Raw genomic sequence first — 61,761 nt, 5'->3', positions numbered from 1 at the left:
TTTTATAAGAATTACAAACATTTGAATTTTGTAACTTATATAAAACTATTTTAAAATTTTACATTTGAATTTATAAATTTGTTTTATATATTATTAAAACAATTTTTTTAAAATAAAGTTCAATGCAAATATTTATAAAACAACTTTATAAATTTTATAAATATTTATATGAAAGTTAAATTTAGTCTCAATTTTATAAATATCTATTATAATAAAAAAAATTATAATATTCATATAAAGATAAATTTAGTCTCAATTTGGAAAAGATGAAATTAATCTAGTTTAAAAAGAAATTATGACTAAATTGAAATAAAATAACAAATATAAGGATAAAATCAAGATTTTTTTCATAAATAATTGACACGTGGCAAAATTATAATTTAACACCTGGCAATTTCTTTTAAATTAAAAAAAAACTATAAGCTGACACGTGTCAACTATTTTTTTAAGATAAAAAAGTAAAAAAAAATTAAAATAAAAATTTAAAATAAAAAAAATTATGAACTAACACGTGACACATAATTCTATTAAATTAACTAAAATCTTCAAATTAAAATCACAACACTATATTATATAATAATAAAGTCTTTATTCTAATTTAATTCTGTTAAATTTTCCAGTTACTCATTCTATTAATATAAATAACTATAAATTATTTAATTAAAAAAAATATACCGTATTATTAGAATAAAGTATGTTTACTAAAATTATTTAATTAATAATTTTTAACTATTTTAAATAAGTAGAACAAACACAAAAAAATTAAGGTTAAATTAAATAACCTATAAGGTGAGTATTGAAATTTCATATAAATGATTGAGGTGTAAAATGAAATGTGAGAGTCCTTCTTAAGAATCACATAATTTGAATGGAGCTTATTTTTTTTTTTTTTTGTATAATTTGGTGTTGAACATTTATTAGGCTTTGTAATTGTATTTGTTCTGTTTGTTTGTATTGAACATTCTACATGTTTCATTTTTGTTTCAAATAAAGACCTTTTGTAGTTTTTTTAAGAGGCTTACAAAATAGGCTTTAGTATTTTTTTTTATCCATGAGTACAAGATTCATGGTATATAAGGTTTAGTGTAGATTATTTTTAAATAATTTTCTTGAAGTAAGAATTCTATTTGTTCTTCATTAGAATTTTTGTTCCTTATTTTTAAATATCTCATTCAAAGTGACAAATCATCCTCTTCTCGTTAATTTCTCTTGCTTATTTTAATTGTATTTTCCTTTTTAATTTAGTCAATCGTTCAGTTAAAAATATCATAAATAATCCTACACATGCTTAGTTTTCCATCATTTGCTAATTATAGCTAAATCTTACATTTTTTTTTAAGTTAGTTTTAGGCCTTTTGTAATGTTTCCAAACTTTGGTGCGGTGGTATTCCACCACTTGCATGATGCTTTTTTTGGGGTGTTGTATATAATTTTGTTGTTGACTTGCTTCATTCATGTTACACAAGTACAACTCTTGTATACATTTTTGTATACATTTTATAATGACTAATTATTAAATAAATAATACTAATAATAATAAAAATATGAATAATATAATAATAATTATTGGAGCAATAAAACACTAAGACATATATATAAATCAACGAATATTAATCAAACCCAACAATTCTTAAAACAATAATAGATAAAAAAATAAATAAGGAAAGAAGGAGAAATATACTGGGTTGAAACATGCAGAACATTGTCCTTAGAGAGAAAATGCCCCTACTGCACATAACAAAACAAAATTATATGCGTTTCTCTACCAAAATTGTTTTGTGACTGGGTTGAATGTGTTTTTTTTTTTATTTACTTGATTATGATTCTTGTCCACATGTGTGGGAGATTAAGTTTTTTTGTTTAACCTTTTACAAGTAACATGTTTGATTCCTTTAACTTTGTTAGTAAAAAACCAACACGGCAAGTACACCAGTCGCACATAGCAAGTAATAAGTATTTTATCATTCTCTCCTAAGGGACTTGTGCAACGCATGACAACTCTTGCAATTCACGACTCAATTAGACACAAAGTTCACACAAACACAATGGAAACTCTTTCTGTATTTTATAAAACAGTTGGTGTGCAACAAGAAATTAACATAGTGTATATACAATTTGTCAAGATTAGACTTCAACCATTTCATTCTCATGCATTCTAAATTATCCCAATTCCATATTCATGTTAAAATCAATTCACAAGAATACTCAAATCCTATTCCTAGAGCCTTTGAGCCTATGATTACTCATCAAATTTCAATTCCTTGAATCCTCAACAAGTGAAATCATGCATTAATTTCAAGAATCTAAGATTACTAATGAACCAAGTTCTATTTCTAGATACAAGTATCCATTAGGTATTTAATTTCAAATCTAGATTCTAAAGATGTTTCCCAACACCTCAAGAATCACAAATCAAGCATGGGAACAATCCACATCAAGCATTAAGCATGGAAATCAAATACTAATATGAATTGGAAAAGCATATAAATTAACAACACAATTTTTCACAAGAATTTAATGTTTTACATCTAATCTCAACAAATAGAAATTGCTCTCCATGGTGGAGAACCTAGGGTTTTACAAAATTGAAGAATAGGGAAGAAATTGGAACCATAAAGTAGAAACAATCTCTCTTCCAAGGTTCTTGAATATTGCTCAATGGTTCAATTGCGCCTCCGATTCGCATCTCTGCCTTCAATTTCGTAGCCCATCATCCTCTCCAACCCAAAAGGGGTAAAAACTCCATGAATGAAGAAGGAAACCCAAGAAGGAGAAGGGAGAGTTTTCCAACACCCCTAATAGCCTCCAAGAGCCTCTCCCAAGTACCCAAGGTGTTTCTCTTCGTACAAAATGAGGAATTCCCTAATACTCTCGTAGAAACATGATTAAATAATCATATTCGCTGGGGTTGATAATCTTGTCCAACGGCTTCATTCTCGCCCAGCGAGGCCTAAAATTGACGTTCTCAGACATGTAACTTGCTGGACGAGCCATATTTTCGCTCAGCTACTCGAATATTGCAGTTCTGGTCTGTCATTTTCGCCCAGCGAGCAACCAGATCGCCCAGCGAGTGACCCTGGCGCCCAATTGTCTTTTTTGGCCTTCCAAGGGTGGTCCAAGGCAGTATATACATATAGGTGAGTCCTTTCTCCATGTTTGCAATGCTGATCTCGGTGCCCCTCGACATGAGTATTTGTTTAAAACTCAATCTTTCATGTCCAATCATTTTCGTCAATTAAAAAAAATTAAAAAAATTAAAAAAAAATTAAAAAAAATTAAAAAAAAATTAAAAAACTAGGAGCTGACACATGGCATGTACTGTTCAAAAACGTTAACTATTTAAACACCGTTAGTGAAAATGACCACAATTTGACGAAAATGAGGATCTAATTGACCACAAAACGAAAATAGGGACCAAATTGAATAAAAACAACAAAAATAGGGACCAAATGTATATTTAACCCTAAAATGAAACATGAATTTCTTATTGACAATATAATTATTTACATTGTAAAAGAAATGTTTAATCACATGGAAGTTCCTCTTTTCATTACAAAATCTCAATTAGGTCCTCAACTTCTAACTTTTCTCAATTAGGTCCTATTTTTTTAAAAATTTGTTTCAATTTGGTTATTTTCGTTATCAGCTCGTGATTTTTTTTTTAAATCTTTTTTTAATTTTTTTACTTTTTTTTCTTAAAAAATAGCTGACATGTGTCAAAATAGGGTTTTGCCACGTGTCAGCTTGTAGATTTTTTTTAATTCTTTTTTAAAAAAAAAACTAAGCTGTCACGTGTCAAATTAAAATTTTGCCACGTGTCAATTGTTTATGTGAAAAATCTCAATTTGGTCCCTGTATTTCTTATTTTGTCTCAATTTAGTCTTAATTTCTTTTTAAACTAGAGTAATTTCATCCCTTCTAAATTGAGACAAAGTTTAATTTTTATATAAATATTATAATTATTTTTTTTGTTATAATAGATATTTTTAATTAAGTTAAGTTTATTTAAATTTAAATTTTGCATTGAACTTTATTTAAAATTTTGTTTTAATAATTTCTAGACTAATTTATAAATTTAAATGTAAAATTTTCCAACAATTTTATAACAATTACAAACATTTGAATTTTGTAACTTATATAAAACTATTTTAAAATTTTACATTTGAATTTATAAAGTTGTTTTATATATTATTAAAACAATATTTTTAAATAAATTTCAATGCAAATATTTATAAAACAACTTTATAAATTTTATAAATATTTATATGAAAGTTAAATTTAGTCTCAATTTTATAAATATCTATTATAATAAAAAAATAATTATAATATTTATATGAAAGTTAAATTTAGTCTCAATTTTGAAAAGATGAAATTAATCTAGTTTAAAAAGAAATTATGACTAAATTGAGATAAAATAACAAATACAGGGACAAAATCAAGATTTTTCACATAAACAATTGACACATGGCAAAATTATAATTTGACGCGTGGTAGTTTTTTTTAAATTAAAAAAGAAATAAAGCAAACACGTGTCAACTATTTTTTTAAGAGAAAAAGGTAAAAAAAAATTAAAAAAGATTTTAAAAATTAAAAAAAAATAAAAAAAACTACGAGCTGACACGTGACACATAATTAACGTCGTCAATGATGCCCTAACAGAAAGGACCTAATTGGAACAAATTTTCAAAAAATAGGACCCAATTAAGATAATTTAGAAGTTGAGGACCCAACTGAAATTTTGTAACGAAAACGGGGACCTTCCATGTGATTAAATGTATGTATATATATATATATATATATATATATATATATATATATATATATATATATATATATATATATATATATATATACACACACACACACTTTATATATGTGTGATTTCTCTTATAGCTACAATTACACTCGCTTTTATTGTATTAGTGACAGTAATTAAATATAAAAATTTTGAATGTATTATTTTGACTCCTCCAAAAATATTGGTCAAGTTTGCCATTGGTTTTGCAATTCAATCCAAGCAAAAACATCAATGCCTCACCAAAATATATACAGAAAAACTCTCGAAACTCATAAATTGGAAAGAAAAGTATCGAAAAACTAAACCGAAGAAAGAAACACAGTTCTAATCCTAATACAAGTTCAACAAATAGAACAAAAGCAACATCAACATAAATAGAAAGAAAAAATAATAATCATAAATGAGGATAAAATTATTAATACACATACGCAATATGAGATTCAAAGAATAAAATTTGTCAAAACTCTAATAAAGAAGAACTTTAGAATAAAAGGAAGCGAGAAGAGGCAATGAGTGAAATCAATATATGAGAAGTCATAGAAGATAAAACAAGATAATACAAATCAAAATTGATCATAAGAGAATAAAGATAATTAACTATTTTCTTTTTCCTAAACAAAATTATAATTTATTGAAAAATGTTTTAAATCATTAAATATTATTTTTTTACTAATAAAAATTATTACACACATACTCTTATAACAAATTTTATAGAAGAATACTAATACTAAAGTAATTCTTTTTTTTGGTCTTTTATTTTTGGAGGCCTGAAACAAATATTTTACATTCTTCGATTTTGAATCAGTCGTCATCAAAATCTTTAGAAATATTCCAAGTAAAACTTCATTGTATATCTAACAAGTACTATATCTATTTTCTAGTAAAATACCAAATATTAAACTAGCAATATTTTCCAAATTATTGTTCATATATCAAGTATTCCCCAAACAACTTCTATATAAACTAATATAAGATACATATTTGATTCTAATTTCTCTAGCATGAAAATTAATAGTTTTGAAGTGATATAGAATAAGAACAGAGATTTTGTCCATTTAAAAAAAAACTCAAATAAAAAATTTTAAGTTAAAAAAAATAACTTAAAAGATAAAATTAATAAAATAATTATTTTAATTTAAAAAAATATTAAAAGATAAAATTAGAAACCAAATATAAAAAAATGAACCCTCCTTTTATACAAGTATAAATATCTATTTATTGATTTTTTTTAAAATAAAAATAATGTTTTTAAAATTTAAAATACTGTAAAAAATTATATAATTAACATATAAATAAATATTCTAATTTTTTTAATAATTTAAAAAGTATGTGAAGCATCCACTTCCACACACAGTTTGGGAATGCCAAATTAATATACTTAAAATTTATAAAGTTGTTTTTAATATGAACACCATTTTAAATACACTCTCCCATTCTCTTGTATAATGTTCCAAAAAATTAATATCAAACTTATCCACCATGTGTAATTTTTTGAACCTTAAGAAAATGACTCCTCTAATTGAATTATTAGCATAATGTTTTAGTTTATGTATGGAATTTAAATTTGTTTTTATTTTCACCTTCCTAGGTAGTTTTCCTTTTATTACTTTTAAAAAATAATTATATACTCTTTTATTCTTCATCAATCAACCGACCTATTCTTTTTGTAAATTTGAAATTCAAAAATATTTTATCATAATTTAATGAAAAATTCAAAGATATACCTAATAAAAGAAAACTATGCTAATCCAATCACAATTGAAAATTGGTTATAAAAAAACGCATAGTATATTATGTTTTCTTCTATATTAATAAAAGGTGAACATACAGAGATAAAAATAATAATATTAACTATATTAAACTAATATTTCACTAGCAAGTGAAATAAAAAAGTGTTTTTTTTTCTTCAAAAATTGAAGAAAACATATGAAATAACAACAAAATATTGAGTTTGTCTTTAACCTTTTTTTCCTTAAAAAAAAAAGAAAATAGGTGAAATTGAGAGATGGGTATAATATGTAAAAAAACTCAAGAGACAATGTATAAAAAAAAGTATCTTAATAGATAGTTTTATTTTTTATTATATTTGATTTTATATTTTAATATTTATTAACATTAAATGTTATGTTTCACTAAAAAAGGATTATTTATGTTTTTGATTATATTTTAAGTTTCTGCTACATTTGAAAATTTTTAATTGATTAGTGATAATTTTTGTGATTTATTGAGTGACGTAATTATTATATTGTCATCACATATCATTTTATTATTTTAAAATTTTGTAATTCTATAATATAATTTATAAATTTACAACTATATGATTTTATATTTTATAATTTAATAATTTTTATATTCTAATTTAAAATTATATAATTATAAACTTATATAATTATGATATAGTAAGATAATAATAACGTTAACTCTTCAACAGTCACGTCTAGAGATGGCAAATAAACTCGTGCCCGTGGGTATCACCCGAACCCGTTCCCGTTTTGACGGGGAATCCCCGCTTTGACTGGGTATGGGTATGGGTATGGGTAATACCGAAATTTTCAACTGGGGATGGGAATGGGGATGGGGATATATATATACCCGCCCAAATACCCGTCCCCGCTTAAATTACTAAACTATTTATAATTTATTAAATAATCTAAAAAATATATATAAATAAATAATATATTTACACATAAAATATAATATAATATAATATAATATAATATAATATAGTATATATACATATAAATAAAATATACTTTTATATATATATATATATATATATATATATATTTACACATATACATGTAATGTAATATAATATAATATAATATAATATAATATAATATATATACATAATAATATAATATAATATATATAATATATACGTATAAAACAAATTAATCATTTAACTAGTGAGATCTTTTATAAACAAATTTATAACATTACAAATTTATAAAAATTTAAAAGAAATATATATATATATATATATAAAAGCATAAAATATCTACGCATATACATATAATATATATACATAATAATATAATATATATTATTATATTTATATTATTATATAATATAATATAATATATACTTAAAATAAATATATATCTATAAAAATATATATATATATATATATATATATAAACATAAGATATCCACACATATAATATATATACATAGTAATAATAATATAATATATAATATAATATAATATATATAAATAATTATATATATATATAAACATAAGATATCCACACATATAATATATATATATACATAGTAATATAATATATAATATAATATAATATAATATATATATATATATAACATATTTCTCATTCTCTTTGTTTTTTGTTATACACTTTGTTTACTCTCTCAATTGTCTGGTTTGTTTTTCAAGATTTAATTTTGAAGGTAATTTTTCTTCTTCTTCTTATTACATAATTTTTACTCTCTGTACATGGTTATGTTCAAATAGGTGTTCCTCAATTTCATTCTATGAAATAATTTTTAGGTTACACATTTGATTATCTTTATTTATTTATTTATTTTCATGAAAATGTTTGACTCTTATTTTGTAGCTCTTCTTTTTGTTACTTTGGTTATACACTTTTTTACTCTCTTTTAATTGTTTGGCTTGTTCTTTAAGGTTTAAGCAGATCTTCAAGGTACTTTTCCTTTTATCATAATCTTAATTATACATTTTTTTCCGTTATGTTATGTTCAAATGGATATTCTCAAATTTGGGTCACACATTTAATTATCTTTACTCCTTTATGATAATTTTATTTATTATTTATTTTTTGTTTTATGATAATGTTTAATTCTCAATTTTAAGTGCTCAATTGCATAAATCCTTAATTTAATTCAAGATCAAAAGATGAAGAATCTATGTTTAAATTTGAATTATTATTAATTTAATTTTGTTATTTGTGCTATTTCGTTTAAGTGGTATAATATAAATTTTTAATAGTATAAAAATTTTAGTAATGTGTAATTTTTTAGCTTTTATATAATTATTTGAATTTTATTTAGTTGTTATTTGATACTTTAATTTGAGATTTATACTATTATAATATTTTTCTTAATATTTGACATCATGAAAATCAAAAAGAGTATGTTATTTTAATATTGAATATTTTGATAGTATCATGATTCCGTTGGTGTGATTTTTAAATTTTTTTTATAAAAAATATTTAATTGATATATGGAACAATAAAAAAATAGGTATGGGTATGGGTATAAGAAAATACTCGTTACCCGGTGGGGATGGGGATGGGTCAAAAGTTGTATACCCGTTGGGTTTGGGGATGGGGATGGGGATGAATTTTTATTATGGGGATGGGGATGGGATCATGATACCCGTACCCGCCCCGTTGCCATCCCTAGTCACGTCATCTCATTAATCACGAAAGTTAATTGTAGAGTCTCAAATGAAAAAATAAAATTGATTGAATATTCAATAAATCATCCAATTAACTAAAAAAGTTAATATCAGACACTCAATTAAAAGAATTAAATTTAGTGATTACATAATGAAACACAAAAATTTTATCAGAAACTTAATTGAAAATTTTTAAATTTATCAATGACTTAAAACATAACTAAATTTAAAAAAATAAAAAATAATTTAATTTTTAATATGTATACATGTAATTTAAATTTTTTTAATAAATATTAAAAATTCAATACATAAATTTAAAAAAAAAAAAAAGGGGGCCATGCCCCTGCCTGTAAAGCTCCACCACTGTCCACACACATTCCACGCTTAACCCGTGTCTTCCACCATCCTCAATTTTTTTCATTTAAATTATGATACTATTTTATATTTGTACTCTTTCATACAATATAAAATAAATATTATAATATAATTCATATAATCATATTTTTTGTATTTTAATTTTGACACTTTACTCCTACAACATATTTTTAGGTTGAGTCCCTCTTTTAAAAACCCCAATAATACCCTTAAGATGAGGGGAATATAAACAGAAGGAATAAAATGTTAAATTAATGGAATAAAAAAGAAAAATAAAACACTTTGTTCCATGGTTGTAAGCATAACTCATACATATTAAGAATTTATTAAAGTAATTATTTTACTTTAATAAATTAGATTAGTTTCCCTTTTATTGTTTATTGCTTTGGCACTGAGCAAAGTTATGATCCAAAGCTTAGAATGTTTTATCTCAATGATAATCATAAAGCACGAACTCATCTGAAATGAGGAGTGTGTATTTTTCTTGGAATCATAAAATGATGAAAGAGTTATATATAAGTTGAAAAAAGACTAAGAGAATGAACAATTCAACAAAAAATATTCATCATTCTATAAATTTACAGTACAAATAAAAATGAAATGTTGAGTGATACAAAAGAGAAAGAACAGAAACACAACCTAGTTCTACAATTCTTAAACATGTGACAGAAATGAATTAACTACAAAATAGGTAACAGCAGTTGAATTTTGAGTGTATTTTGGTGAACTTGTACCTATTTCCATGTCAACATTCTCTGCATCATCAAAGTTACGAGAAGAAGATGAAGTTGCAAGGAACATAAAGCAGTTGAGAAATGCTGTGAGAATAAACATTGGTTCCAACTTGGAATTGAGAACCATCCAATATTAAATACATATACTCAATATAATAATATATTATAACAGAACATGGATTCCTAGGATCATATCCTATGTAATGATGATAAACATCAAATTGCCATGTCAGACACTTAAGATAAGAGTTAGAATGACACTTGCTCTCTTTATTTTTAGAGTAACACATTTCACACGTCTCTGAGATGTTTCTTGCGTGTTAAAAAGGAATCTCCTATATCTTTTTTTTTTTCATTTTATTTATAAGCAATTAAAAAAATACTTATACATAAATAAATGTTAACTTTATAGAATAATATTTTAAAAATGTTTTAATTATGATTAATATTTTATTACTTTTTATTTTATGACCAAAACATTTTGAAAGAGTATTAAAGAGTCAAAAGGATTTAATATAGTTTATTTATTTATTTTGCTCGTTGAATGAGTGAAAATAATGTGATGTAGGTGGGAAGAGAATTGAAAGGTGGGAAAGGGATTGGCGTAGAAACGAGATTTAAGTCCCATTAAAAGAATAGTAATAAATAGATATAATGGTTAAAATTATTAATTGTAAAGATTAAAAACCATAAAATAAAATTTTTAATCGTTAAAATAATTGTCAAAATTATGTCGAAAATAATTTATGATAGAAAATTTTACTCTATTTTTATAATCTTTTATCATATTCTAACCATTAAAAACTGTTACAAAAGTATATTATATTTTATTATCATTTAACATTTAACATTTATTACAAGTTTAAAATTGTCAAAAATAATTTACAACATTTTAAAAAAAAATTAATTATTAATTAATTTTCATGAATTTTATAAATAATTAAATTATATATTTCATTTAAAATTATTGTTTCAGATTATAAAAATAGTATTAATAATTAAATTTTCATTTAACTTAAACATGATAATTTTTTATATACCACACACAACAATATACAATAGAAATTTTTAAGATGATTATAGAAATGGAGAGGACAAGTAATGATATTAATGGAACACTTAATAAACAATTAAGAAATATTTGAAGCAATGATATAATTAGTCATATGAGAGAAAGGAGGAAATTTAAATTAATAGTCATGTCATTCTTCTTCTGCTCATCACTATTTTTCAACAAACAATATTCTGAGTAGCCTACATATCAGATAGAGCAGCTGCAAGACTTTGAAGCTGAGGCAACATGTAAAGTGAGAAATGGTACTAAAAATAAATCTGTGAAATGGAAACCTCAAATTTGAATATTTCTTCAGCACTGAGATTGGTTCGGCCTCCAACTATTTTCATTCCAAAATTCTAAAGCTGATATATTTGTGAATCTTTTCTTTATCTTTATACATGATTCTTCTGGTTCTTTATTACTACATAATGGAAGAACTTGAAGCACACTTAGCTCTGAAATTATTATGATCACAGTTATTAAGAAACACATGCCACACATAAATCAAACCATCCTCAAGCAATATTTATGATGTTTTAAATAGTAATCATATAATATCCCCTATCCACATTCAATTCCTGACACCTATTTTACTTTGTGTAACTAGTAACTACTACTACCATGTATGACTATAGAAAAGGGAATAACACCAGGAAAGTCAAGCTGCACCTTCACCGAGAAAGAATCTAGAAATACGATTAGTTTTCCCAAATCAAATAAACTTAAGCACCACAAGAATCAATCCTTCCTTGTTTGCAAACTAAACTGCAACAAAATATTCTAAACACAGGAATTCAATCATCAACCTTGCTACAACATTTTTCAGCATCCAAAGTACACCAGGACATTTGAAATATCACAATACAGGTCTATGCATAAACTCACCATCATTCGGCACACAGTTTGCATCGGAGACAGAACAAAGTAGCAGACACAAAAGATGCAATCAAAGGAAGATAATCGTGAAAACAATAAAGTAGAATGATAGAACTAGGCTTTACCTCAGTTAACCATGGGCAAAAATCGGCTTGAACATATTAGAAGTGCGTTAACCTTTTCAAACCATTCAGTTACATATATATATATATATATATATATATATATATATATAGATAGATAGATAGAGAGAGAGAGAGAGCTTCCCTGTCCACTAATCAGCTACACCATAATCAAGGTTGAGCTCGCCCATGGGAGGGATATTCTCCATTGCAAATAGCGTAAGGTGTGGGAACATCAATTGTTGTGTATTCATCTAATGCACCAGCTGTAAAAGATAATCAGTTCTTACTAATCTTTGCTCATGTTTCATGTAGTTCAAGCTGCTTGTTCTTAAGGTGGACTATGTGGAATTATCAGTCAGATGAATAGGCATCTTCTTTTTCATCAGCTCCTATTTATTGTGTATTTGTTTCTTTGTAATAACATAAAAAAAATATCCTTCTTTTATTGTGTATGCTATGTTTCGTTCTAGTAACTGCTAAGCATTCTTTTTCTAACAAATTCTTAGTGGATTTCTAGTATTTTTTAAAGGATAAATTTTGGACTAATACTAGAATTTCATGGTGATTAGCATGTTCTTTGCCACCTTTTCCGTTAGATAAAATGGTAATATAATTTATTTGATACACAAGTCAAAGGTTTTCTTTGGGTTAAAAAACCATTAAACTATTTTCATAGAAGTTACAAAATATTTTTATAAACAATCTTAATTTTCTTCCGTTTAGGCAGTAAGGATTAACATTTTTTATTAGGGGAGTGGGCACAATAATGTTTGGTATCTAGGATATCTTATAGTTAGAGAAATTAATTGTCCTTCATTAAAACATATTTTGCTTATTGATACCCTGGTCTTAGGTGTAGGTAACTAGGTAGCAAGCCACAAACAGGTAAAAATAAATTAATTTTAGCAATGTGTCTCAATTATTGGCTTGATTTCTCACACATGCAATATTTAAAGAAACAAACTATCAATGACCGAAGATACAGAGACAAGAAATTAGGAGGAAAATGTCGATATGTATTAAGTTCTTAATATTCTAGAACAAGGTTTATTTCCTCATGTATGTGTTCTCACTTCAAACATTGAAATAATAATGAGCTTACCCTTCAAGATAGTACAACAGAAAAAGAGCAAATTTTGTGTAACAATGCCCTATAAGCTTGAAACTGTCGATTATCAATTCATCTTTAAACTGAAGGACTAGTATTAAGATTAAAATGAAATCCTACCAGTAATCCCCACAGGAACATTTTCCTTCTCTAAAGTGATGAAAACAATTGGAATCTCTCAGAATGATATGACGAGCGAAAATTCCTGATATATATTTCATAGCGGAATGACAATCTCCACAAACTCTGAGATTCTTAAATATCCGAATTGCTGCACCTGGTGGAGAAGCGAGTAATCCAAAAGCAACAGCCAATTTTTCACTGTGGTAAGCAAGACCAACCTCCATTCCCTCCCTATCCATATCATGCAAAGAAAAATTCATATCTGGAACATAACCAGCTTCCTTAATTCTTACTATAATTTCATCAATCTTGGAATAAATCTCAGCTTCCCTTGGATGTCCTCTATCTTCAGAACTGAATGTATGCACTCTGCTGTTCATCTCTATCCAACTGCATCCAGGCTCTTTCACTATTCCTTTTGATTTCATCAACCTTCTTATTTTCGCAGCAGCATCCCATTTACGAGCTGCAGAATACATGTTTGACAACATAACATAAGGCATAGCATTCATGGGTTCCAACTGAAAAAGATTTGTAGCTGCCCTCTCTCCCAATTCTAAGTTACCATGCACTCTACATGCGGCAAGGAGTGCCTTCCATACAGTGGCATCAGGTTTCACTTCCATTTGATTTAGTATTTCTTTAGCCTCATCGAGCTTTCCTGAGCGTCCAAAAAGATCAATCATGCAGGCATAGTGTTCAGGGCCAGGATCTATTCCATAAATCCTTTTCATTTGCTCAAAATATGCACGTCCTTCATCCACAAGACCTGCATGACTACAAGCAAATAATAATCCTATAAACGTGATAAAATCTGGTTTCGTGCCACAAGAAACCATAGCATCATAGAATTTTAAGGAATGTCTTCCTTTACCATTCTGTGCATAACCAACAATAAGAGCTGTCCAAGTAATTACATCCCGGACATGCATTGAAACAAAAATTGCATCAGCATCATCCAGGCAGCCACATTTTGCATACATGGTTACAAGAGAATTATCCACTGATAGTGATGATCTTAGACCTGACTTAATAAAGTCGGAATGCACTTGTTTACCAAATTCTAGAAGAGTCAGTTCTGCACAAGCACTCAAAATACTTGCGACAACAAATTGATCAGGATTTATCCCAGCAATTCTCATGTCACGAAAAATCTTCAGGGATTCCTCATGGGAGCCATTTTGTGCATAACCTGTGACCAGGGAGGTCCATGAGATGACATCTTTCTCGAGCATCTTTTCAAATACAGCATATGCACAATTCAACTCCCCAGTTTTGGCATACATATCAACAATAGCATTGCTAACAAGCTTATAGTTCCCAAATCCAGTTTTGATAACCAAACAGTGAACAGATTTTGCATCAATTCTACCTATTATGCAACAATTCAGAATAGATGGAAATGTATAGTCATCAATCTTCATATTTCTTGCATGCATTTTTTTAAACAAGAGAAGAGCTTCCTCTTCAAACCCATGTCTTACACACCCAACTATCATAGAGTTCCATGAAACAACATCATCATCATCCATATTTTCTAATACCCTTTTTGCACTACTTAAATCTCCACATTTTGCATACATATCGACCAACGCACTTTGAACATATACATTGCACCCAAAGCCATTCCGCACAATACAACCATGCACCTGTTCCCCAAAACAATGAGCTGAAACTGCAGAACATGCTGTCAATATGCTAGGAAATGTAAACTGATTAGATGCAACCCCTTCTGCATGCATATAACAAAAAAACTCAATTGCCTTAAGGCCATCGCCGTTTTGAGCATAACCAGTAACCATGGCAGTCCACAGGACATGATTTCCCTTGTCAAAGGCCAAACCCTTAAAGAGAATCTCAGCTTCCGAAACATGTCTGCACTTTGCATACATGTCAACAAGGCCAGTGACAACATACACATTGGACTCAAATCCATTCTTTACCACATACCCATGAATCATTTTTCCATTTTGGATCAAACACAATGCAGAACACACCCTCAGGATACTTCCTAAAGTGTACTGACTTGGTTTTTGTCCCTCCAACCTCATCGACCTAAACAAACCAAAAGCCTCAGCTTCACACCCAAATCTACAATATCCCGATATGAGGGAGGACCAAGTGATAGAACTTCTGCTTGAAAACCCATTCAAGAGTTCTCTTGCTTCAACCAATCTTCCCACATTAACATAACCAGATATCATGGTGTTCCATGTATACTCATCCCTTTTAGTCATTTTATCAAACACTTTTCGGGCATCGTCAATTCGACCAGATTTTGACAACCCATTTAGAAGCTGATTGGAATGAAGTATAGATTGATAGGAATCGGTAATGCTGGTGTGGATTGAGCGAAGAAACGACATACTCCTAAATCGGTGACATGGGTTGTAAGAAAAGGCCACAAATTTTGAGTCCAACTTGAGCATAACCATTTTTTGCACTCTTCTTTCATCAGTTTCCTTCAACAGCTAGAGATCACCAGAAACAGAAGAAGATATATTTTAAGTCTGCCTTTTCAATATCATTTAGATTTTACAAAAACAGGACTCGTCTTTTATTTATTTTCGTGCATGCATACACACATGAATGCATGCGATTTATTTTAGTCAAAGATAGGTCAAACATGGAACATTAGGAATCTAGCGAAATCTTATTTCTGAAATTACAAGACTGAGTCTTTTAAAAATTTTAAAGATAAATGGAGGTTTTCTTATATATATGTTTACAAGAATTGTCTTACAAATATATAAACTTTTAAAAGAACATAAATCTAGTATTTCATGAATATCAACAAAAGGAAAAATATAAAATTGTTGTCTATTGGTAACTTTATTCCAATAAAAAATATTATGTACTTATATGATAAGTATGATGATAACAAATCACAACATCAAATTAGGACAAGCTAATTTCAATATACTCAAGTCAAAAAAACAATACTACTAAAAGTTACCTGGGTTTGCCAAAATTAATACAAAATCAATATCAAGGTTAAGTGCTGCAACAGCTAGCGCAAGGCATTCTCCTAAAGATTCTCCAAGAAGATATATGGGCCCATTTCGTGACATTGATATTCCAACCTAAGTGTTATCTCAATTATTTTCACAAAGTCTGCAAGAGGGAAATATAACAAATAATAAATTATGCTTTTATATATCATTGAAAGATTGCATAAATTTTCAAAAAATGTAAGGAAATAATATGTGAACCTATTTTTCACTACAATAAACATGCTCCTAAACATTTTAAGAAAGTAGAGGCAAAACGATAAAATAAATTAATGGTTGGTGAGAAAGAGTATAATATTAACATGAAATAGTATAACTAGGTATAGGGGAAAGAAGTACCTGGAAAGGGTGTTTGGTCTGCTACTGGGATATGCAAGCACCACATACAAAACATCCTTCATTCAAGAAAAAAGAACAAAAATAGTTTTTCCAAGAAGATACCTTTTAGCTTCAAATTCATTTCATTACCTAAAAAGTGCATTTTTAAAATAACAATCAGGTGAGTGTAATTTAGCCTTCACATTAAATTGAGGCATACCTCCCTAGTTTCTGATGATGGAAAATAAGTCCAAGTTCCCACGCCATCAATCCCTGTAAAATTTAGAATGAAAATTTTTTAGTAACCTTGAATATGTGTGTGTTGCTGTTGAGAATGAGATTTATAAAATGTTTAGGCAGAACTAAACTAAGAGGTCGAATGAGTTAAGATAAATAGCCTAAACTTTCATCCCAACACAGCTCTTACCCCGATGGCAGCCATGCTCAAACAGAGCGAGGCCAAAACCCTAGCAAGGCAGCCGAAGCAATTTTGCACTCTGAAATCGATGTTGAACAGTTGAAGCTTCTCGACAAAAGTGGCAGAGGGTTACCTTATCGACCTTAATACCGGGAACAATGTGTTGTTGAAGAAGGACGTCTACGATCTTCTCCCCGTCAACAGTGGATTGGTATAGAGTTTCTTCGAAGAGAATGGTGCCTGATGAGCTAGTATAAACACTTAACCCATTTATATTGTGTTGGGATTTTGGGGTTTCCCATGATGAGTACGCTAAATTAATATAGTCAATCAGTTCATGCTATTATCATTTGAGAATCCCAGTTCATTGTTGTAGGAAAGCATAAATTACTAGTGTACATATCATGCTTAGGAATTAAACTGATGAAAGAATTTTGATTACTTTTACGTCAAAATTCTAAAACCTAAATGTCCTACACAACTTTTTTAAATTTGATACATGAGGGATCGAATCAATGACTTTTGTTCAAACTCATAGGCAGTTTGTTTTAATATACAGAACCCCAAAGCATGCCAGAGGAACCTTAGGACGTTCCCCTATCCCTCTCCTAAGATCAGTCAAATAAAGTAAGATAAAGTCCTCCACATTCATCCATAGATTATTAACACCAGAATCATCCAAGGAAAAATAAAAAATCGACTAAGGAAAACAGATGTAGAATGAAATGATAACATAAACTAAATTCATATCACAAAAAACTAACCTTTCCTTTGATTATAATCCAACCATCTTCTTGTGGTTGTGCTTAGCCACCTCCTCAAAGGTAAAAGTTTTGGTATTTTAACTCATCACGGCCTCTTCACTGCCAACAGAAAAACGAAGTACAACTCATTGCATTATGAAGCTTAAATGCAGAAAGAAATGTACTGATACAATAAAATTAATACTACAACTTAAAGCCCAAATTAACCAAAACAAAAAATTTTACCTCGTCAATCCTCAAGTTTCTCCTCCATCTGATAACAAATCAAACAATTTCACCAAAATATTAGTCACACCCAAAAATCCCAATATTCCGAGAATGAAATGATAAACGTAATCAAAGTTCAAGATCTCTAAATACATACATACAGTGTATTAGCACGTACTCCCATAAAAAATCCCCAAACCGTATCACTAAAAAAAATGATAATCCAGTAATTCAGCACCGAATAATTATGAGTACAAGCATCTCAATCATAAATAAATCAGTGACTTCATCAATTTAGCCAAGCACGCATTCGTTAAATTTCAAACACATCCGAGCCACAAAAGGCCTAAACCATTTCTCTTCAATAAATTCAAATTCAGCACTCAAAATACCCTGGATTTTAAAATTTGTAAAAGAACAGAGGAAAAATGGAGAATCTGGGACCGAACCTCCTCAAAACACAAGGGCGATCACCGTCGTAGAACCGAAACAGTAGACTCGTCTTCAGAGTTCACAGCGAAGCTCCACCGCTGTGAATGCAAGCCAGGATAACCTCCGATTTCTGCTCCGTTGGTGCGCGAGAGAGAAATGGAAAAGGCAAGAGTATTCTCCTCTTTCTTTTTTTGTTGAGGGCCTGTTTTTTATAGTGTTGTGTTGACGAGGGATAACTGATTCATTCAAAGAAATTTGGGAGGTGCATGAATGTAAGTGAACCGTTGGGTTTCTGTTGATGAAGTGTGCGTGGAAGCGAGACACGAGTGTGTGAGTAGGGTGGGTTAGGGTTGCGTGCGAGAGTGAAGTGAGGGAAGTGGTGTGCGGTGCGTTTGTTCGTGCGGTGTGTGGGGGCGTGAGGTGAGGGTGTCGTGAGATGAGGGCTCGTGTGGGTTAGTGGTGAGAGGGTGTGAGTGTGAGAATTAGTGGATTTGGGTGCAGTGAGGTGGGATTTGGGTGTGTTTTAGTGAGGTGTGTGCGAGAGTGAGGTGTGATCTGTGCGTGGAGTGTGTTACAGCGCACGTGAGTGGATGTTGGTGATTGGGCCGTGAGGGTTAGATGAGGATCAGTGAAGGTGTGAGGTGAGAGAGGGGTGTGTTAAGTGTGAGGTGTGGGCCGTGGGTGCAGTGGATGAAAGGGCGCTTTCTCCCTGCGCCTCAAAGCCTTCTGCAGTATCTCACAAATTTATCATGGTACCCTTAATTAATTTATAGGTAAAATTGGTGGAAGAGCAGTAAATAAAATTTATTGCGTCAACTTATCTTTGCACTTCCAAATTATTTCATACCTTCATTTTGTCTGTTTCTTCCTGTTTGTTATTTGTTTCTTCTCCATTCTCACTGTGATCCACTGTCTTCATTTTAATTTTCTCTGCTTCATTCTCTCGTGGTGGTCCCTGGTCCGAGATTTAATTTTCTCTGCTTCATTCTCTCATGATGGTCCTTGGTCCGAGGTTTGTGTGTTCACTTTCATTAATTTTATTTTTGAAAGCTCTCTTCTTTATTCTCTCATTGTCATTGTCCTCTATTCTTTTCTGTGCTTGAAGGTGTTCCCTGTGAGTTCCCTGTGCTTGAAGGTCCTCCATTCTCTCCTTTTATCTTCTCTGCAGGTTAGCCTCTTCCAATTTGATTTGAATGGTTGGAATGTTAATATTAGTTTTGCATTTTTTTCTTTTTATTCTGTGAAACGGATTTTGTGATACGTTTCAAGAAAAAGCGAAATGGATTTCAAAATCCATTTGAAAAGAAAAAACATAAAATTTTATGAAACGAATTTTGGATTCCGTTTCATAAAATTTCATATTTTTTTTTCAAACGGATTTTAGCATCCGTTTCATGCTTTTATTTTGAATCCTAATATTTTTATTAAAAGTGAGATACATTAATTAAGACAGAATATTTGAATAGAAGATAACTTTTAGATTTTTTAAAGACTAGAAGACGTTCAACTTACTTCACTTTAACACATTCAAAACAAATTGTATGACCAATGTAAATAACAAATCTTGTAATTGCTTTGCACACTTAAAATTAATCATATTTCCTCATGAGTCATATCAATAACGTCTTCAAACAATTAATTTATTTTTTCATAAAAAAAATTGTAAATATATAAGTCGATTAATCGTTTGGATATAAATTTTAAATCAACAATACCTAGTTGAATATGATCTCTAATTAGTTAATTTTAATATGCTTAACTCTATAATACAATATTAGATTTATAGAAAGACTAATTACAATATTATTATAACATAGAGCAAGAATATTACTCTAGTAGAAGTTATACTCTACTATTTGATTCTTAATCCATAACATTTGTGAAGAACAATCTACAGCTGATTAAGAGTGCATTTAAAAAATTAAATATTAATTATTTTTCGGTTAAAAATTCTCCAAACTATTTGAAACCAATCTATTAATATAAACAGTATCTAACCACATCAAAATTGAGTGAAGAAATAAATTCAAACTTATTTAACGTAATCCGTTGCATATAAACGCAAAATATGTTTCAGAAATAACAATAGAAATTTACAAAACAGAGTTCAAATTCTGTTTCTGAAAGTGTAGAAATGGATTAGGTAATCTGTTTCATATAAAAAAAAAGCAATAAATACGGAACTACTTTCAGAATCCGTTCACAGAAAACATGAAATCTGTTTCACATAAACAATGCAAGAAACAGTTTTTGTAATCCATTTCTAGAAAACATGAAACGACTTCTGTATTTCGTTTCATAACACACAAAAATTTCAAGAGCCACTTTTGGCACACATGGAATGATTATATATATATATATATATATATATATATATATATATATATATATATATATATATATATATATATATATATATAGGTTCATAAATCACCGTAAACACGAAAAAACATTACAAATTTGAGAAAACTTAACTGGAAGAAGACGTGTGTGAATTAACTGCAGGGAAGGGTGGCTCTCAGTGTCGTCACGGACTCCTCTTGGGTTGGTGGTTCCTGTTGCTCGATGATCTTCTCCACAAATGAACAAATGAAGGCAAAGAAGGAGGCAAAGAAGAAGGGAGGAGGAAGCGGAAAAAAGAGAACCTTTTAAATGTGTTTTTTAGGTCAAAGAATCAAATAATCTTTGGGGGTGCAAAGGCGTGCCTAGATTCGCTGGCTTTGTAGGGGTGCAGTGCATGTCATAATTTTTTTATTGCTTTTTCTCTTTCTTGATTTAACTTTTAACTTGGGAAAAATTGGAAATAAAAAAAGTTTTGAGGGTACAAGAGAAATGCTTTGGGGTGCAGGGAGAAGCCCCCGATGAAAGGTAAGAGAGTGGTGTGTGTTAAGTGAGTGTGGAGTGTGTTAAGTCTATGGAGTGATGGTATGAGGGTTTGTGAGGGTGTGTGTGTTAGTGGGCCGTGAGGGTTTGTGAGGATGTGTGTGTTAGTAGGCCGTAAGGGTGTGTAGGTGTGCATGTTTAAGGGGGGGCTTCTCCCTACACCTCCAAAGACTTCTACTGCACCTCCAAAAATTTAATTATGCAGTCCATTTTGCCCCTCTAACTTAAGCAGGTAAAAGTAATTAAAATAATTACTGCGTTAGGTGGACTGAGAATTGTATTTTGTTCTTGTGTTGCACCCCATTGAAAAGTCATTGTTTGTTGTTTTCAGAACGACTTTCGCTCTCAAGTGTGTTTTGAATGCATGGTTGTGAATTTGGGTTTCAAGAGATGTTGATATGATGCATGGAAAAGCAAAAAAGAAAGACTCAAAAAACATACATCAGCTTTCAACATCCAGTTGTGTCCAAAAACAGATTTGAAAATCCGCTTCACGAATCAAACGGATTTCGACACCCAGATTTTCAGAAAATTGATTAGGATATCCATTTCATCTTCAAACGGGTTTCAACATTTCTAATGTCATAATAAATATTCTTAAGTATTAAATTTTTAAGTTATTTATATTTTTTGTGATTCATTATATATTTATTTAATTTATATATATTTTTGCTTTCAAACTTTTAAAAATTAAATATTTTGTTAAGTCTTTAATTCTTAATTTTGATTTTTATTTTTATTACAAACCGGATTCTGATGATGGTAACCACATATTTCATTTCATACAAACCGAAATTTAAAATTCGGTTTGTATTTTGCTTTAACTATTTTTTTTTTTCAGAATTTTTTATTTATTTTGAAATGCTTTGTAATTATTTTGAATATTTTGTTAGTTGTGTTTTAGTTTTAGGAATAAGATTTTATTTATTTAACACATTTGTTTTATATTTGTATTTTTAATTTTATTAATTGGTTGAAAATGTAATTATTTTTTTAATTTAATGTTAAATAGTTTTTTAATAATTATTTATTTATTTATTTAATGTTTATTGTTTTATTAATATTTTTTGTTTTATTTATTTTTTAATTTTTTTTATTGTGTATCATATAGTTCTTTATATTTAATGCAATTTTTTATTTTTCAATTTTTTAAAAAAATTTAAAAAATTTATTCATTTATAATTATTTTGTATTTTTACTGTGTATCATATAATTCTTTATATTGTAATGTAATATAAATAAATAAATATAAGTTCAAATTAAACAATAAATTGAACAATAAATATTAATAAAATATATTATAAAAACAATTAAACAATTAAAAAATAACTTAATAATATTAATTAAATTGAAATTAAATCTTATATGCAAAACAAATAAAAAACTAATAGCAGAATTCGAATGAATCTTATATGCAAAACAAATAAAAAAACTAATAACAGAATTCGAATGCCGGTATTTAAAAATAAACATTAAATAAAAAAATGATTTATTAACCGGACTTCTATCCCGATATATTATTTTATTTTATGTAATTATTTATAATTTAAAAATCTAAAATTTAATAATTAATATGTAAATATAAAAAAATTAAATTAAATCTTTTCATTAAATCTTACAAATAAAATCAAACAAATAATAAATAAATAAAAATAACTTGAAAATAATTAAATAAAATTAATCTATAAAGACAAATATTTTAAACAAAAAATTATCATTATTAATTAAAAATTAACAAAGTAAAAATAACTACAAAAGTTAAAATAATAAAATTTTATTTAATCTACTTATATAAAATATAAATAATCTAAAGTTAAATAATTAATACATAAATTATAAAATAATTAAAATTAAATTTTATAAACAAATCTAATAAAAAAAATAAGAAAATTAAAATTACCAGTCGGATTACGAATGCCGATTTTAAAAAAACGGATTTGAATTTCCGTTAAAGGACTTAACCGAGTTTCGAATACCGGTACACAATTCCATAATCGAGCTTCGAATGTCGATATATAAAGAAAACAAATTATGAATTTCGTTAAATCACTTAACCAGACTTCAAATGTCAGTACACAATTCCAAATTCATTTGACGCTGCTCACCGAATTTCGAAAGCCGGTTAACGATTTTACCGTATTTTGAAATATGGTATGTGACCCAAATTTGTTTTTAACTTTTACCGTTGAATGATCAAATGATTCAAAGGGGTATTATAGGAAATTTAAATTTTTTGGGGGTACAGTAAAACTCTTTGGAAGTGTAGAGAGAAGCCCCCAGTTTAAGGTTTAGTGTGTGTGGGGTTTGGTGGGTGAGGGAGTGGTACATGGGGTTGGTGATTGGACCGTGAGATGTGAAGATTGTGTTGGGCCATGGGGTGTGAGTGAGGATTAGTGAATGTATGGTGTGAGGTGGTGGGCCATGGGTTGTGTTAGTGAATTAATGAGGGGCTTCTCCCTGCACCTCCAAATTTTTCTCTAGTACCTAAAAATTATTTAAATTTCTCCTTTGTCCTAAGTAAAAAGTAAAAGAAGAAAGAGAAGAAAAGTAATTTTTCTCATTCCACCTCCTGCACTCCCAAATGAATCATTTTGACCACATCCCTTTGCCATTGCCATTTTTATGCTTCAAATTCAGTTAAGTTATTGTATAATATATAATTTTTTAGATAATTACATGAATGCTTACTTTGTCTGTGCAATAGAATAGATTCATGTGTTTCAAACTGTTTTAATCAACCGTGAAAGTCGAGTTCCATAACAACCCTTTATTTTTTCTGGCCAGGATGTCGACATCCATTTTAGTCGCTTGAAACGTGGATGTCGACATCCGTTTCATAAATTTTTTTTGGATTTTTAGCATTACAGATGTCGACACGAGACTAGATCTACAATTAATTAGAAAAAAACAAAAGGAAATTTCTAAATAATAGTACTTCATCAAATGGATCAAGAATCAAAGAATCAAAGCCAAAAAACATTATTTATGAAAATTAACAAAAAAATAGATTGCGGATGTGGACATCCGTAACACAAACTAACATTCATTTGAATGCTATTCCAGATGTCCACATCTCCGCAATACTATTTTTCATTAACATCATTTTTAATTTTTTTTAATGAAATCAGATTCATATAATTGAAAAAAAAATTAACAAACAACTATATTAATGTTTATACATATTATAGTATGGTTACTCAATCAAATGGATCAACAATCAAACTCAAAAAAAAATATATAACAAAAATTAAAAAAAAAATTATATATATATATATATATATATGTTGCGAATGATGACATCCGCAATACAAACTGACATCCGTTGAATATTATTGCAGATGTCAACATCCGCAATACAATTTTTCATTAACATCATTTTCAAAAAAAAAAATTAATTAAATCAGATTCATATAACTCAAAAACAATTATCAAACAACTATATTAATGTTAATACATATTATATTATGGTTACTGAATCAAATGGATCAACAATCAAACCCAAAAAAATTATATATGAAAATTGAATATATATATATATATATATATATATATATATATATATATATATATATATATGTTACGGATGATGACATCCATAACACAAACTGACATCCATTGAATACTATTGCAGATGTTAACATCCACAATTCAATTTTTCATTAACATCATTTTTGAAAAAAAAAATTAATTAAATCAGATTCATATAATTCAAAAAAAATTAACAAATCACTGTATTAATGTTTATACATATTATAGTATGGTTACTAGATCAAATGGATCAACAATCAAAGCCAAAAAAAATTATATATGAAAATTTTAAAAAAATGTTGTGAATGTCGACATTCGCAACACAAACTAACATTTGTTAAATACTATAGCGGATGTCGACATCCGCAATACAATTTTTCATTAACATCATTTTTAAATTTTTTTAATTAAATCAGATTCATATAATTTATAAAAAATTAGCAAACCACTATATTAATGTTTATACATATTATAATATGGTTACTGGATCAAATGGATCAAAAATCAAAGCCAAAAAAATTATATATGAAAATTAAAAAAAAAATGTTGTGGATGTTGACATCTGTAACACTGACATCCGTTGAATACTATTGCGGATGTCGACATTTACAATACATCTTTTCATTCACATCATTTCTATTTTTTTTAATTAAATCATATTCATATAATTCATAAAAAAAATTAACAAATCACTATATTAATATTTATACATATTATAGTATGGTTACTGGATCAAATAGATCAACAATCAAACCCAAAAAAATATATATATGAAAATTAAAAAAAAAATGTTTGTTATAACAGAAGGACACGTGGAAGAAAACCCATATCATACCTGATTGAGAAGAACAAACAAAATCATGAGAAGAAACATTTATTTACGAGACTTTGAAGAAGGAGGAGGGTAATCGTGGTATGAATATTCTCTCTGATATTTCCGCTGCTGAATTCTCTTACTCTAAACTCTCTTGTCATTCTAATTCATTAATTCTGGACTATTCAGGTGTGAAATTCTTGAAGGGTGCATAAAGGAAGACAATCAAAGTGTTGTCGACACTACCTTTATTGCCTTGTTGATACACTTTATTTGAATTTGGTTTTGTTTTTGTTGGAATTGAACCTGTTGTTGCTACTTTTGAAGTCTATTTCATAATAACAAATATACATATTGTTCCACTTTTACATCAAAATTCTAAAATCTAAAATCTAAATGCCATACACAACTTTTTTAAACTTCATACACATAGGGATATAATCAATGACTTTTTTTCAAACCTATAGGCAATTTGTTTTAATAAAAAGAATCCAAAACCATGTCAAATAATGTAAGATGCAGTCCTCAACATTCATCCATTGATTATTAATGCCAAATTCATCCAAGGAAAAATTAAAAAAAAATCAGCTAAGGAAAACAGATATATAACCAAATGGTATGTTTTTTATTCTAATATATTCTATTGAAGTAAATGTTAATAAAAATAAATGTTTTACACAAATTTTGGTCGCAGAAGAAAGTTTTCCTGCTCTCTCCAAGCAACAAAAAAGTTGAAGTCTTATGTGCCAATTTTAACAAAAGTTTCCATATTGCTATTCAAAAACTCAAAAAAAGTAAGGACCAGTGTTGTACCTATGAAAAAAATTGTCAGCGAGAAATATTTCCTTTGTCTCCTTGGATTTCTTTTTAACATCCAAATTTAAGTCCTTGAGCTTTGAGTAAGGCTCAAACTCATTTGCAATATCCTTCACTGTATTGATGATAATAACATAAGCAGTACATTATAAAGATACAAAATTGATATTTTAAGTCATACATTACAAAGACAGAATTAATAATATAAATCATATGCAATATCCCTCATCTTCCTGAACAATGCTTGTGCAAATATAATGACTATTTCACCATTCACTAGACACAATACCTTTTCTCATATGGTACAACTATCCCATTTGTTGCATGAGATGACCTTGTCCTATAATGAGTACTTGAAATTTGTTGATCTTCACCATTTGTTCTAGTTGAAATATTATGCCAAGCAAATTGAGAGAGAAGTAAATTTGTTAGACATGAAAAACTAAAAGAAATATGATAGTCTATTAGAAAACATATTCGTTGATGGCAATTATTTTCTTCTCAAACGATCACAGGTAATTGTTGTTCTCACCTCTAGGGTTTTAATATTCAGTGTGTCAACACCAAGACAAATTATGTCGATACATCCTACAGCACCAGTGGAATGCTTTGGTTAGTGATGACATCAAAACATTCAAAATGTTATAAAGATCAAATTTGGATATGAAAAATTCAAAAGAACAAAAACCCTCTAAAACTTTAAATATTCAAATATACCACAACTTCCATCACATTATATAAGGAAAAGTAGTACGTCCAGAAATAACAAACCTAACAAATAAGAAGATCAATAGAAAAATGATATTCAAACACAAAAATATTAGGATTGTTGATAACTACCTCTAGTAAAGCATGTTCAATCTCCTTCCACGTTCAAGAAAATAAACATGTAGGCTCCTCATAAGGTGAGAAATTAGACATGATGTTGGTTTTATAAGTATATTGAATGAGTATAGTGTATATATGCTATAAATTCTTTAGAAAATGATATGGTAATATATGCACACAGATTATTAGTACATGATATGGATGTTGTATCTCATGAATATATAGGGGTGAACAATTAAGCATGAATTCACCTACATATTCTTTTTCTTTCATTCCAATAGGATCTCTCTCCAATTCGAGCATCTTGACAAAAGTTATTAGTAATTTCCTTCACTTCATATGCTCATATATCAGGTCAAATGGGTTGAATTTTAACTGGTTGAGCTATTTACAGCAACAACCTATCATTTTAGATTTCATTATATCAACTCAAAATGTTGCGCTAATATAATACGGTACTTGATTCTAGTGTTTAGGAAGTAAAATAAACCTTTAAAAACTTGCTATCTTGGGAAGCAACCCATTCCCAGACTTTATACATGGTTATCGACATAGTTATGAGAGAATTTTATAAGCAAGTGAAAATATGGCTAATTATGAATCTTGATTAATAAGTTTTTGAGGTTTCCTAAATTATAAATAGTAACAACATGCTAAAGAATTTGGTAATATTTTACACCAATGACAAAATGATGGACATAATTAGACCATTACAGCTTTGACCATCAAAATATAATTAGACCATTTATTTATATAAGTGTTACTACCAATTGAAGTTATCTGCAATGAAAACATGCCAAGTTGACAATTACTTATATCAAGTTTAGAAAGAAGAAATTCTACGAATGTATTTCATATAAAGAAACTATTGTTCAGGTTATAATATATATCATCAAACCTTCTGAGATGATATATCCTACTTGAAGTTAAGTGTTTATTCTATTTTAGTAATGAGATTTATCTTTCTCGTAATTAACTAGAATTTATGATGGGGTTCTTAGAGTTCATTGGTATGGTAGCAGAAAGGTATAGGTATAATTACTCCTATATACTCAGTTTGGGGCTAGTGTGTCAAATAGGTACCCGGTTTAAAAAAGTATCAATTGCGTTCCTAAATCAGTTTATGTGCATCAATGCAGTCAATTTATGTTGACGTGGTTAGAAAGGTTAACATTGACTGATACTGGTTAGTCTCTAAATTAAATTTTGAACACGTGGAGATTATATATTAATGACGTGGATATGTTGGCTGGTAATGAAAAATAAAATACACAAGCACCAGCAGAAAAAATTAAATTTGGGGAAAGTTGTCGAAGTGTAGATGAAGTGGGAGAAGAATTGTCACGACTTGTGGTTTTGCTGGGATTGGAAACTGAAATCGAAGTTCGAAGGCGACATTGAGAGCGACTTGTGGGCCATCGTTGACGAAAGGTTCGTATTTGCTTTGTTTGTGATTTACTGATTAGGGTTCTGATATTAGGGTTTTATGGTAGAGGTGAAATTGTGAACTTGTGTTGATTTATGTGTTTAGGCGCATTGTATTTGATGTTTTTGTAATTTCAATGTTTTGTTTTTTGTAATGTTTGAGTCAGTATTACTTTATTGGTTTGTCCCCCATTATATGTGACAATGATGGTGTTGAGGATGTGGTGTGGTCCCTCTTTCTTAATTGTTGTCGGTGTCTTGGTGGTATGGAATGTAAATTGTGTGTTATTGTTTAGGTTTTTTTTTATATTTGGCAAGGATATAAAGTTAGGCATATAATAGTTGACATGAACGACGAAAATTTTGAAGTGGTGTTTCACCATGGGGGAAGGTTTGTCAATGATGGGTCACTGAAATACGTGGAAGATAGTAGTACTTTATTTTGTGACCTTGATAGATGGAGTTTTTTAAGATAATGTCAATTTTGAGGGAGATGGGTTATGTGAATGTGAAAGAATTATAGTATTCAGTAGGTGAGGGTTCTGTGTTGGAAGGAAGGTTAGAGTTGCTCAGTAATGATAGACGTGCATGTCATATGGTGAACATAGCCACCCTGAATGGTCAAGTGCACCTTTATATGGTACACTTTGTCTGTGAACCTCAAGTAGTTCATATGATAGAGGACCAACCTGCTGTGGAGGGGGATGGTCAGCAAGAAGTAGTGTTAGGGGGTGAGAATGAGGGAAATGATAATGAAGATGGTGGTATTGAGTCATATCATAATGTGAATGGGGATGTTAAGGAAGAAGTTGATGTTGAGAGTGAATCTCAATCACCTAATAATGGGGATGGGGATACTGGGGAAGAGGTTGTTGTTGAGGTTGGTATAGAGGCACATGATAATGTGAATGGTATGGCTAATGAAAAAGCTTTTGTTCATGGTGAGGAGGACTTAGCTGATAATGTGAATGATGAGGCTTACGAAGACCATGTTGTTGAGTGTGAGATTGAGGCTAAACATGTTTTTGGGGATGGTGAAGGGGAAGTTGGTGGAGAAGACCCTGTTGTTGAGTGCGAGGTTGAGGTTGAACACATTGTTAGGGATGGTGAGGAGGAACTTGGTGGAAAGATAGACAATGAGGAGGATGATGAGTATGAAGTCAGTAGTTGGACTAAGTCTGAAGGTGATGTCATGAGTGGGGATGAACTATATGATGTCAGGATTGAAAGAGATGATATGGAGGATGAACTATATGATGTTAGAATTGAAGGCCATCAAGTGTCTGGGCCAAGTGGAAGTACTCGAACAAAGTCACAGGATACAAATGTGTATGACGAAGGGATTTCTGATATTGAGTGGGAGTTTGAAACATTAGAAAGTAGTGACTATAGTGATACAACAAATGATGATAGAGACAACTATGGTCACTTTGGGATTTTTGCAATGCCTAAAAGTATGGAAGACTACAAGTGGGAAGTTGGGACCTACTTTGCTGAAAGGAAGAATTTACGGAGGCAATAAGAACTTATTGTGCGCGTAGTGGTAGGAAACTTAAAATATTTAGAAATGACAAAAGAAGAATTTGTATGAAGTGTTTGGGTGCGAAAGGTAAGTGTAAATGGTATGCGTATTGTGCTTATAAGGTTGCACAAAGTACATGGCAATTGAGGAAGATTATCAATACCCACACATGCATAAAAAATTTCATGTACATTTAATGACTTCTAAGTGGTTAAGTGGGAAGCTAGAAAAGACATTAAAAGAGAACCCAAATATTAGGCTCATTGATCTGAAGAACAAAATAGGGAGGAAATGGAATATTGATGTTTCAAGGTCTATGGCCTTTATGGCTAGGACTATGGCATATTCCAACATTAGTGGATCATTCAAAGAACGATATAAGCGAGTTTATGATTACGCTACTGAACTTCTAAGGTCAAATCCAGGTTTGATAGTTAAACTCCATGTGGATGAGAATGAAGGCAATCCCATATTCAAAGGGTTGTATATTTGTCTTAAGGCTTCCAAAGATAGCTTCATTTCTTGTAGACCTATAATCGGTGTGGATGGTTGCCTTTTAAAGGGAAATATTGAGGGGAATTACTAACAGCAGTGAGCAAAGATGGCAATGATCAAATGCTACCATTGCCATATGTGGTAGTTGAAGTTGAAAATAAAGAGACTTGGACTTGGTTTCTTGAGTTGCTGATAGAAGACCTTGGTGGGGCTCACTTGTGTTAGACATTCACCTTTATGTCTGACCAGTAGAAAGGAGTGGATGCAAGGAGTAAGCCATCATAACCATGATGGAAGAAATACGTCTTTAACTCACGAAAAGATGGGCATCCAATAGAAAGAAGATAGTTGTAGTTGAAGATTCCATTTGCCTAAAAATTAAAGACAAACTAGAGAAGGAGACTGAAAAAACTAAATATTGGATACTGAGGTAAGATCTACATTGTTTATTCCTTATTTTTGGTCTATGCATTAATGTGATTTTGTTTTATCTTCATTGGCAGTTGGTCTGGGGAAAAACTGTTTGAGGTCAGACATACTTGCATGACTGGGGAAAATTTTGTAGTAGACATAGATAACCATGAATGTAGCTGCAGGAAATGGAGCATAACAACAATCCCCTTCTATCATGCATTGACTGACATCAGATTCTTAAATTTGAATGGAGAAGATTACTTGCCTCATTATTTTCTAAGTCAACCTATGAAGAGACTTATTTGTCAATGATATACCCCGTCAACGGTCCTCATCTATGGGAAATGACATCTTATTGTGATGTATTGCCTCCTACCAAAAGAGTGTTGCGTGGAAGACCAAAAAAGAAATGCAGGTTGAAGTCTTGGGAGCTGAAGAAGGACTATATGCAAGTAAGGCAAAGTGGAACACGTAAAAGGTGTGGCATATGCAGACAACTTGGACACAAACGAAATAATTGTCCCCAAGCACCTCCACCACAGCAGCAACCAAACCCAACTACATCTACTACACATCAAGGAGGCACACAACCAACTCAAACTCAGGTAACTCAATCTCAGCCAAGTCAACCAGTTCAACCCACTGAAACTCAGCCAAGTCAACCAGTTCAACCAACTCAAACCCAGGCAAGTCAACCACTTCAACCAACTCAAACTCAGCCAAGTCAGATTACTGGAAGGGCACCTATTCTGCTATCACAACCACAACAGGGAAATATGATAACACAAGGAACTCAAATACCTTTGCCAAGTCAACCAACTCAGATTTCTTCATTCAATGTCGTTGACCCACCAACAAGGCCCAACTACAGAGAAAAATTATCATATAGGAAGGGCCCAATTTCGAAGCAACAAGGGCCCAATTTCAACCATTTTGCAGCTGTTTTTTGTTTCTTCAAGTTGAATGTGTAATTTCTTTTTTGTTGGAAGTAATTTATTTTGAAAAGACATGGTTTTGTATTGAAATACTTGACAGTTTATTTTGTTTATGGAGTTTTGTGTTTTGAAGAATAGGGTTATGTATTAAATTCCAATTTGGAATAATATCATGTTGCTTTTGACCATAATATTATTTATATGGTTCATTCATTTGTGTTGTGAACAATATATTACCTTATATTGGTTATTTGTCATGCTTTTGTGGGCATATTATAGTCATGGTTTTCTGTAAATCAATAAAATAAGACCAGCCACTTAACACTATTACTGAAACTTCTCATCCATTCAATAACAATTCATTACAAAAACAAACAACCAAATACATAACTTCCTACTCACTACATAACTGACTTTTACAACAATTCATGGGATTTGTATAAACTTCCAAACCAATATTACATTAATCAAACCCAAACAAATTAAAATCCCACTTAAAAACCTTACCCACTTTTCAGAAATCAGAAGTGACTTTTTTAGATGGTATATCTTTCTCCTTTGTCTAGCAATGGTAGCATCTCTTTCATCCCCATTATCTTCATTCAACCATTTGAAGTAATTGCACCCTTTAAATAGCTCATTGGCACCATCCGCTGCTTAGAAAAGCCAACAAACTACAAAGCCTCCGTTAAACAAAAAAAAAATCATTGGGATTAAAATCCACCATTGCAGCTTGAATCAAAATGAAATTAAAATTAGAAAACAAACCTTGAAGTTGGGGCAACCCCAAAATTCTTTTCCAGCATTCCTAATCATTTTAGCCACTCCCAACACAACAATCTCCCCACAATAACACATTAGTCTTTCACCCAAACCCCTATTCGAACCACCAAGGGAGGAGACGCTCTGTTGCTGTGAACCCTAGGAAGAACATGAACATCCTTGTTTGCAAGACATTGCGGAATTCAACAACCACCACCAAGTATTCGGGGATTGATGAAGAATAAACTGAAAACGAAAGGAAGAAGACAATGAACCCTCAATTCACTAATTAGGACAGAACTTCAATGTGAATACTCTTCCTTAATAGAGGAAAACCACATAAACGCACTGTATAATTATATTTTCAAACACCAATTTGTTATCATTTGACACATATGCCTTCTCCACTACCACATCACCACATTCTAAATGCCGTTTGTGAGAATTTAACGGTATGGACTACATTTATGCACATAAACTAATTTGGGGACACAATTGACACTTTTTTTTAAATCGAGTACTTATTTGACACACTAGCCTCAAACTGGATATTATACGAGTAATTATACCAAAGATATATATGGAATGGAAATTCAATAAAAGGAAAAAGAAAAGGGGCGTGAGATGATGTATCGTTAAAAATAAAAATGAATAAAAGCTTAAATGTTTTTCGCATGAATTTTAGCGATTAAAAACAAAACTCATTCGTGAACATGTTTATATATATATATATATATATATATATATATATATATATATATATATATATATATATATATATATATATATATATTATATTGTAGGAATAAATTTATTAGGTGTGAATAATTTAAAATTTTATATATTCTTTGGAATAGATACCTTTATATTATTGGTTTAGAAAGAGGTTAGGTGAGATTTTAGAAAACCCAACAAAGAAAAGAAATTATCTTGGCATATGATAAAATACGTAGAGCGGTGATTTATTCACCATGAGCTAAGTATGAGTATATGGTGGTGGGAAAAAAAAAGAGATAGAAATAATTAGAAAAAAGTCAAGCTTTTAGTTATTGGTGGTGTAGTATATTAATGTTGATGCAGAAAATGTGGTATAGTGTAAAGCCTTTAATATAAGTTGAATCGGTGCAATTCTGAAGAGCGAAATGAGTAAGAATGTTACTATTTTATTTTAGGCTTAATTACTATCTTAGTCTCCTAATTTGTTGGGTTGGTTCATTTTTTTCTCCTTATTATTTTTTGGTTCAATTTGGTCCTGTAATTCTTTAAAAAGTTCAATTTGGTCTCTGCCATTAAGTCTAGGTTAACAACATCTTCGTACATGACACGTGTCATTTTGTAGAATTTTCAAAAATTTTTTAATTTTTTTTTTAATTTTTTTAAAAAAATTTTAATTTTTTTTTTTATTTTTTTTTCTAAATTAAACTGCCACATATCACCTTATGTTGTGACACGTGTCAATTTGAGATTTTTTTATTTTAAAAAAATATACTGCCACGTGACAGGTCACGATTGTGCCACATGTCAAGCTAACATTGGTTATTTTCAATTTAGTTCCTCTATTTACAATTTTGATTCAATTTAGTCCCCCAAATTTTTAAAATGATTCCATTTTTTTCTCTCCAATTTGAGACCAAATTAATAATTAAGCTTAATTACAATTTATATATTCATGTCAAAATAATTTTTTACCATTTATACATCAAATCACTCCCTAAATACTCATGTTATTTCATTTCTTACATTTTTTCACTTGTAATTTTTTACACTTAAAATTTTTTATACATGTAAAAAAAATAATTTGAATAGTTAGATGGAGTAATTTAATCTATAAATATAATAAAAATTATTTTAATATGTATATATAAGTTGTAATTAAGCTTCATTACTAATTTGGTATCAAATTAGAGAGGACAAAATTGAATCATTTTGAAAAATTGGAGGACTAAATTGAATCAAAATTGTAAATAGAGGACTAAATTGAAAACAACCAATGTTAACTTGACATGTGGCACAATCGTGACCTGCCACGTGGCAGTACATTTTTTAAATAAAAAAATCTCAAATTGACACGTGTCACAACTATAAGGTGACATGTGGCAGTTTAATTTTTTTTAAAAAAATTTTAAAAATTACAAAAAAGTGGTACTGTTTTAATAGAATTAAATAACATGTGGTACTGTTTTAATAGAATTAAATAAATTGATACATTTTGAATTAGCAGGCACATGTATTTGGAGATAGAAGTTAATAATTGTTGGTTAAGGATTGAACTAAATTATGAATAGGTGCAGGTTTTGTTTTCTAAGGGTACAAAATAAATTATGAAGTGGTGCTGAATTAGTTTCCACACGATGCAGATATTAAAAAGATTCATCGTGTGTTTTCATTTTAGCATATGAGACGACATAGTAGTTCGTGGGATTAAAATGAAGGAATATATGGCGGAGGGTATCGTAAATGACGTTGAGTTAATAAAAAACAAGATTGATAAAAATTAGATTAGTTTTTTTTATCATGAAACACAATATTTAATTTATTAAATAATAAAATATAAAATTAAATATTATAAAGAATAAAAATATTTATTAAGGTTTTTTCTTTTCATGTTGTAGTCTAAAAAAATTAAAGATAAATTTATTATGGAAGGAGTTATTGGAAGGAGTTGACAATTTTTGATGAGATATTGGAAGGAGTGGAGCATAGGTTCGGTTTGAGACACCTTTACACTAATTTTAAAAAGAGATTTGGTGGAGGAGTTGTCATCCGGGACCTTATGATGGGGCTGCAAAGGCTACCTTCTATCAAGCTTGGGAAAAAAAATGGGTGAGTCGCAGAAAATTAATTCTGATGCTTATAACTGGTTACTTCAAATACCTAGGAAATGTTGGTGCAAACATGAATTTAGTATGTATCCTAGGTGTGATGTGTTGATGAATAATTTATCTGAATCCTTCAATAGTTCAATTCTGATTGCTAGAGATAAACCTATCATAACTATGATGGAGTGGATTAGATCATACATCATGGGTAGGTTTGCATCCCTAAGACACAAATGTAGCTTATATAATGCAAATGTGATGCCTAAACCTCAAAAAAGACTAGATAAGGAAATTGAAAAAAGTGCAAATTGGATTCTAGTCTGGGTAGGGGGCAAAGTTTGAAGTGACTCAAGGGTTCACCATGGAAAAATTTATTGTCGACCTAACTGAACATAGTTGTAGTTGTTATTTCTGGGATTTGGTTGGGATTCCATGTAGGCATGCAGTGGCTGCAATTCACTACAAGATAGAAAATCCTGAGGATTATGTTCATCCCTATTACAAGAAAAATGCATATCTGGCTTGTTATGGACCTAAAATAACCCCCATAAATGGACAACAAATGTGGCCTAAAAGTGATTTCCCAGAGCTGCTACCACCTATCTACAAAACACCACTAGGACGACCCAAGAAACTACGTAGGAGGGAAGCAGATGAACATGTTAGTCACTCAAAGATAAGTAAGAAAAACATTGCCATGAAGTGCACAAGATGTAATCAGTTTGGCCATAATATCAGGACCTGCAGAAAGAGAAACACAACCAGAACAACCAGACAGGTAACATTTAATCCAGTTTTCTATCTTCATTATGTTATACAATATTCAAAATAATTAGAATACCCTTTTCACAGAGTAACACACAAAGGAACACACAGAGGAACATCCCTGCAGCAGCAGCAATTGAAGCTGGATGTAGCAATTCTGCACAAGCAAGAAGGCAGAGGCCTCGTAGGAGGGAGAGATCCTCATCTTTGGCTGGCACGAGGAGGCAACGAGCAACTGCAATAACAACAAACTCAACTCCATAAGTTATAGGGTCCCAAGCAAGTAGCACTGCACCCACTGGACAACCCACGTGAAAACTTTGTAGTTGGTTTGTTGGATTAAGTGAAAACTTTGTTTTTTGTGTGTACATGAATGGATTATTGTCCCCCACTAATGGAACACCATAGCGGTGGGTAGGCATGTGGTGGACCACCTTTTGTTATAGGTACCACTTTTGATGCATGGACCACATTTTGATCAATGTCCACTTTATATGGCTTTTTGTAATGACTTAGCAGTTGTTTAATTCATATGATGCAGGGACCACATTTTCATCAATTCAAACATATGTTTGGTTCAAACTGTAAAAAAAATTCAAATTAGTAAAGAAGTAACCAATATGTAAATAATTATATGTTTGTTTAAGGCATATTTAAAACTAACCAGTATGTAAATAAAGCTACCAAAACAGATAAAAAAATGTCCAACAGATTGTTAATACCACAAGGGTAATAGAACACCAATTAAACGAAGTGAAATGGAACACCAATTCTTTGATTAATAGCAAATTCCCACGAATACAAAACATAAAAACCTTCACTGCCATAGCTCACAACTCCATACCTAACCTAATTACAATTCACCTTCAACAAGAACATAACCACAAATAAAACTGTAAACGCCCACGACATAAGAAATAAAAATTGCAGGAATTTCCCTAATCTTCTCTCTGTTTGCAATTTCTTCTTCAACTTCTCATTTTTCTTTGTCAATTCCAGGATAACTTTGTCCCTATCTAAGCAAACTTCATCTTCCTCTACTATTTTTGCGTTGTTCGCTTCAATTTCAGATTCTTTACCTTCGAATTCATATTCATCTTCTTTAACCCACTCAAAATAGTTGCAGTGCGAATTGGACTGCAAAAGAAAAAAAATTTAGCATTTCCGTACATAAATAACAAGCAAAAGTGGGAAATTGATATATTTACAGCCCAATTTCTACATCTCCAAAACAATCTGCCCTTATTCTTCACAGTAGTTGCCTTTAGGAGCAACAATCTTTCCCCACACCCACATACTTTTGATGCTATTTCCGAAGACGAGCCACAACTCTGCGACATTTTCGAACCAATCTTCCTTTGCGTAAAATTGAAACCTTTGCTACCACTCTTCATAACTGACTCCAGACGATTGTTGTTGCCTCAGTTTCCCCAACACGAACCAATCTTCCTCTTCAGTCACACTCTTTACCACATTACCATTGTTCCAATCCCGTTCCAATCCTCCAATCGCAATATTAGGGTTCAAATCATGTATAAGAAGCTTATGAGTAAAATAAAGTAATTAACTTCTATTTTGCCACGTTTCACTGTAGCTTAGTTGACCCTTAAAATAACGGGTGACATGGAACTCCGTTTGCTAGCTCAAAAAAAAAACTAACGACGTGCTAAAATAGGGACCAATTCCACGAGTTTCAGAAGATGGGGGACCAAAATAGATTAAAGTTTGAAGGAGGGACCAAAACCAAAAACGCTCAATAGTTTGAGGACGTAAAACATAGTTAACCCATTTATTATTTTTGCTCACGTTTCTTTCTTTTCTATTCTTGTAGAAAAGAAATCTTTTTTATTTCACTTTATAGTAAAATATTGGTTTAATAGTTTAATGCTATTCTTTTTTATCTCATGGGTCTTTCTATGCTCATTTTTTTATGAGTAAAGAAGAAAAATAATGTATTGTATGTAACCAATTTTTAATTGTGACTTGATTATTATAAAGTTTTTTTTAGTAATTATGTCTTTGAATTTTTGATTAAATTATGATAAATTATTTCTAAATTTTAAACTTCAAAATAATAAATAAGCTGATGGATGAATAATATAAGAATAGATTTATTTTTTTAAAATGTAATAGAAGAGAAGCTACTCGTGAATATGAAAACAATCAAATTCACTTCTTTACACAATCTGAAACATAATATAAATGATCCAATTAACACTTTCTTAATGCCTAGAGAATTAAGAGTGATGAATTTAATATTAATTCTTTCGAATGGAATACAAGAAAATGTCCTCAAATATAAGACTATCCAATAAATAAAAAAAGATAAAATTAGGACAACTTATTTAAAATAGTGTTCCTATCAACTTCAACTTTATAAAGTTTAAGTGTATATTTTTTATTTCTCCAAAATCATTAGTCAAGATCCACCACCGAGTACTTTAGTAATTTAAATGGTAGGTATAAGGATGATGGTATGAAGACAAGATATGTATCAACGCAATATGGGAACATTGGATGGGATTAATATGTACAAATTCATACCCATCCATGTCCATATACCCTATTTAAAAAATAAAGTACTTATACTCATACTTAGTTAATGCATAAATTTTTTATCATAAGGGACGAGTTCGAATAATACTCATAAAGACAAGTTTATTTGTTACTCTTACAATTGACATTAGATGGAAAAGCGGCTAAAGCACCATTAATAATAGTATTAGGTTTGAGTTTGGGAATAAACGCAGGTTGAGGACGACACTCAAAGTAATTTTTGACTAGAGAACAACACTGAATATAATTTTTGAGTAGATTGATTTACACTAAAAAAAAAGAAAGGATCCCACTCCCCATATATTTATCCTATGTTCATTGTTGTTATGATAAAATATGTTCTTTGTTTTGGAAAAGGAATGTTTTTCCACATACTTAAATTTTATTAAAACTATGCTTTGTGAAGGATTTTGAACTAGATTTATCGGAGTTCTCAAGTCTATCCAACTTCTCAGAATTGAAGTAATTGTAGCAACAAAACGTAGTGTTTGATGAGTCACAATGGAGCACTTGAGGGTTTGTTATTGCAATTGTTGCTGCTCAAGCTCTTAATCAACTTTTTCCATTACCTTAATATTGTTTGCTTCCACGGGAGCAACCCATCAAGACCTACTCATCAATAACTTTGCTTAAGATTGGAAATTTGATCAAATAAAATGAGATATGGTTTAAGATTGGAAAGAGAAGAGGGAAAGAAGATAACTTAGTTATATAAGAGGGGCATCGCCTACAATACTATTATTTTAAATCATATATTATGTGTTTATGTAGATCAGTTAAATCGTCATCTCTTAATTACATCAAATAAATAAATTTAACAAAGAAGATCATATTAACTCTAATTTATTTAGAATGAAGATTAAATTGAGAACACAAAAAATCAAATTACCACGTTAAATAATTCTAACAAAAATAAAACCTACGTGATAAATTATTAATTAGTACAATTTTATCTAAATACTGTATTGTATTGTCTATTTCACTTATTTTTATAAATTATTTGTGAAATTCTGTTTAAAGCATATTGTAACATTAAAACGATTATTTTCGGAGATTCTAAACTATTTTTGAAAAAAATATTTTAAATTTTATTTAACTTTCTCGGAAAAAGTGGCTTATATCTAAAATATTTTAAAATTGAGTACGTAATCATTATTGGACTTGCTTTATTGTTGAACCAATTACGATGTTTCCTTTTCTTTCTTTTTTTTTCTCTCGTTCATATGCTTAAATTATGGAATGTATTTGGACTTTAAAATGTCTGAATTCGTTTAGACTTGGCCGATATAGATAGATACAAAGATAACAATGTCTACACTCATTCTATTTTCTTTATTTTTTCTTTCTCAGGAGCTTAAATATTTAATTTGACCCTAAAAGGTGTCATTTTCACATCAATTAATGGGGCCATTATAACCAACTTATTCTATAATACTTTTGTCCTTTTAATTTTGTTTTGAAAAATATGACAAAAATATTTGCTTTCCCGTATCATTAAATTCACATTTAGTAGTACTGCATCTGTTTTAAAACAATTAGGGTCATTTTTTTAAAGATTAAAAGAACTCTGAATTTTAGAAAAACTATAGAATGCAACTATCATTTTAAGAGTAAACATCATTAACATTTTGTCTCCTGAATAAGAATAGTCGTTGAGCATTAATGTAGAATTATAATACAAATACATATATACAGAATTAAACTATTCATTTTTTATTTTACTGAAAGAAATATTTTTTTAACACAAAACTTCGTTAATATTTAGTCTCCTCAAAAAATAATATTTAATGAGCATCAATGTAGAGAAAGACAGCATTTTTGTTATCATCGAAGGACAAGATTTAAAAAAGCAATGACGTATGTTTGATGACAGCGTTGGCTGCCTGTTATCTGATGAGATGGCTGAACAAAAATGTTATCAGAAAACAAAAAAACTAATGAACTACAAAATTTGTATCAAAAACTAAAATCTCTGAAAAAAATATTAAACAACAATGAGAATAAATATAAGAGAGCCTATGGGGTATTGGTCTGTCATATACACTTAGAGGAAAAGTATCAAACTTTGTCTTGGAAAATAATCTGACAACTTTGTGGTGTGGTTTTGTTGTTTGCAGAGAGGAAAAAAAATGCCGTTGAAGTTGTTGGAGGCAACAGTGTCGAGTTTTGATGGTGTTTTTGAGAAGTTCCGATCAGAGGCTGCAGAAAACAAGGCAAATCTCATCCTTTTCTTGGCTGACAAAGACCCTGTTACTTCTCTCAGCTGGTGCCCTGGTATCTATATACCTATCATGCTATCCATGCATGCTCTTTTTCTTCTTTCTCTTGCATGTTCAAATCTGATTCTTTTTACTCCAAAACTTATAATTTAATAGCCATATCAGCTTTTGATTTTGGTGACTGGCTGCACTAAATGCATTTTGTTTCATGGAGCATTTGACAATATCAGTGTGAATTTTTTGCCAACATATATAGCACAAAATAAGGACGGACAAAAAATCTATTTTTTTTATCTAATCCACTTTTACTCCGATCTAATCCATTTTATTATAAATTTTTAGTTGAGTTAGATTAAAGGTTAAGATGGACTAAACTAAATTCAGACTAGTAAAAGCGTTGCTTTATGACCTATACGGACAAGGCAAGACCGACGACCCTGAAGAGTTGAACATACCCGACAACCAGAACAAGCTTCACGGGCTTAAGACATGAATGGACTAGACAAGCCGACAAACTAGACAAGTTGATTGAGCCCAATGCCCCAAAAAATTCGGGTGAGCCCGATGACCTGAACGAGTCAGGTGGGCCCGAAGACCCGAACTAGCCAAGCAAGCATGATGACCAAAATGGGCTAGGCGAACCCAAAGACCCAAACGGGCCAAGCGAGCCCAAAGATCTAAATGGGTCAGGCGGGCCCAAAGACCCAAACAGGCCAGGCGAGCTCGATGACCTAAACGAGTCAAGCGGGCTTAAAGACTAGAATGGGTCAGGTGGACCTGACCCGAACAGGTCAGGCAGGCCCAAAAACCTGAACACGTCAGGCAAACCCAATGACTCGAACAAGCCAGACAGACCCGATGATCTAAATGGGCCAGGTGGGCCCAAAGACCCAAATGAGTCAGGTGGGTCCAAAAAATTGAATGGGTCAAGCAAGCCCGATGATCCAAACAGGCCACCCCTAGCACAAAACATAGCCTTGGATTTCATTGGAGATTTTTTTTTCTGTCAATATTGGAGAAAACTGCTAAAATATTGGTTAACTTGTGAGAAGAGCTTCTCACAGATTGTTCTTCTGTAGAATTATATTTGTAGCTATTAGCATATCTCTGGATAACTTACAATTTTATTATCATATTGTTAGAGAAGCATGACTAGTTAATCAGAAATGGGATCTACACCTTTTCCTTCTCAGATTGTGTGAGAGCAGAACCTATGATCTACAAGAAGCTGGAGGCGTCATATGATGACATTGCACTTTTGAAAGCTTATGTTGGAGATAGACCAACATGGAGGAACCCCAAGCATCCATGGAAGGTGGAACCTAGGTTCAAGCTCACTGGGGTGCCAACATTGATCCGTTGGGAAAATGACACGGTCAAAGGTCGCCTAGAAGATCACGAAGCTCATCTAGAAAACAAAATTGAAACTCTTGTTGAAAAGTGACAAACGATTCCCGGTGCATGGTTTAAGTTGGTATATTGCATATAGTTTAAACCATGTGTGCTGTGTACTCATATCAGCAATTTATCCCCTCATACTTTATAAGTTTGCTGCTAAAGCATATAATAAATTGAGTGAAGTCCGTATGTTAGAGACAACTATACATATATCTGTCTTTTCTTACTTTGTACAGAGGGAATAAATAGCACTGATTGACTGTTATACCGCTCTTTCTGTTTCAGCCTTCATTTATAATTAACTAACATATATTACATGTCAAGGTATAAGAATCCTCACTTTGTTAAAATGACCGAAAAGCCTAATTTTAAATGCCATGCTTGTTGACAAAAATTCAGACCAAATTACTAGGTGGACAATTTGAATCCTAAATTAATGTTTATCTTTAATATACAAAACTAAATAAAAATAAGTTAATCATTGCAGTTTAATATGAACTAACCAGATACAAATATACATAAGTGACAAAAATCCTCTCTTCAAACTGGTCATTTCGCCTTATGTCTGCTATTATACATAACCAACTGCATTTCCATTCTAGACAAGAAATCCAACTGCAAATCAACAAAGAAAAAGTTAGAGAACTGCCTTAAGACATGTGGATCACCAAACCAATATTTCAAACAGATGAAAGAAAAATTTTAGGAAATGTTAGGCTGCACAAGATGGTTAACATTAAAAAATTCTCCACAACTTTTGCCTACATACTTTATTTTTTCTCACAGAATCAGAATAAGGTACAAAAGTATCAACAATATTGGATAAAGTGAACATGTCATTCGGGAGGGAGCAGGGCAAGGCTCCTCAAGTGCATGATGTAGAATATTATAACCGATTAAATTTAGGTCATACGCTTACCACAACTTTCTCTTTCAAATATAGTACTACAATTTAGTAGTCACCCTTTTTTGTATGTTTATATATATATATATATATATATATATAGGGAGAGAACATATCAAATGAGAACTTTTCTTGTAGTAAAAGACGAGAACAGTACTACACACCACTAACTTTTAATCTTAATCATCCATGTCCATGTGTACAAGTCAGATGTATGGTTTTCATAGAATAGTTTTCACTTTATCTTCCCTCTTTCTGTTTGTTGGTATACATATATCAACCTATACTTTGAAAAATACAAATTATTGTAAATAGCAAATTGTTAGGATTAAAAATATTCTCAACATCACCATAATAATTAAGAAAAATTCAAAATTTTCCTATTCATTTCAACATATTTTTACTTCCTTTCTTTAATAATAGATTTTATTATTACAAATAGAGATTAGAAAAATGTAATTGGTGATTGCGATCAATTAAATAATTTATTATTTTCATTCAAGTATACATTTTATGATAAATATTTAATAGAAAAAATAGGTACATTGTTGTGAAAACAACTATCATAAAAGAAAGTATTCCTCATATCTAATTTTAACCAAAAAACTAAGAAAAATAAAAATTGAGTGGGGGATCTAACTAGCACCCAAGACATACTAGCCATTGCTCAATCTGCATGCACATACCCTTCTTAAATAATTTTTACTAGTGCAGAGTACAACTCAGAATGAAGTAATGTTATTGTCATCACATAGTTATGACTAAAAGAACAAATTTATTTATGCTATCAAATACTATTTTTATAAAGAAAAAATATTACTGGTATCTTGAATAATTAAATATATGTCAATAAGCCAGCATTACAATTTATTAGAACCCGAACTATCACTGCTTCCACTCAATTTCTATCACCTTAAGTTAAAGAAGTCTTAAAGAAGTACAAAACTCTTACCTATATACACAATGACCTGCTATCAACTTTGAACATTTGAAGGCGTTGTGGCCAACTTCAAGCTGATATCACCATAAGGTTCATCTTGTTTTACTTCAAGAAGTCTATTAGTCTGTAAAACCTGTAATTCCACTTTCATCTCAGGCACAAGAATAAAAGGTGGGGAGGGGAACAATGCTTTTCACAAGGCATGCTTGCTTTTGAAAAAAAAGAAAAAGCATTATCTGTAGGACTTGAATTAATCTATGATATACAAATATATATCCCTTAATTTTACAATCAAATTGACTACACATTTTTCTATCATATATTAACAGAACTATATCCGTAAGCACTAAGTAGAATTCAAATATATAACTATGTTGATCACTAGGAAATGAATAGTCCAAACTTAAGTATAGGTATTTTATCCAATGAGAAAGCAATATTTAAAGGAGAGGGATAAATAACATCAAGAATAACACACATTTACACCCACACACGTGTGTATATCACCTTATAATCATTAAAACAACATACAAGCAGCAATATGACGAGTTTTCCCTTCAAAGATCCTTTTCAAGCAGAGAAGATAGATCTCTAGTAGGGTTCTAATAGGTTTGGTATTGTATACAAGAGAAGGAATAAACAAGTTGTGTGCAAGCTGTATCTGAACTATTTAAGTAGTTTAGGGACAATTTTGAGGGGAAGGGGAAGGTTCTCCAAAATTGGGGTGATTGAATTAAGTCTTTTCAAACACACATAATTCACATTGTAATCATTAAAAACATACATGCAAACACCAAATATTCACATTCTTTGGACATAATCGAAGTTTCTTTGAATGGAAATGTTTCAACTCACCAATACTTCAAAGAACATACGAGCAGCAATATGGCGTGTTTTCCCTTCCAAAATCTTGTTCAAGCTGAGATCAGAGAGATCTCCAGCAGAGCCCTCCGAAATAGGGGTGATTGCAGGGTCCTCCAAAATTGGGGTGATTGGATTAAGTCTTTTCAAATATTCAGCTGTATACCTGGAATAACATATGTGAATAATACTGGCTAAGTTCAGACGCTACAGAACTAAAATGAAGAAAATAGTATGAAAAGCAAAAGGGCATAAACAACTTATAAATGGTATATATGCACATTCTAACTTCCAGAAAAAAAAAAAACACCCACACACATTAAGAATATGACTTTAATTACTAAGATTTCTTTAAGGATTTCCTCACATATCACCACACTATATCTGATGCTTAATATTTCACTCTATTGTATCTAATGACGTATTGGATGAACAAACATTTGGGCCCAAGGAAGAGGAAGAAAGTGAGGTAACAGTCCTTGTGGATAGAGTACTGAACAAATTCACAATGTGCAAGTCCCTAGGTTATATGCATAAATATAAACAATTAAAAATACCCAGAAATATATTAAATTTGGAAAAGCACAACCTAAACATAGCACAATAGCATGCTTCAGCAAAAAATTTCACAATAGTTATACTTTAAAAGACTATCCAATAAACCAATTTTATTAGTGCATTACTATTAACTATAATTTCATTAACTTTAATTGTTGATTAGAAACAATTAAAATAGTTGTACTTGACGTCAAGAGTTGAGGGAATATGGATAACAGCTCTCTATAAGCTAACATAAAAAATATTATCAACTGTCTCATAAAAAATTACATTGCATGTTATGAACAGCTTGAACAAAAGCATGCATATTCCACGAAAGTGTATAGAGAAATGGATACGTACTTGGTCCTTTCAGACAATGTCATGTTACTTCCACTTGTACCTTGTGAACCTGCAAAATAACCAGTGTTGTTAACCATAAATCTGATTCTGATGATATAATAGAAATTGGCTATCCAGTATCACCTCAGCATCATATAATACAAGCAATGCCAACAATAAATGAGCAATAAAAGGGTATTTACAGAAAAATCAAATTTGATATGGCATTTAAGTAGAACCTACTGGCTGGTGTGTTGTTGCCCAGATTCAGAAACCAAAACTCCTACAAAAACAAGTTTGACAAACTATTAGATTCAATGCTTCAATTAAACCACATTAAGAGCATTAATAGTAAGATTACTAGAAGCAATTTTCACACTCCACAACAAGAATGGAATCCACAGATGGTGAAAAAGACTAGACAGAGAGAACAGGCAAGTACATAAAAAAAGTTGTTGCAAATAGGCATAAATTAGCGAAGTCGTGTACTATTGCTATTGCTACTAGTTCAAAAATATGATCAGAAGACAACTCGTCAAGCAAGTGTTTTAATTAAAAAGAGCATCAAGTCCTAAAATATGTAAAAACTGATGATTGACAATTAAATATCACGAAGATTCAACACTATATCACACATACAACAATATCTGTTTCAAGCGAGTTAGAAGTTACAGTTTTATATCTTATTCACATATTCCTTCTACTAAAGGAAAAACAGAATACATGCTTTGAACTGAAAGGAAATTGGACGTGATTAACTAAGACTGATTATATTAAAGCCTACAAAATAAAACCTGAAATCTTACATCTGTTGCAGCAGAATTGATCAAGTGCTGCATATGTGAATCTGGAGATTGCATTGTTTCTGATCCATAAGCACTAGGTGATGCCCCTAAATCTAGTGTCGGCATTCTCTCAGATGCAATATTTGTTCCCAAAGAAGCAACTGATAGGTCACGAAGTGAAGTCATAGTCAAGTCATCTCTTCTATCAAGGCTCGTGTAGTCATCCTCAACCACACTGTGTGCTTGGAAGGTGGGAGGGGGAGTGACAGCAACATTACGAGCATGTTCAACTTCTACATCAAACGCAGCAACAGGCGATGTAGCAGTTATTGGCTCTTCAGTAACTTGGTTAGTAGCTGCTATTGGTTCTTCAGAGATTTGGCTTGTAGCCGCTACTTGCTCCACTTGGGGTTGGTTAGTAGGAGCTACAGAATCTGTAGGGGGCTGGTTAGTAGGAGCTGTTGGCTCTTCAGAGACTTGGTTGGTTGGAGAAAGAGTTTCAGCCATTCCAACATCAGCATGATCTTCCTCAGAGATGACCAAATGAGGTCTTGAACGTATATATTCACCAGTGCATATGTCCAAAAGATTCTTGTCAACCCCTGAACACAGCAACACATTTTCAGATCACGTGTTGAAAAAGAGTACAAGGTACCACACAATCAGCAAAATAAGACACAGAAATCAGCCTACCAGTTAACAAGGGCTGGTAAAAAATGTGCTCTTTTCTTCGACTATTGTTCAACTTCCATATACCCAAGCTAGAGGAAGGAGCTTCCCTTCTTTTCCTCATTATATCACGTGGGTTATTAAGTGCACTCCGCATGAATCTACAAAGACACATCAAATATGCGTAACACAAGCAGAGAAAGAACAGGAACCTAAAACCTTTTAAGGTATGATGTACAAGTTGCATGAGAAGGAAGCTATTTGACAAAAAACAAATCTTAAATTATTACTTATTCTTTAACACAATGTTTTCATCAAACAACTGTTTTCTTTTTCTTCCTCTCCCTTGTGGCTGCTGTATTGGTGGACTTTCAGGAAGCACAAAATTGGGAGTGTTATCTGAAATAGGTAAACAAAAGTAAAATTTTTATATTTCTGGGATCAATATGCAACACAAGACACATAGATAGGCATGCACTGACCGACAAGAACCGGCACATCTGAAGTGGTGCCCCCTTGAGATGTAGGTGGAGTTGGAGGATTAAATCGTTGCTGAGATGGTACAGACATCCTTTCAGGATCAAAATCATGAATCATAGAGTCATGAACTCTGTTTGGCTCAGGGTCATTGTCCTCGAGATTTGAAAATAGTGGAGGGTTTTCAAGGTTGAGATCGTCATTGGTGGCATCAAGACCAACTTCAAGTGCCTCGACTTGGGTTGGTAGTGGAGGACTAGGGCCCAACCCCCTACGAACCTCAATGGGGTCAACTTGGGTGGTTGCTTGTGGAGGACTATGTATGGTAGGATCCGGCTGGATAGTTGATGATTCTCTTTGGGTGCTTGGACCATCATCTGCAGCACCCACGCCTTTCAATGATGATGGAGACTGGGGAACAATGCTGTAAGAACAAAACAAGTATCATTGGTTCACAGTCCCAAAAAAATTGAATGAAAAAGAAAAACTTAAAATACAGCATGGGCTTACTCCTCCTCCATTGGAATAGGGCCAGAGTCATGCAGCACTTCTGTATGAGAAGAATCCATTATTACATCCTAAACAGTAAAGAAAAATTAACAGTTTGAAAAGACAAATACAATATCACAGAGTTACACAGTTGTCTGAAGGGAAGACTGCACCTCATCAAAAGATACAGTCACGTAATAATCTGTTGTCACAGGTATTCGATCTGCACATTGAGAATTATTAAATATTAACGTCCATCTGCTCACAAGCTTTCAAAAAGAATGCAATGAGTTCATAATCAAATTAGTTTTAAAAGATAAAGGGTGTCATGCTAATCCCTGAAAAATGGAAACAATACTCAGGGTTCCCAAAAGTGTATTTCTTTTGTTAGAGGGGTCCTCACATCACCAACTTTTCATTGATCAGAAAAATACACATAGGAACTGGCCAATAACAAATTTGGCATCACTCAGTCCCTAAAAGAAAAAAAAAATAACTGTTTTCGTAAAACATCCATAAATTTAGCATTTTCCCAGGAGGAATTTACTTTTAACTTTTGAAATAGAAAAACAACTATTTCATCGACTTTCAGAAACTATCCCAACCAAATTAGCATGCATTCCCCTCGACACAAATTAAAAACCAACCCCTTATGGGTTTCAAAAAGCACAATACATAGCTATAATCTCAACTGTAACATCAAGGCTTCAAAATGTCCATGACCAAAAAGTGCATTCAATCATGACTGCATTTGTCTACACACAATTCAAAATCCTAAGGAACAAATTCAATTGTTTATTCTACGAAACTCAACCAATTATATATAACCTGTTAGTGTAATGTCTTCCGGATTCCTGGAGTTCCGATCCTCAGTCCTGAGAGAGACGTCCAAAAATCATCCCCAATGTGATAACACAAATAAGTCCACGAAAACTCGACTAAAAAAAAGGTGAAAACTCAAGAAGAAATTACCCTGTGTAATCTATTTGGTCGTCAATGTTCTGCGCATCGAGGTCAAAAGTCCCAGGCAGAGTCACCGATTGAAACGGTGCTGGCCCCACCTCCTCCGTCTGAGCAAACTGGATAGAAGCAAAGGCCTTGTGGAGACCCGTCAACGCGTCCTTGCAGTCTTGGTGAAGATACTCAACTTTCTTGGAGTATATCCGAACCACGCCAAGAAGAAGGTACCCAGACATTCTGAGAGCGATGGGAACACCAGGGTCCATGATGCGCACTGAAAGAACACAAGAAAAAGAATGACTGAGAACAAAAGGGTGGGATGAAGATGATTTGAGAAGAAAAAAAAAACGACAGCGTTTACTTACGGACTGTGGAGGGAATGTCGGTGGTGGTGTAGTGCGATTTCTTGAGGCGGTGCTGGAGGTGAGCGGCGATCCACACGGTGGAAAGTGGGCCCTTTCGCGCCAAAAAGGTTTGGGAATAGAACATGATGGTGTTCTTGGGATGTTTGATGGGACTAGGATTCGGGGAGATGGAGGAAGGGATTTTTGAGTTTGGTTAGGGTTTGTGAAGTGATTGAATGCAAAAGTAAAAAATGGCGGGAAACAACGTTTGGAACTGTGTAGTGGCGCGGATCTTGCCAGATAATTGCTGTGATGGACAGTTTCCAGTTCTGTTGAAAATACCTCATTTTCTCCCCTTATTTACAATATCTGCCATGGGATTTCATAACCTTACACTACTTGTATATTAGGTTAAATGTAAATTATTATAAATATAATGAAAATCTGACCACATCAAACTACAGAGATAAATGTAAATTTTATAAATATAATGAAAATCTGAAATAATCTATAATATCTATATATAAACATAGACATAAAAATGGACGTTAGATTTGATAAATGTTTTTTCATTTCTTTTACTTTGTATTTCTTAATATTTATTAATCAGTTCTCTTAGTTTCTGTTTTCTAAAAGAACTATCCAGAAAAAATAATTATAATTGTTATTACTTTTAAAATAAATACTTTATTTTTATGTATATTTTAGTTACGATTTTATTTTTATTTTGATGAAAATTTAGAAGTGTTTTTGTTATGTAATTATAATATTATAAAAAATACCTCTTGTAATTATTTTCTAGGCATGCTATTTTAAGACTTTAGTATGAAATTTAGTAATATTTTAAATTTATTTTTTGTTGTTATACTGGCATCAACTGAAAATGTAATAAATTGTGATTTGATTGATTTAAATCCTGAAAAATAAAAGTAGAAGTGATATTTGGAGTTGCATTCAGCTTTTCTTTTGTATTTGATTACTGTTACTATTTTTAAACCGCGGTATAAAATAACCCTAAAATAATGCAACTTGTAATTATATTTTTGGAAGAAAAAAACATAATTACAACTATCATTGTCGGTTTCAATTAAAACTATCAAGAAATAGTTAGTGTTGTCTTTTTTGAAAAATTGTAAAACAACTCATTAGATCTTAAGAGAATAAAAAATCATTTAGAATTTTATATAAACAAAAGAAATATGAATATTATGTGGTACAATATTCTATAACTAATTAGTATGAGACCATGTCTAAAAGAGGAATCAGATGAACATCATAAACACATTATTACAGTCATCCATAAAAGTACTTGAAATACTAAGGCATACCAAGGATAATGTCAGGAACTAAACATAAAAACTGACAGTTTAACAGTTTGAAAAAGGGTTGCTCCTAGAACAACTATTACAAAAAGGCACCATGGCCATAAAATCGCTTTTAAGAGCCATCACTAACAGAATAGCTCAAGCTGCACCGCTGCGACCATCAGATCCATCTTGAACATTTCTCTCATATGCTCCCACCAAAAGGTGATCATCGCAAAAGAAAAAGAAAGACAAGCACAAACACGAAAATGAAAGGGTAAGCTAGTGAAAAAGATAATTTTAATATATTACAGCAGGCAAGTACTTAAAACAGTTCCAAGCATGCAACACAATAGGCACAAAGAATCATGTTATAGCAAAGAAGCAGGACACTATGACTCAATTATCCGGATAAATATATTAAGATCGGATTCACCGAACGCTTGCACTTGTGGTGACCTCTATTGCCCTGCAGAGCCATTGCCAATGGGTTTCACCCTACCACACATAAGGTTAGCCTTTAAGCGTCTAAGGCCATTATCTTGCCAGAGACTAGGGCCTCTCGATACTCTCACCACTTGGCTCAGTTTGCTCTACATGAGACTCACTGACCCTTTAGAGTTTCGGGATGCAATCCTTATTTGAATCATTATCTTAATATATACACTACACACCACCATGAGATCTCTCCACGAGACTCATGGAATTACGCTTATCTCACACCAATTTCATGTTTCTCATACCATAACCACCACTTTCATCTCATACATCCAATTTTCATTTCACCAAACCACCATTTAACAATTCCATGCCATAACTCATACAAAACATACCAATTCCAATGCATATAGATCAAACAACCATGCATATTCAATACATACATCCAAACCATGGATAATTTAAGAAAATAGAATCAAATTTGCCCCATTCTCGCTCAGGCTAAAAGCCTTCGCTTAAGCTACAACAACCGTCTCGCTTAAGCTAGGTGTTGTCGCCTGAGCGAGTCCTGCAACGGTGGCACTTTGCAAGCTCTCGCTTGGGTGAGACCATCTCGCTTGGGTGAGACCACCACTCACCCAAAACCAAAGTCCCTCGCCTGGACGAGGACGCGAGCAGATAGCACAATTGGTTTCCTCGAGGGCTCGCTTGGGCGAGCCATTCTCGCCTGAGCGAGACAATGCGTTGCTCAAAACAAGAACTCTCCCCCTGAGCGAGATGCTCGAGTAGAACCAGGGTGAGCTTCTGATACTCTCGCCTAGGCGAGACGAGCTCGGTTGGGCGAGAATGACGGTTCTCACCACTGTTAACGTACATGCAACAGGGAAACAACTCAAACCAACATCCAATAACGCATACAAACCAGTTTCATCTGATTTAACATATTATTCAAGCATCTAAACATGGAACAAACCAAAAGCATACAAAAATAACTTTGAACTGTTAAAATCTAGCTTACCTTACCTTTTTAGACGCTAGCATAAGGAATAATAACCCACTAAAGTAATAGGGCACTGGAGCAAGCTACGGAGCTTAAAACCAACATACACAAAGTTGAGAAAAAGGTACTAGGGGACCCCAAAACAGAACTAGAGCCCTTACACTGGAAAAATGAGACAAATGAAAAGTGTGAAGGCTTGGCAGGGTATTGGGGTCCTACAGGGGACTGGCGTTGGGCCTATGAAAAGGCCAGGCCCAAACACATAAGGCTGAAAATGGGGCTTACAGTGTCTACGCACGAGTCATATATATATTTTTTAATTTGGATAAAAAATTTAATATAATAATTATTATATTTGAATCAATTATTTATTTATGTAATTATATTTTAATATTATATAATTAATATAATTATTGTTATATTAATAATAATAAAATTAAAAAAATAATAATTAAATATGATTTTATTTCTTTTAAATCATAAAATTGACACTAATTAATTAGTAATGCGTAATAAAGTTACATGATTAAAATTTAAATTATACTTTTCAGTTATATATTATATTAAAATAAAATGTGTATGTACGGTTGTTGTTAAAATAAAATGTAAGTATATTGTGTAATATGCTCCTGTATAAAATAAATATAACATGAAATTAATGTTAAAATTTTTAAATAAAAATACATGTAGAAATAAATACATGTATATTATATTAAAATGAAATGCATATACACATGTTGTTGTTAAGGTAAAATGTAGGCATAGTGGGTAATATGATCTCGTACAAAATAAATACAACATAGAATTAATGTTATTTTTAAATAGGAACACATGTAAATATATAGATGTTTGTATGTTTTATTAAAATAGAATGTGTATGCACATATTGTTGTTAAAGTAAAATGTAGGCATATTATATAATATGATCATGTACAACATAAATCCAACATGAAATTAATATTAAAAAAGTAATCGCGGAATACAAAGTTTAAGTTAAAAGTTGAACTCTCATATCAATTCAAAAAGTGACAACTTATAAAAATATTTAAACTAATAATAATAATAATGTTAATATCAATGCTAATGCTAATAATAATAATAATAATAATGTAATGTTAATAATAATAATAATAATAATAATAATAATAATGTAATGTTAATAATAATAATAATAATAGTACTAACAGTACTATTAATAATAATAATAATAATAATAATAATAATAATAATAATAATAATAATAATAATAATAATAATAATAATAATAATAATAATAATGTTACTAATACTATTATTCATATTAATTCAAATAATAAAATGATTATATAGAAAATATGCATATAATCGAAATATAGTCCCGTAGAAAATAAAAATAACATGAAATTAATGTTAAAATTTATAAATAGAAACACATGTAGATATCGACAAACACATACAAAGATATTAACATATATTGATATATAAAATCAAACATAATAGTATTAACATTACTACTACTAATAATAATCTCAATAACAATAATAATGTTACTAATACTACTGCTCATATTAATTCAAATAATAATATAATCATGTAGAAAATATGCACAAAATCGAAATATGGTCCTATAAAAAATAAAAATAACATGAAATTAATGTTAAAATTTATAAATAGAAACATATGTAGATATCGACAAACACATACAAAGATATTAAAATACAGTGATATATTAAACCACAGCTAATAGTACTAACATTACTAATAATAATAATAATCTCAATAATAATAATAATGTTACAATACTACTACTATATTAATTCAAATAATAATATGATCATGTAAAAAATATGCACATGATCGAAATATGGTCCCGTAGAAAATAAAAATAACATGAAATTAATGTTAAAATTTATAAATAGATGTGATGCATGAGATGCCTAACACCATTTAAACAATAAATCCAGTCATTGATGGATATGAATTTAAGATACAACAATTTCATTAAGCTCATATTTAAGAAATAAGTGATGTAACAACCACCTCACCCCCTTGAGTTGTTCAGTGAAGCAAAATCCCACCTTTAGATCTCTCCTCTACTTCCTTAACTTTTATCATTTATAAGCAAATTTAGAATTTCCTCGTGACTTTAAAAAAATTTAGGATCATATCTTATAGGAAAAAGTTATTTTGACACCCCTATTTACAAATAACTCTCACTTGACACCAATTTTTCTTAATAAAATATTATTATTTAAATAAAATATTAATTTATATGAGTGTCAAATGGGAGTAACGATGTCAAACTACCACTATCCTATCTTATATTATCGGTTGTCCCAATGAGTCAGATTCACCAACACCATTCAAGATCAACATCGTCTAGAATAAATTATAATACAATAATTTTACTACATTCAAACTCTTCACTGATATGTAAAAATAACAAAGTAAAGCAAGACAAATGGCACCTCCTTTCAAAATGACTTAAGGCCAAAGTTTTGTAAACCTCATTATAATTTTATCTTTCCATTGTGGGACTCAATCCCAGCACAAGTACATCTTACACATTGGCTGTGAGTTGCAGAATTATCATTGTTGATAATTCTACCATCCATCCCTCCAATTGTGAGTATGTGGTTATTCCATCCAACTCTTTGTGTGTGTCCACCTCTCAAAGTTCTCAACTGCAAAAAGTGAATAACACTATTAGTAAAGTATAAATGAATAGTTTATTATAGAGCTCTTATAAGCCAAAGATATACTTGTCTATTTGAAGTTGTATCCCATAGTTGCACTTAAGAATTGTTCAAACCAACTGTAATATGTTGCCCATCAGGAGCCCAATTAACAGATGTTATAGGGTTGCCTTTGTCTTCAATTGTTACAAGTTCCAAAGAGGAACCATTTATTGCATCCCACAAGTACATTGTGCTTCTAGTGTTATGGCAAGCACATTGCCGCTACCCCAGTCCAGCAAATTGAGATAATAGTCATCCACAAGATCCGGAGCATCCAAAGTTCTCTCAGAAGTTTGATGAATATCAACAAATTTTATAATTAACACAAATTTTGAAATAAAATCTCACATGGATCTAGTTAATTAAAGGGTTTGCATATAGTTAGTAAATAAGGGACCACAACTTGAGATTACAACTCCACTTGGATCAAAATCCTTGCTTTTACAAACTGAGGAAGAAATAAAATTATAAATTGAGGAATTTAGTAGTGCACCTGAGGAATAAATCTCCCAGGTTTGATTGATCTATTATTATCCTGTACAAGAATAGATAGCTCGTGGGGAATTAAGTCAACTGGTGCAGGTGGCTTGTTCTTGAAGGCGAGAATTCGCGTCCGATTCATGTTTAAGGATTCTGCAAGCTGCTTCCTGTAGGCTTCTCGAGATGGAGAACTCCCAACTGGATTTTCCTTACCTTTATTCCCCTTTGTAAGCATATAGTGAGCATAATCATAGTCCATTGCTGATCGATTTGGTATGAATCTATCCAACTGATGATCAAAACAAAAACACAATCAAATTGGTTTCTTCCATAAAGAAATTCAAAGTGAGATATAAAAATTTATCATCTTTAGTTTACCCATTCAAAATCTTTGAAAATATTAAAACTAATTTGGCGGACCAACAATGCATGAGATGGCTAACACCATTTAAATAATAAATCCAATCATTGATGGATACTTAATTATAATGAATTTAAGATACAACGATTTCATTAAGCTCATTTAAGAAATAAGTGATACAACAACCACCTCACCTCCTTGAGCGGTTCAGTGAAGCAAAATCCCACCTTTAGTTTTCTCCTCTACTTCCTTAACTTTTATCATTTATAAGCAAATTTAGAATTTCCTCATAACTTTAAAAAAATTTAGGATCATATCTTATATTATCGGTTTCCCGAGTCAGATTCACCAACACCATTCAAGATCAACATCGTCTAGAATAAACTATAATACAGTAATTTTACTACATTCAAACTCTTTACTGTATGTAAAAATAACAAAGTAAAGCAAGACAAATGGCACCTCCTTCCAAAATGACTCAAGGCCAAAGTTTTGTAAACCTCACTATAATTCTATCTTTCCATTGCGGGACTCAATCCCAACACAAGTACATCTTACACATTGGCTATGAGTTGCATATTTATTAACTAAAATCCAACCAAAATTTGCATGTCAAAATGATAATGAAAAAAATCATATAATTCAAAGATATACAAATAAGTAATAACCATCAACTCATCGTCACAATCAATTCCAAATGTAAAGTATATTTCAATACCATGGCTTACCTACATTTTCCCATAACTTAGACATCTGAAGCAGTTGCTCATCGATTTTGGAATTCTCTATGTTGAAAACACCAATAAGACTTCCATCTTGTTGCAATATGCGTATAAACATCATCTGTTGCATTACAAAGGAACATCAAAATTAGAAATCAAAACATAAAACTATGCAGATTGTAGAGAACACCATTATTTGCAAAACATATTTCTACATAAACTACTCACAAATTCTCATGATATTTCTTTCAGCTAAGTAATCACCTAGAGCCTTCGCACATCTTTAGTTCAAAGTACTGAATAACATGCATTTCCTCTGGGGCAATTTATTATATTGCATCAATTTTAAATTTTTTTCCTCATTACATTGGAAGCAAGTAGAAAAATAACCTAAGAGTCTGAAATTTGTCATACGCATTCTTAATTGCAATAGACCTTGCTTTCAAATTCAGAAAGATTCACCTGATGCAATAAGGATCAAGCTTTTATAAGATAACAATAAGGATCAATTAATAATTGAAACATTAATTTATAAAGATTAAGTTAACCATACTCATTGCATAGCAAACTATCTAAATGAATCATGCCTTCAACATATGAAAAAAGCAAAGTTAAAATCATGCCAACAATGAAAAAAATTAAAAAGCCAAATTTTAGAAAAGCAAAGAATGAAAATTGCAAATTTATAATTATCCGTATCAATTACAATAAAAAAAATGAAGTTCAATAACAAATAGAAAAGGTCTTTACTTAAATTCCAATACAAAAAAAAAAAATCAAAGCTAGTTCAATATTAAAGTAGCCAGATGACATTGGATCTTAGATGATGAAACCTAGAACATCATAACCACAATAAATGAAGATGGGATGAATCACTCCTATAATATGTACATGGGATGAAAAAATTATTTCTTCAAATAAAATAATTGAAAAATGGACATGTTGTGCAAGGAAAGTAATTGGAGAAGATATATTACCTAGAAACATGCCCTAACAGATTCCTGCATCAAAATCGCAATCCTCATAAACAGAAAAGGAAGCAGGATCCCGAGCACCACCAAGATTGGAGTCAGCGCCTGTTCTTGTCTTTGTCCTCGAATATCACAACTTTGCTTGATATGTAGAACTTCTCCAAAAAAAAACCCAATGAACCATGAAATAAAATCAAATAAGGCAATAAAACCTAGAAAACCTAAAAATAAAATCAAGCTTACCAGGAAGAACAAAACCTTTGTGTACAAGTGTTATTTGAATTGCTGCAACATTTCCTTGAAATCACCAACAACATTTTACCAAAAAAAAAAATCACCTTACAAAAATTCCCATCAACAGAAAAAATATTTACTTCAACAATCCCCTCTGTCAACGGCGACTACAAAAGTTTAGAAAAAGGAAAAAATGAGAAGCATTTGAAGCATAAAAAGAAAAAAAAAACTAAAAATCGAATATTTTTTAATTCCCTTTTACAAACCGCCTTAAATCCTTACCTCCAAGTCTTGTTTCTCCAAACCTGAAAAATTAAAAACCAAAAGTTCCCAAAAAATTAACACAAAAATTTCAAGGGTTGAGTTTGGGAAAAAACAAAAGTCCCAAACCTGAAAAATACTTCAACAATCCCCTCTGTCAACGGAAACTACAAAAGTTTAGAAAAAGGAAAAAATGAGAAGCATTTGAAGCATAAAAAGAGAAAAAAGACTACAAATCAAATCTTTTTTAATTCCCTTTTACAAACTACCTTAAATCCTTACCTCTAAGCCTTGTTCCTCTAAACCTGAAAAATTCAAAACAAAAAAATTAACACAAAAATTTCAAATGTTGAATATGAGAAAAAACAAAAGTCCCAAACCTGAAAAATACTTCAACAATCCCCTCTATCAACGGTCACTACAAAAGTTTAGAAAAAGGAAAAAATGAGAAGCATTTGAAGCATAAAAAGAAAAAAAAAGACTAAAAATTGAATATTTTTTAATTCCCTTTTACAAACCACCTTAAATCCTTACCTCCAAGCCTTGTTTCTCCAAACCTGAAAAATTCAAAACCAAAAGTTTCCAAAAAATTAACACAAAAATTTAAACAGTTGAATCTGGGAAAAAACAGAAGTCCCAAACCTGAAAAATTCAAAACCAAAAGTTCCCAAAAAATTAAACCCAAAATTTCAACGGTTGTGACAACACCCAATTTCGTCCGGGTAATAATGATAAAAATAATAAACAAAAAAATTAATTAATTTAAGTTCAATTGAGAAGAATAAATAAATAAATAATTAATGAAAGAAAAATATATATTTTAGTTTGAGAAAAAAATATCTATGTTTATTTTATTATTATTATTATTATTATTTTTTATTTCTTTTAATTTAATTTTGTTTTATTTATTTATTTGGGCTTATTATTTTTATTATTACATTATTTTCTTTCTATTTTTACAACTCCATTTCTCTTTTACGTCTCTCATTCTAGTTGAATAAAAAAGGAAAAAAAAGAAAAAAACAACAAAAAAAAGGAAAAAGGGAAAGAAAGGTAGAGGTAACGTAAGGTCTCTCTGTTATCAGACCCATGTCTGCTATGCTATCATGGTTTTGTATTGGGAATGACCTGTAACATGGTCATGATGGCTGAAGGAGCCGGAAGCAACATCTGCTCTCAGCCTTATCCCAAATTTCGAGATTGGAAGCTGAGATAGTTACATAATAAAAAAAGGAGATTCATATGCTGAGAGAGCTCGAATAGATTTCTTTACAGAGCGTAAAAACAACAAAGAGGTGCCATTTTGATTAGGGAACTTTCGTTTGACAATAGGGACTGCAAGAGGTAAGTTTTCCATCTGAATACTTGAATGTTTGAGACGAAACTGATGTTGTTGTGTTGTGCTTGAGAATCAATAAAATGTGTTGTGTATATTGAATTTTGCGTGTCATTTATTTGGCTCATTGAATCTACATACATTACTACATTATCATTGTTTGAATCCTTCGTTATCTCCCTCGACTGAACCCTTCGACCCTCATCATCACCTTTCACCTGCAAGATACTGCGAAACCAGAATCCAAACACACAGTACACCATAAACAATTATGTTTTATGGAACACGTCTTCAGTGACACCTTCATCTTCGCTTACTCGCTCACCATCATCATCTTCTTCGTTCACTTATCTGCAACCCACACGTAGCTGCCATTTTCGTTCTCGGTTTTTCTCCACTTCACTCACCCAAAACAACCCATCCCATATGATCACCAACGGGCATCATCACCTTCGCCTGCGCGTTCCGCTTGCACAAATACACATAAACACCAAATTCCTCCATTGTCATTTTCACACCCAACCACAAGAACAGAGAACCGGAACCCCATTTCATTGCCAAACACTCAAATCTCATTTTCCCCAATCAGCCACATCCAATCATAGCGCATATATGAACAAGTGGGTAGAAACCCTCACCAGCGATTCAGAGCTCTGAACGGAGGAGTGTGGTCGCGTGATGGTTGCAACGACAGTGACGAGCTGCAGAGTCCGCGCGCACCTTTCTTTCATGCGGAAGAGGATGGGTGGCGAGTGGTCGCTGGCGTGGACACCGGCGGCGGCTGGAATCGCTGACGACGGTCTCCAGCAGGCGGGACCTCGCGACCATGAAGGGGATCGGTACAACCCCTATCTGGAACGCGTTGGAGAAGCGAATGAGGAGATGCCGGTGGAGGAACGTTTCACGCGAGGTAGAATCAAGGGTGACAATGTCGCCGGTGAAGACTCCAGCGAATGTCATTGGTGGTTGTGAGTAGGCGTCGACGTGGGTCTTGGTGTCAAGAGTAAAGATGTCAACGGGGCGGGTAGGGTACGGGTAGTAGCTCCCCCGTACCCTACCCACTAGATAAGTATTTGCCCCGTACCCGTATCCATATCCGTCGGGTGTCCATTGTGCGGGTATCCGCCCATTTATTTCATATCCACAGATATCCACGGATATCCACGGGTACCCACGGGTATTTGCAAAATTATTTAAAAAATAAATATTTAATCATAAATTCAAATAAAATAAAATAAAATACACCACTGTCATAAATTTTAAATAAAGTTCAAATAAATTCAAGTTGATACAAGTCCAAATAATTGTAAAAGTAAATATAAAACGACGTTTAACACAATGAAAATTCTTTAATTAGTGTTTTGATCAACAAACTCACTTTCTCCGATTGGTTCTTGAAAAATAAACAAAATAAGCAAATAATAAACCTCAATTGCCACATGCCAAGTATTCTTATTTTGATTTCATCATTTGACAACGAACATACTATAAACGTCATTGTCGATATAAGATTTGATGTATATGCCCAATTTCAAAGAAAGGAAAGAGAAAAATGTCAAAAGATGTAAGTTTAGCGGGTACGGGTATCCACGGGTGCGGATACTATGATACCCTTACCCGCCCCGTTAACATGCGGGTATCAAAAATACTCGTACCCGCGGGTAGCGGGTATCCATTTTTAGTATCTGTTTTCTACTTGTTGCGGGTTTTATCCGTGGATACC

At 31.2% G+C, this 61,761-nt stretch overlaps 3 protein-coding genes and 2 pseudogenes across 10 annotated transcripts; 2 read left to right on the top strand and 3 right to left on the bottom strand.

Annotated features, from left to right (window-relative positions):
* Window positions 1-11,468: 11,468 nt before the first annotated feature.
* LOC114167090 (Tetratricopeptide repeat (TPR)-like superfamily protein) lies at window positions 11,469-19,378 on the bottom strand. Of its 7 annotated transcripts, none has more exons than XM_028052069.2 (7): window positions 18,745-19,328; window positions 18,314-18,341; window positions 17,334-18,187; window positions 17,127-17,179; window positions 16,928-16,983; window positions 16,534-16,691; window positions 13,342-16,048 (listed from the first exon to the last, which is right to left on the bottom strand). In XM_028052069.2, the coding sequence occupies exon 7, from the start codon at window positions 16,010-16,012 to the stop codon at window positions 13,571-13,573; it is 2,442 nt and encodes an 813-aa protein (XP_027907870.1). In that variant the 5' UTR covers window positions 16,013-16,048; window positions 16,534-16,691; window positions 16,928-16,983; window positions 17,127-17,179; window positions 17,334-18,187; window positions 18,314-18,341; window positions 18,745-19,328; the 3' UTR covers window positions 13,342-13,570. The 7 variants fall into 7 exon arrangements, 6 of the variants coding, with proteins under 6 accessions (XP_027907870.1, XP_027907946.1, XP_027908098.1 ...); XM_028052145.2 differs by having other exon boundaries at window positions 16,928-17,179; window positions 17,334-17,636; window positions 18,089-18,187; XM_028052297.2 differs by having other exon boundaries at window positions 16,928-17,179; window positions 17,334-17,572; window positions 18,089-18,187.
* Window positions 19,379-36,226: 16,848 nt separating this feature from the next.
* Window positions 36,227-36,997, top strand: LOC146888657 (uncharacterized; annotated as a pseudogene).
* Window positions 36,998-41,169: 4,172 nt separating this feature from the next.
* On the top strand, window positions 41,170-43,171 carry LOC114182254 (thioredoxin-like protein Clot). Its single transcript, XM_085669585.1, has 3 exons — window positions 41,170-41,312; window positions 41,407-41,563; window positions 42,702-43,171. The coding sequence occupies exons 1-3, from the start codon at window positions 41,202-41,204 to the stop codon at window positions 42,950-42,952; spliced, it is 519 nt and encodes a 172-aa protein (XP_085525711.1). The 5' UTR covers window positions 41,170-41,201; the 3' UTR covers window positions 42,953-43,171.
* Window positions 43,172-43,287: 116 nt separating this feature from the next.
* On the bottom strand, window positions 43,288-50,497 carry SYN3 (Rad21/Rec8-like family protein). 2 transcript variants are annotated; one of them, XM_028068940.2, is made up of 14 exons: window positions 50,236-50,491; window positions 49,883-50,144; window positions 49,739-49,785; window positions 49,084-49,133; window positions 48,932-48,999; window positions 48,427-48,845; window positions 48,235-48,343; window positions 47,969-48,105; window positions 47,297-47,877; window positions 46,734-46,773; window positions 46,512-46,560; window positions 45,606-45,777; window positions 44,763-44,883; window positions 43,288-43,521 (listed from the first exon to the last, which is right to left on the bottom strand). In XM_028068940.2, exons 1-13 carry the CDS (start codon window positions 50,357-50,359, stop codon window positions 44,785-44,787), a joined length of 2,157 nt encoding a protein of 718 aa, XP_027924741.1. In that variant the 5' UTR covers window positions 50,360-50,491; the 3' UTR covers window positions 43,288-43,521; window positions 44,763-44,784. The 2 variants fall into 2 exon arrangements, with proteins under 2 accessions (XP_027924741.1, XP_027924816.1); XM_028069015.2 differs by lacking the exons at window positions 43,288-43,521; window positions 44,763-44,883 and having other exon boundaries at window positions 45,637-45,777; window positions 46,694-46,773; window positions 50,236-50,497.
* Window positions 50,498-55,445: 4,948 nt separating this feature from the next.
* Window positions 55,446-56,436, bottom strand: LOC114187536 (cell division cycle 20.1, cofactor of APC complex pseudogene; annotated as a pseudogene).
* Between the last annotated feature and the right edge of the window lie 5,325 nt (window positions 56,437-61,761).

This window comes from Vigna unguiculata, chromosome 1 (genome assembly GCF_037176805.1).
Source record: "Vigna unguiculata cultivar grain cowpea cultivar isolate G323 ecotype 2 chromosome 1, ASM3717680v1, whole genome shotgun sequence".
Lineage (NCBI taxonomy): Eukaryota > Viridiplantae > Streptophyta > Magnoliopsida > Fabales > Fabaceae > Vigna > Vigna unguiculata.
The sequence above is the reverse complement of the archived record's forward strand: the minus strand, read 5'-3'. Positions and strand labels throughout refer to the sequence as shown.

What these genes read in the sequence shown, in the direction of transcription:
- LOC114167090 (XM_028052069.2), bottom strand. Translation starts at nt 16,012, where the DNA reads ATGGTTATGCTCAAGTTGGACTCAAAATTTGTGGCCTTTTCTTACAAC.
- LOC114182254 (XM_085669585.1), top strand. Translation starts at nt 41,202, where the DNA reads ATGTTATCAGAAAACAAAAAAACTAATGAACTACAAAATTTGTATCAA. An exon ending in AATATAAGAGAGCCTATGGG is followed by an intron (nt 41,313 to 41,406) that starts GTATTGGTCTGT and finishes TGTTGTTTGCAG; the next exon opens with AGAGGAAAAAAAATGCCGTT. An exon ending in TTCTCTCAGCTGGTGCCCTG is followed by an intron (nt 41,564 to 42,701) that starts GTATCTATATAC and finishes TTTCCTTCTCAG; the next exon opens with ATTGTGTGAGAGCAGAACCT.
- SYN3 (XM_028068940.2), bottom strand. Translation starts at nt 50,359, where the DNA reads ATGTTCTATTCCCAAACCTTTTTGGCGCGAAAGGGCCCACTTTCCACC. An exon ending in AGATGTGCCGGTTCTTGTCG is followed by an intron (nt 48,344 to 48,426) that starts GTCAGTGCATGC and finishes TACCTATTTCAG; the next exon opens with ATAACACTCCCAATTTTGTG. An exon ending in ACATTGTCTGAAAGGACCAA is followed by an intron (nt 45,778 to 46,511) that starts GTACGTATCCAT and finishes ATGTTATTCCAG; the next exon opens with GTATACAGCTGAATATTTGA.